At 27.5% G+C, this 54,528-nt stretch overlaps 1 protein-coding gene across 1 annotated transcript; it reads left to right on the forward strand.

Moving 5' to 3' along the window:
- Window positions 1-6,239: 6,239 nt before the first annotated feature.
- On the forward strand, window positions 6,240-31,143 carry LOC129989342 (eukaryotic translation initiation factor 4 gamma-like). The gene is made up of 2 exons (XM_056097823.1): window positions 6,240-6,485; window positions 27,591-31,143. The coding sequence occupies exons 1-2, from the start codon at window positions 6,441-6,443 to the stop codon at window positions 29,883-29,885; spliced, it is 2,340 nt and encodes a 779-aa protein (XP_055953798.1). The 5' UTR covers window positions 6,240-6,440; the 3' UTR covers window positions 29,886-31,143.
- Window positions 31,144-54,528: the final 23,385 nt, after the last annotated feature.

The raw sequence follows: 54,528 nt of genomic DNA on the forward strand, positions 1-54,528 counted from the left end.
AGGAAAGATAAAAAAAAACGGCGACATTTCATTTTTTTTATTTAAAGATAATTTAAATTACTTCAAATTGTTTAAAACAATTTAAATTATCATGAATTTATTTAATGAATTTGTAAATAATTTAAATTATCATTAATATATTTTAATGTATTTGAAAAGAATTCTAATTCCATTAATATATTTTAATGTATTTGAAAACAATTAATTTTCAACGAAATTGTTGTATTCTTATCTTTGAACTCTAATGAAAATTTAATTATCTCTTTATTTTTATATTCATTAGATGAGTTTATTAATACTGAAGCTAAAAAAAGAAAAGCAGTTCTTAATTATGGATAATAAAAGAAAAAAAATTCAGAAATTACAAAATACAGGAATCATTTTAATATAAGCTAATCATTTTTTTTAATGAAACTTAAACAATATTAAAAAGCCGCTTGAATCAAAAAAGTTGGTTCGTTAATTCTCATTTTCAAATTGAAGGGCTAGCCACTGAAACCTGGCTACAAAAATGATGATATTCTAAAAAAAAAGTCTTATTTTCTTTGATTCACTTTCCTTAACTAATTTAATTTAGACTATTAACCCTAAACACAACGAAATTTTCCAGAACTTTCTGCTCAATAGGATAAAATCTTTTATATTCTTCAACTTCAACAATAATATTACATAAAAATATTTCAATTATTATATTAATATCTTAAAATATTCTAATAAAAAAAGAAATTCTTTAGCAAATTCACTATCGATCTATTATTGATAGTGCGTGGCCTGAATGATTACCGGATTTATACCGAAGAACTTTTGATACAGAATACTGGAAATTATCTAATGTAGGGCAATTTTTTGAGAAAAAGTTGGTCACGAATCTAAGACGGAAAGTAACACGTGCTGTTAGATCCTATTACAATCCAGACAGGAAATCCTTGAGAAATGCTAATGAACACCATCACTGTTTTCATGTGCAAGTGTTGGTTTTCAAAATTACTTGAAGACGTTGAACTACACATTCAGGTCATTCAACCGCAATTATACTCCCCCTTTCAGCTGACACCTGTTTGTTACGAATATTCAACACGATAGGTGTGTTTTTGGCCTCTAACTTATTTTAAATTTTAAAGTTTGCACGCAAGACTATCAAGTTCGTGATACATTTGCCTTTATAAATATATATTTTGATGCTTAGAACAGACAGTTCTGCGAAAAAAGTAGCAGAAATCTAACATGGTGAAAAATGCTCGTTTCACTGTTTCATCAGATAGTTTTTTCGTCTATTCTTTTCAACTTTCCATTGTTTATTCTTTGCGATCTAAATTTAAATCGATCGTCTCAGAATGGTAAATAATCTAAGAATAAACTTCGATTCACTTACCCTTTCGTGCCAAATTTACTTTCAACTTTCAAACAATGACCATTGTTGTTTTTTTTAGAAATTTTGTCGACTTTCACTTGAAAGCCTTTAACTAGAAATATTTTTTCACAAAAAATTTCAACTCTTGCAATAAAATATATTAAGAATACAAGATATGGAAACATATTTAGGATTTATTGGTTACAAAAAATATATTTTTTATCATTTTTAATCCTAGACGTAAATTTTAATTCTTATTTCGATAAAATAATTGACAGTACAAAGCATGAACTTTGAATAAGGAACGAATAGTAACAATGTAAATTATGTTTATTTTATTTCAAAGCAGATGCATAATGTCAAAGGTGGCATATGCAATGGAGCATACGTGGAGCATAAATAAATTAAGAATACAAGTTATGGGAAATATTTAGGATTTATTGATTCTAAAAGTTACTTTTTATTATTTTAAACGTAAACTGGTAAATTTTCAGTCTTATTTTTAATGAAATAATTGACAATACAAAGAACGAATTTTGATTTAGGAACGAATAGTAACAATGTAAATTATGTTTATTTTATTTCAAAGCAGATGCATAATGTCAAAGGTGGCATATGCAATGGAGCATACGTGGAGCATAAATAAATTAAGAATACAAGTTATGGGAAATATTTAGGATTTATTGATTCTAAAAGTTACTTTTTATTATTTTAAACGTAAACTGGTAAATTTTCAGTCTTATTTTTAATGAAATAATTGACAATACAAAGAACGAATTTTGATTTAGGAACGAATAGTAACAATGTAAATTATGTTTATTTTATTTCAAAGCAGATGCATAATGTCAAAGGTGGCATATGCAATGGAGCATACGTGGAGCATAAATAAATTAAGAATACAAGTAATGGGAAATATTTGATTTATTGGTTCTAAATGTTTCTTTTTATTATTTTAAAAAGTAAACTCGTAAATTTTCAGTCTTATTTTTGATGAAATAATTGACAGTACAAAGTACAGACTTTGAATAAATAACAAATAGTAATGTCTTAATATAATAAATTATGCTTATCATATTTCAATGCAGATGCGTAGTGTCAAAAAAGGCATATGCAATGGAGCATAGGTCATAGTTTTAAAGATAGTTGCATAAACAAAATATAACTGTATTTCAATTTTGCAATGTTACATATTTTTAAAGACCAAACATATTACAGTAGTTTTTATTATGAAAACTGAGAATAAAACAAAATTCGTCTGAGTACTTTTGAACAGTCATAGAATATGATAATGGGAAACGGATCCTGGAATTATGAAAAATAAAATAATATGCCAAATGATCATATTACTTTAAATAAAGGTACACAGCACGGACTTCGGATAAGGATTAAGTCATGCTTATCATACTTCAATGTATATTTGTAGTGTCAGAGGAGGCATATGAAATTAAGCATGGATGATAATTTTAGAGAGGATTGCTTAGACAAAATAGAACTATATTTATTTCAATTTTGTAATGTTAAAGAATTTTAAAGACCAAACATATTACAATAGTTTTTTACAATGGAATTAGAGGACAAAAACATCTCAGTGGTTTAAAACAATCATACAAATTTATGATGGGAAACGAATTGTATAATTTTGAAAAATTCAACAATATGCCAAACGATGATATTACGTTAAATAGTTATTGATTTTGAAATATTAATTAGTATAATGAAATGAAATAAGTTACAGAAAAGAGCTTTTCAAGCCATTTTTATCGATCACAAGAGGAATGGTACAATAATTTTTTTGGGGTCAATAGTAATTCTCACAACACGCTCTCCTGTCTTATTCTTCGAAACCGTCTTGATTAAAGCTGCTGTTTAATCTGATTCAAATTGTATTAAATTTTTTCTTCATCATTAATTAATGTTTCATGTACATGCTTTATATCTTATTATAAATGCTTACTGAGGATCACAGAATCTTTCTTCAACGAAAACTGATATAATAAAAGTTTTTGAAGGGTCGTGTTTAAATCACAATTTGAAAAATCCTTTTATAAATAATTGAATGACTATACGGAAGGATTGTAAACAATAGCAAACAACTTCTATTCTCATTCTCTAGTGAGTTGTGATTAAAATTAAGAAGTCATGTCCAGCAGTTTAGCCTAACTTGAAATGTCAGGGACAGCAGACTTAGTAGCACACAAATACCGTACAATATTGTATGACGATCAATATTCGGAATATTGCATATTATTGTGGAATATTGATTAATATCATATAATATCGCAGAAAATTGAATTATATTATGCATCAGGCTGTGCTGCCTGGAAAGTTAAGGCAAAAAAAAAAAACACCTTTATCTTTATTTAACATTTATATATTCAAAGATTAAAAGAGCAAGTTACATAAAAGTGATACAAATAATTTCATTAATTTAGCAACAACGTATATTTAACTGCTATGGTATAAAAGTTTCATGAATTACATAGGTAAAAACCAGTTTTCTTTTATTTAGTTTAATATGATTCAAGCAATTATTTTTTGCAGTTTTTAATGAAATATTCAGTTTTAATTTTGTAAAAGTTAAATTTGTTCTTTCTAACGTACATTCATTGAAACATTTGTGAATTAATGAATCTGAAATCACTAATTTACAAATGTCTAAAATCTAAATTAGTGAATCTGACTTTTTTATTTGTTTATATTTTATTACAATAGAAAATCGTGCGTATAAAAGCCAGTTACATTTTCTGCTGTTTTGTTTTGTCGAGATTAATAATGTGCCTATTTTCCACTTGAATGATTACAAAATATGACAGCAATATAGCTTTTCAGGAAATTCTGTTGTATGATCATTTTGAAACCGTGTAGGTCTTGTTAAACAAAAGAACTTGAAAAGAAATGGAAATTTGAAATAGCAGTAAAAGTTTTGCAAACAGGAAAAGAAAAATAGTACTTCAATTATAAAAAGATTTTTTTTTCCTCACATTTTCCTGACTTTATTCAGACTGTTGAAGGTATGCATTACGTAAGAAAACAATTTAAGAACATTGACAACTTTATAGCTGTAGAGTACTTCGTGCCTATTATTTTTTTGTTAGATTAAATATGATTTTTTTTCACTTGAATATTTTTTTTAATTTTAAAATGAACAGTAAACTGAAAACCAATGAATCAAATACAAATCAAAACAAAAAAATAACTTTCGATGTAAAAGTTCACTACTTTTGAGATTTACAATAATATTATAAATAATTCTTTGATAAGAAGGAAAGATAAAGAACTTATTTTTATATATTTAAAGGAGCAATTCTTGAATTATAAGCACTATATATATATATATATATATATATATATATATATATATATATATATATATATATATATATATATATATAACCAATCTTAAGTAAGAAAAAGTTTGAAAACGAAACTAAAATGAAAACGAAACAAAACAGTTTCGAAATCGCAACTAAAATTTATAACCTATTTAAACTAAAACCAAAAAAGAACTTTTTGGAAAAAATCCCTTTCTTTGAATCCCTGCCTGAGGGTGACCCTTGAAAACGTCTTCAGGCCGGATTCTTTTTTTTATATTTTTTATAATTTTTTTGGTTTAATTTTTATTTGATTTTTGGTTTTTCCTATTAACTTGATTCTTTTGTATTTAGATAAGGTTTTGCTTTTTAAGTTTATCTACATAGGTGTATTCCCTGAAAAAAATGCAATTGCACACAGAAAAAGAAACTTTTTGTAACTATTAGATTAAGCTTATTCAACTTCCACTTTATAGAGCAATCAGTGCCGTATAGTAGTCCGAACAACATGAGGCATGTGTGTTTTGCGGGTCCTCGGTTCGAGTCGAACTTGTTGCTGTATTTTTTACTTGTTATTCATATTTAATATTTTTTGCTTTTTAAGTTTATATATATAGGTGTCTTTTCTCAAAAAAGGCGATTTTACACATACACACAAAATATTTTTTTATAACTAACTATTAGAGCCTTTTTCTATCTGCTCTCTTGCGACAATGCCATATAGCGCCATCTTGGACCCGATTTCATCATGGTAAAATTGAGTGTAAGTTCAACGTAAAAGTGTAAGTAATGACAGATAGACTTTAAAATGAATGCTGTAATATATCAGATTGTTTCGAATATCATGTTAAACTAAGCGTATTCATGATTTTTTTTTTATTCAAGAGATCAGCTCATATGTAGGTAAGACTGAAAAATATTTATATATAATCAGCATGTGATTCGTATCTAAATATATACTCCGAAGAAACGCAATTTTTGTACTATTAATGATTTAAATCAGAAATTACGAATCGATTTTCTTTAATATGGAATATTTCAAATTACTATTGAAAACTATTTTACACATTTACTATTATTATTCACTTCAGTTACAAGATAGTCATCAAACTAGATTTTTCAAACAAAAAAAAATTAGTCAATTTTCAAATTTTATTTCCCATTCTTTTCTTCATAATGATTAATCCAAAAAACAAAATCTAATGCGGAAACAATTTTGTTAAGTACCGAAGAAGTAAAAAAATCCGGTTATTTTCAAGAAAGACCATAATCGCTTCTCAGACTGGTCATCAACAGAAAGAAATGGAGTTCCGATTTTCGGACCAAATTACGATTCCAGAACCATTGAGGTGTGGGAAAAAAGGCAAAGAATTCAATAACTTTCTTTCTTGATCGAATTGCGGGTCATTGAGAAAGTGGAAAATCCGTAACCACCTCGCCCGCCAATCCGGACTCGCACCAAGTAATATCTCCTCACTTTCTTCCCAACGTTTCGCTTTTTTGATGGTTTATTTCATTCCTTCTTGTTGGCGTTCCTTTCTCTTTTGATTTTTCCGCCTCTAAAAGTGGGACTTCGCCTGTGAGGTCAGTGGCAGTGAAGTGATTGTGCCCATTTCGTTCGTTGAAGTTCTCGCAGAGGAAACCCCCACAAGCCATGTGGCGATGCAAGGACCTGCAGTGGCCATGCCAGTGAATCGCTGTAGCTTTGTGTGTTATCAAGTGTTTATGTTTTGTCTACTGCATGACAGTGCTTGAACTGGACAGTACCGGATTACGAGATGCGGCGGAAGAGTGACTACACGTGGTTTTGGAATACTGGACAGGTAATTGTCCTAACATATGTATCGCAGCAATTATAAATATTGTTTTGACACTTCAGTTTTTCGAAAAAATATACTTAAAAGCCAATTTTTATGTTAACTTGTTAATATTCGTGGATCGGATAGACAACAGGATAGGATATAATCTATCCCTATTTAATTACGCATATACTATGAAATTGATATCCATATTGTTCTACAAATGCGATATTAAAATTAACAATATCCCCCAAAATCGTAAAAACAGAAGTAGATTTAGTTTCAATTGTGTAACTCAGTGTTTTAAAAGCATGTATAATCGATTTTAATTTGGATACTTTTATAAAGGGTAAGCAACAAATAATATCGTTTTAAATAATAAAGTTTTTAAAAAAAAGAAAGTATGGGTAGTAATAGTATTCACTTCCATATTCAGAAAACCAGATCTGAAATTGAAATTAGTAATGCCTAGGAAATCCTTGCATTAATGTCCTTGGATCATCACATTGCTTAAAATCCCATATAGATATTTTAAAAGTATAAATCACACTATTTTGAAGTACAGTCTATATTTGATTGACTGCTGCAATACTACAATTAATAAAATTTGATTTATTATTAAATATATTGAATTTATTTAATATATTTTTATATAATTTTATAGTTAAAACTGATTATCTTCCACTTTGTTACCCCATGATAACCTTTTTATTTCCATTTACAATTTATTTGACTTTAAAAATCTCTTTTTCATTCCTAATATTTATTGCTATTATACATTTATTTTGAAGAATTAAATTAAGTATAAAAATCTTAACTGTAATTTGTAAATAAGAAATCTTTTTAACGGCATATGCTATCACTTAATCAAAAATTCTCTAAAATATAATTTTGAGTTAACAGAAAGAGGCTATCATCTTATGGAAAGATATTTTTTCAGTTTAAATTGTCGCTTCTGTTTTACGTACGTATGAATTCTTTTGATGGAAGTTTTGTCTTCATTTATTTCTTAGGAAATGAAATTAATGTTTATACATCAGACTGCATTTGATTGTGAAATTACAAAAAATATAATTCTTTTATTATTTATTTGATTCTAAATAGAAATAACCTTTCTTATCAAAGAATTTATTGTTAAATCGATTTTATTAAATATATAGACAGTTTAATGTAAAATTCTATCGAGAAAAAATAGTTTAGAAAATGTTTAAGAATGGCAGAAAATTATGTTTTAATGGAGTATTTTGAAAAATTTGTTATTCAAACAACTAGGGCATTAAACTTTTCTTAGAGAAAAGCAATAAGAAATTTTTTTTATTGTTTTTCTCAATATAGCATAATAATCAGGAAATATATGAGAATTAAATATCAGAAATTGATGTAAAGAAATTTAATTGGATTGAAAAGATTTAATTAAATATTTTCAAGTTTAAATTATTCTACTTAGAAGAATTAAGAGTTTTTTTTTTCTTAAAATCTCTTCTAATTTTTAAGTTGCTTAAGTTACGGAATAAAGTATAATTCAAATATTTTTCTACAACATTTTTTACATTATATATCAAATAATTTTTTAAGTCATGATTATTTTTCATGCAGTTGAACTTAAAGTGAGTATTTCTTCAAATATACTTCACTTAAAAGAGAAAGTTAAATAAATTTGTGAAATTGTTAGAGGACTTTAATGACAATACGACTATTTTAATCTCTTTAATTATTCATCTAATGTGAATGAAAACTAGTTTTATGCAATTCGGTTCCTTCAGTGTTTATCATATCGTTGCAGGTCGACGATACACATGAAAAAAAGTAAATGATAACAAAAAAAAAAATGTTAAGTTTTTATATTTATAGATGAAAATTTCTTATTGCTCTGAAAATTCAATTTACAATATTAAAAGTTAAACTTTAATAATTTGTTTTTGTTAATAAAATATTTATTTCAAGAAGCTTAACATAGACGTTATGATCGTGATGTGTAGACAAATAAAGTGGGAAACTAATTAATTATAAATCAGAAATCATTTATTGCTTATCTTAGTAGATAAAACGAAAAAAAATATTATATTTCGAAGTAATGCAAACAAAATATTGCTAAAATTTTAACGAAAAGGGGAAATAATTTTTTTACGAATAAGAAAAATACATGCAAAGTGTAATATTACGCGCTTCACTATTTAAAATGTTATTGAATGTTCCGGAATTTTTCTGAGCTTAAACATTATACATTTTTGTATCCGTCAGGTTTAATATAAACGAATACTACATCTTTCAAAAATCAAACTTTAATCTTTCATCAACGAGTTAATATTAATACGATTCAATAATATTAATTTACAGCTAAATAACGAAAAGGGCCTTCTGTACCAAAATCCATGTTATTAAATTATTTTAAAATATAAGAACAAAAAATATCCATTTGTCAACTTTATAATGTGATTCAGAAATAAAAAAAAAAGAATGTTGTTGCGATAGTTCTATTCATAGATGTCTTTCTTATCAATACAATCTGCAGAGAAATCGAAAGTCCTAGTTTCACTTTTGTTTCATATTTTGTATCCAATAACCTCTTCAAATCCCATAAAAAGCAGATACTTTTTTTTATATGTCCTTCACCTTGTCTTTCCATATTATGAACTCAAACAAACGTCTATTGTTTGGTGCCTGTCATTATCTTTTCGTGAAGCCTTTATCTATTCATAAAGTAGTTCAGAAGAAATTCAGGTGTAATTGAAAGGAAGCGTAGTTCCATTCATAATTCTCTTTATTCATGTGCTAATTATATCATCATGAATTATAATGAATGAAGCGAGATAACAAGTTATAAATATTAATAACTGATATTTTTCTATACTATTCTTCATTAATATGTATTTAGATTGCTTAAATATGAGTGTTAAATGAATTGAAAGGAAGAATAGCTTCGGTATTTTTACACGATTTGAATAAAATTTCATATAATTTAAGTGAAATTTCATAATATTTCCTTTTTTGTATTAGTGCGATATTCAATGAGTTTAGTTTAGATTTAGTTATATTAATGCCCCGTTTTAAAGCAACACTAGTACTATTTTGGGACGGACCTCGTAATTTTGAGCTGCGGTCAGACGACGAGGACAATACCTGTGCTGACAGCCCCATCTCCAAACATGCTCACCAGCGGGGCGATCTTCAGTGAAGATATGACCATAAAATGTAATTTTAAATCAAAGAAGCTTCTCTTTTTAAAGCTTGCAAACCCTAAATCAGCTTAATTTCTTGCCTTTGGACTAGTAATAATTGCAAAAAAAATTGATATAGAATTAAGGAACGGAGTAATTCGTATAGGATAATATATTTCAATAGAATTAATGTGAAAAAATAGAAAAAATAATAATAGTTATGAGTTCCCAAAAATATTGCAACATGTGCTCAAAGTAGCGCGTTTTTTAAATTTTATATTAGAGGCATTTTGGGATAAATGTTAATAGTTCAAATTTAAAACTGAAGATAAAATTAACGTGAAATTTCTGTTATTGATAAAGAGGTTTAATAAATATTTTTGAAATTTGAAAAACGTAAAGCTTTAAAATTAACCTCAAAATTTGTTGTTGTGACTTATGCACTTTACAAGCCCGCTGAAAGTTATTTGTCAACGACTTAAGCCGAGTGAGCGTTTCGTTTTTTCAGTAGCGCCGACTAGGGCCAAGAGTACGACTTAGCTACTTCATGCGTCACATTCGTTTGCACAACCCCCTTTTTAAAGGAGGTTACATTCACACATCTCACAGATAGAACACAGAAGAAGAAGAACAACCATGCCCGAACCGGGACGCCGGGATCATGGGGAAGACGTGCTACCCCTATGCCAGGAAGTCGGCATCTTATAGTCTACTTCTATATAAATATTACTTAAGTAACGATTTATCTCGCTTCTGTGCAAAATCCAAGATGGATTCTTAAAATATTTATTATGTTTACTTAGTTGAGATGTCTAATTACTATTAAAAAAGGAAATGCTAAATTTAAACTAATTTCTAAAAAGTCATTCTTTATCGTAAAATATATTTAACATAATTTAAACATAAGCACAAGTTTGATGACAAATGTAGTCACTAAAAATATCCATTTGGTTGAACGCGCTTCTTATCCTATTTTAATTGAATTCTGTTTTCAAAACGAAATAACTTGTTTTGAATCATTGAGTATAATTCGTAAATGTAACCTAAATTACATGATTTAAAAACTTCCACGACTTTTATGAAAAGCAATTTAAAGAAATCAAATTTCATAATTTCAGTGTATTTTTCGAAAATAATGGCCAAATTTGTTCGGAAGAATTTAATGTTTAAGCGATTTTTGTTTTCTGCGTCATTAATAGGAGGAAAAGAAGTCGTGTAATTCAGTAATTTACATTTATTTCTAGGAGATCATTACTTCCTTAAACTACGACCAATTTCATAATAATAAGACCGACATCAATTTCGATTTTAGTGCTCGAACAAATTATACATTCAACACTGTCACATAAGGAGAGCAAGAAATATTGAAAGATCTTGGATAGAAAAATTTTACTTTTGACTGTTTAAGAAAGTATCAACATTTTTTTCCTTTTAAATTATTTCAAGAAATTACATTATCATACGTTTACTCTTAAATTTATACTTCTTACTTTAATTGCGAAAACAAAAAATAGAGGTGATTAGGAAATTGCTGATATTCTACTTTCTCTCTCAATTTTCTAAATATTGAAAATTATAGATCTTCGAAACTTGTTAGTATCATATTTAAATTACTTTTATATATGTTTCAAAGATTAAATGAAAAGCGATTGGCAAAATTGTAATGTCTTGTTGATCACTTTAAAAGTTCATTTGTTAGTAAAGGAAACTAAGTTCGAAGTAATAACATAAGCCTAAATGAATCATTTTTTAAAAAAAATCGAGATACCAACAAAGTAAAAAACTTTTGAAATTATATAGTGAAGCATAAATTTTATTGGCAAAATTAAAATGTCTTGTTGATCATGCTAAAAGTTCATTTGTTAGCAAAGGAAACTTATCCTGCAATAATGCCCCCTTACCCTCTAGTTATAACGCAAATATAAATTTATCATTTTTTTTAAAATTCGAGGTACTAAAAAAGTAAGTAATTTTGTGAAATTATATAGTGAAACATAAATTTAAAAAAAAGGCGCATTTTTCATTTTTTAAATAAAATTTCTTAAAATAATGTAATTATACATGCTAAATCATAAAATATTTGAGACTAGTTGATAGGGTTGGAAACAACTTTGATGTGTTTTTCTGTTGAAGTTTCAACTGTACAATTAACTGTCAGGAAAACTTTCATTAAAATCCAGCATATAATTCAGTATTTTTTAGGAAATTTTAAATATTCGTCATATGCAAAACTGTAAAAATCTAGTTAGAACTCGAAGAAATCCAAATGCGAATGCAAACAAAACCTTTTTATTAACTTATTTCTAGTGTAAAAGATTATTTTATGTACACTATTATAAATAAAATATTTCTATCGTCCTCAAAGTTATTTTTAATTAAAATTCGGAAGTCTTACACTAAAGATATTTCAAATCTCATAATTTCTCAAAATATTATGAGAATTTTTTGACAAATTATGAAACAAAATATTTTTAGGAAATTAAAAAATAATTGGAAAATGGCAGAAATGTTACTTTTTTCAATAAATTATTTTTGAAGAACAGCTCAAAATTTTGCTTATATTAGTTTAATTATGGCAACTTATATTTGTTTTCTAGATATGAAATATGAGTGCAAACATGAAATAAAATTTTGCATTTATTTTATTATAGAGAGAAATGTTTGTCCAGGTATTATTTCGGAGTTTTAATAATTTGGCAACATTTATAAAAACAGCAGCTAAAATTTAAATATACGATTTTTTTTTTTCTTGTATGCTCTCTAGATTGAGATAGGTCTCGGCTTATCCTTGTGAACATATTTCTTTTCTGCCTGCTTTTTTTAATACAGAAAATGTTGAAGATGATTTAAGCAACTAGTTCTAAATATTGTATATGATAATACTTAAGATTTAATTTGTTTGTTTTAAACCATTTTAAGAAATTTTTTCTGAATTAGATAACTTCAACCAAAAATTCACTCGTGAAAATGGATTTGATACTGTCACAATGTGTATGAATATGAATATATTCAATAACTAAAACGTAAAAAAAAATTCTTGTCAAATATACTTTAAAATGTTTCGAAATCTATTAAAATTAGAAAATGTGTACAAAAATAGAATAAATATCACTGGAAAACTTATTTTTTTTTCTATGAAGGATTGTCTGGTCTTATATGTAGTAGTAGTAGTAGAAGAATATACTGCAAAATTATTTAGGAAAAACTTTAATTAAAAATTTTTTTCTTTTAGTAAGCTCCTAAACCCAAGATATAACTGTCAAATTTGATAACTCTGGGTTTAACATTCTACCTATAGAATGTTTTGAAAGATTTTTTTTCTTTTCATAATGCATGTACTTCCCGGATTTCGCATTTTACAATTTACGAATAATATGCTAGACTATAAACACTATGAAGTAAAAAAAAATGGTTAATAGGGATTGAATTATCTTATTATAATTTTTATTTGTCCCTTTATTTATTTTATTAAATTAGCAACAATTTTTTAAAAATATAAAAGGCTTGCTATTAGCATCTTCCCTAATTTTAGTCGAAGGAATATGACGGCTACATTTTCGGCGTCACATAAATGTGAATATCTTTCCTTTATGAAGATATATATCTAGAGTATTCCAAATCTATTTAAAAAGGGGAATTTCCGTGGTATCTGATTCCGTATCATAATTCAAACATCAGTCCTAAATTTATCAAGTCCCTTTCTTCTAGTAATCATTAAAATAATTTTCTCAATTAAATCAAAAATCGTAAACGAGACAATTTAAATATATATAGAAAAACTAGGCAGTTTTTCAGCCTCCAGAGACCGCTTCGACAGTTAAACCCTCCAACTGCATTTCAAAAATTTTAGTATCAGGCATATCAGAAATTTTAACCTAATTACCGTTATGCTGACATACTTTCTGTAAATTTTGTAATACAAACAGCAATCAAAATGGCCTACAAAGCAATTGCTAAAACATTTGGCACGTAATTGCTTTTTTGGTAATAGTTTTTCTTTAAAAAATATTTTAAAAACTTTAAATGACCTTTTTGTTAATTAACAAGCAATCAATATTTTATCGTTTCTTCTCAATAGCTTTAAATATTATTAATGAATTAAAATCATTTTTAAATTACTGTAAATTTTAAAAAATAGTTGTTATTGATACCAATTTAATTTTTATTTAATTTTCTGATTTTTTTTAAAATTTTACTAAAAAGTCCTACTTAAAACAATACTTTTTAATGTGGGTAGTGTAAAACAAATTCTTTATGTTTCATTAAATCTTTCAATCTCATGTGTTTTTCAATGTTAATATAGTGATTCGAATTTTTTTTCTTTGGGCTTTAATTGCAAAATAGAATTTTCAGTTTTTTCTTCTTTAATTAGCTGAGTTTTTAGACGAACATCCTTTCTGTTAATTCTGTGATGTAAAAAATCCATTCGAATAGAATACAACAGTTGACGCAATCAAATAAGTCAATATAAACCTTAAACTTTACCATACTACTAAGTTTCGGTCTAGAGATAGGAATTTTAATTTTTTATGACTCTTAAATAAAAAAAGTTAATGTTCGTTTCCTTTACTTTGAATAAAAAAGAAAGTATAAACAATTTCCAGATTGGGAAAATGTAGGTTATTTATGAAGATAATAACAGAGTATCATTGGTGTATTTTTAAAAGAACATTTCACTTCTGATCTAATTACCTGCTATTTATAAGAAAAATTATCTTCTTTAATATTATCACAATCCTAACAACTCCTGAGTAAAATGGAAATTGAAAAAGAGAACGATTCGTCAGAGCGCAATGGGATATTTGAAGGCCTGTGAACATATTTATACAATAGTTTTTCTCAGCTTCGTGTATATTTACTGGGTTGATTTACTTTTCTAGTCAAGCCTACATTAGAGTAATTCCCAAATTCATTTATTTGCTTAACACATTTGCCTACCCTCCTCACATACATTCAACGGATGTTCTAAGAGGTAATCATATTTTGTGGATAAGTCAATGGAAATTTCTACGTATATTTCAAACTTTAATAAGTAAGCATAACTATGACTGAAGATAATGTTAAAGTCATTAAGTAAAAAATTTAAAATTTGAAAATATTAAAAAAATATTTTTACAAAAGGAGTTTTTCCTTTTCGGAAATAATTTATAGATTCTCAAATTTTATTGTAATTAAATCGCCAGCGAATTAACATAAGCACCACGTTTAAGTTGCATTTTGTTATATTAAAATCTTTGAATCGGGATCTACCGCTTGCATATCGCCACGTCTTACCTACGATGTCCGATTTAGCGCCCACCAAGTCTATATATGCGACGAATCTTTGAAGGAATTGTATTTCGAACTTGAAACCCTCCAGTCCTGTAGCTCACACTTTACAATCAAATGATCATGATTTCCATAATTATGAGGATGATGTTGACTAACAATATGTGAGATTTTAAATGTCTTTTATTTGTCTTATAAATCACTTCACACTATTAGCCTTTAAATATATTTGTGACTCAATAATTCAGCCGTTATCATCGAAAAAAATAACTTCTTTAATAATCGTTAAAAATCAATAATCTGAAATTAGGCCTGAAATTACTAAAATTTTGAAATTAAATGCTTATTGTAGATTTATTTACAATCCATCTATATTTGCCTAAAGCTTATAAAATGAAGTCAGAATTTTTGAATCTCTGATCCACCAACTCTTAACGTTGTTTAGTAGAATTATTATGGATCCATGTCATCCCTATCAAATGTATGAGCAGTGTAGGAGGGGATTGGAGAACAGGTGGGTTAAATTCCCTGGGGCCCGGGATAAGGGATTATAGATTAAGTGTTAGATGTACGTAGAGGGTAGGATGGTATTTTGCCCTTGAGCATGACTTGGTTGTTGGTGCCCCCAAGCACGCATGAGTTAGATTTTGATAAGTATTATCAGCATGTTACAAGAATTTATTTAAAGGAGAAAAAAATCGAGTCTTATAGTAAAGTTAGATTTGAACAGTTCAATATAAAAAGGTCATTTATTATAACTCTTGAAGAAATTACTACTATTTTTAAAACTTTTTTTATTTATTGAAAATGGTATTTCCAGTTAAAACCCTCGGAACATTTCGAGGTTTTAAATTTGCTTGCACTATTTGCATTAATTATTTGTTTGAAAGTACCTGAATGGCTTTTTACAAATCACCTTTTTCATTATTACGATTTTTTTTATTCTTTAGATTCCATAAAATCACCATTATTTGGAAGAATAAAAAATAACCGATTTACTGAAAACTTTCTCTTCGATTTGTAATTCCAAATGTTCTTTCAAATCAAAACTTTTGACTCGTTTTTCCGCTTTAGTTGTGGACCATTGAGCAATTGGTTCAAAACGACAACTTTTACTCTCTGTTTGCTTTCGAATTCTCTTTAAATGTGCAATCAGCAAACATTTGACGACATATCTTTGCTCTAACAACTACTTTTTATGAATAATTCTTAATGCGAAACAAATGATTGAATAAATTTCCGTCGCGTATGTTTCAATAGTATAAACATCCGCAACTGCGATATTGATAGAATAAATTTCCGTCGAGTATATTTCAATAATATAAATATTCACAACTGTAATATTGATAGGATAAAATTCTGTCGAGTATATTTCAATAATATAAATACTCACAACTGTAATATTGATAGAATAAAATTCTGTCAAGTATATTTCAATAATATCAACATCTGCAACTGTGATATTTATAGAATAAATTACCGTCGAATATATTTAAATAATATCAAAATCCACAATTATAATATTGATAGAATAAAATTCTGTCAAATATATTTCAATTATATTAACATCCACAACTGTGGTATTTATAGAATAAATTTCCGTAGAATATATTTCAATAATATAAACATCCGCAAATGTGACATCAGCGACTATTTTTAAAAAACAATAGTCAGAAAAAAAATCTTAAATTTCCACAAATCATATATTTAGAATCAACAAAATTATAAAAATCTAGTTTACAAAAAATATCAAAGCTCTGATGTCGTTTCAAGAAAAAATCTTGAAATTTGCTAAATCTTTTCCTTTATACTGAGAAGATATAAATAAATTTTTCTGAACATTATGTGAAAAAATTGTTGTTTGCAATATGATCATATTATCCAGAAGAAAACAACCGAATGTTTAAAATTAAATATGTTATCTTAAATTCTATTTGTGTCCAATCTTTCTCGTTAAAGTCAGTGAATGTTGAACGAAAAATGATCCAAACTAATTCAGATTTGAAATCTATTGCGCGCTGTGATATTCCAAACAATAATTCTTATTGCTTTCTTGAAGAATAATTCTTTTGATGCTTTTAATTAATGATTTTTTTAAAATTTATATAATATTTGAAAATTCAGTTCTTGATTTTAATGATTAATATGTTAAATATTGTGATTGCTCAATATTTTTTAAACACTATCAGATTTATTAAACCTCCTTTTCCGTTTATATAGCTTTATTTAAGTTCTTGGACATTATTATAGTAAGTTTAATCAAAATTCTATAGAGTTTTTTGAGAAAATTTATATTTGAATATTATTTTAGAAAAAATATTAACTAATTTTTTTCATATTGTAACTAAAAACTTCTCAGAGTTTTTTGCCTCAACCTTTTAAAAATACTATTTTTTATGCTTTTAAAAAGCAAACATTTAATCAAAACTTTTCTGATTTTCTCGTGTACTAAATATTTAAAAAAAAAAAAAATTTCATCTCCAAAAAATTCGGTTTTGTGATTTTGATGAATCTTTTTATAAAATCATCCTAAATGAGAAGGAAAACCATTCTTTTAATAGTATTGTGTCAATTTGTTTGTGAATGCAAGAATTTAAAAACTCAACGAATTAGATTGAAAATGTTTCTCATGTGATTTTTTTATAACAAAATTATGGATTTCTAAAATGTATTCATTTCTAATATTCAGCAAAATTATGGTAATTTTTAACTCGATCCATTCAAAATGTGTCTATCTGACTATGCATTTACATTGTATACAAGAAGCAAGATAGACAAAATTTTGCTTATGATTTTATTCCTAGAATTGTAGACCTATATCAGATTTTGGACCAAAATGTTATCCAAATGGATCAAAATCTATCTGTTGGTCCATTAATTCGTGCGTATATAAATATGATAACTCAAAAATCCAATAAACCAGTTGAATGAAACTCGATATAACATTTTACTACTAGAATCACACATACCTATTAGATTTTGAATTCAGACGTTTGGATATTGGCTGTCTCTTGGTCTGTCTGTCTATTTAAATGAGAGCACGATAGTTCAAAAAACTAAAAAGATAGCGATCAATTTAAATATGGGAACTTCACAACAGCATGCCTTTTGTAGTGCCTCCTTTGGCTGCATTCTAAAATGGATAATTTTTAAAATATAACCATTTAATTACAAGATTAAGGGATTTTATCATTAAAAATATAAAAACGTAATTTTTGTTTTTAAATTTTTGTAGAAAGAAAGCAAAAAAAAAAAAAAAAATCATGAGTCATTAAGCAATTATTTCTCTGAAATCAACAGGTAGAGAGAGCGCATTTGCTATTGCCACTTCTGCTTTAGCGAAAGTATGATATTTATTGATATTTTTCTGTTCGCTTTAACTGTCAATTATGTGTGTCAGCTCTTTCTGCGAGCCTTTCTTTCGTGATGCTCTGCTGAGCAACGTGTTTTTTAACTTCCGTGATGGAGGATGTCCTAAATACACTTGCTTATTTCACTTTCTCTAAACCTGTAAAACACACCTCTTCAAGAACTTCTCGCTAATTGTTCCACTTATAAGAATTTGTTTATATCCTAGCTAAAATAGGTTCATCCAGTTTATTCCTGCAATCTTCGTTAGCAATCATGTATTTCTCTACAAAATTTGGTGAATAAAATTAGTTCAGAAGAACTTCAATAAATCGTTTTATTTTGAAAATAATAAGCTACAAGAATATTTTATTCTTAAAATTTTATAAAAACATTCATTATGATCACTGAGTAGCTTATTATTTTTTTAATTCCATAAATGTTTTTTAAACCAGCAGAAATGGTCTTCCCGAAATTTTCTAGAGCATTCTCTTACAAAAGTGTTATTCCTCTCTCATTACATAAAATTGTGGACCTTATGCAATCTATGATGACTAACTGTGCTTAGATTTTTATTTTTAGAATCTCGCAAGTGAGAGTTTTGAGCTTCATAGTATAGTGAAATAAGCCGGTGCATTTCGGACATTATCTTTTTACAAATTGAAACCAATACTTCACCAGAATTACGATTTAGTCGCATATCATTTATTTAAGTTATTGAGTTTTTAAATATCACGTGCACATACGTGTGAAAGTACAGACCGACAAATAGTCAATTTTTTTATAGGAATTTTATAAAAATTATACTTTAGACACTAAATTTTTACACCAAATTTCTTTTATCTAAGTTTTTGCATTGATAAGTTATTGCACTTTTAAGTATGTGACAGTACAAATAGATGGTCAGTTCCTTATAGATGTGATTAAAAATTTGGTATAGATTTGTGTTTATGATGTTTAACCTGCGTACTGAATATCATCCATCAAGCTTTTTGCGTTTTGTAATTAGTATCTTCAATTGTCTGTAGACAGACTTAGTATGAAGGGTTTTCGTTTACAGTTTAACAGAAATCAGCAAATTTTGGGTTAAGCTTCATGGCAATTTTCATCCTCTAGCTCAAAGTATTTTGAAATACTGTATTAAGAGATAAGTATAATTTAAAAAAAAAGTGGTTTTTGGATTTGCGGGGGGGGGGGGTCTGAAACGTAGATATTCGCTAAAAGTTGTCCGAATTTCTCCACATTCAGAATGTTTTCTCTTTACGTATACGGAATATTTATATTTGCATATATACGTTTATACGTTGTATGCAAAATAATAATTTTAAAAAATCTGCAGTTTTCAGAACTTATTTGGGGCAATCTGTAATTTTTCGAGAAACTATGAGACTTTAAGTAGTTTTGCTGTAACAGACTTTCGAATTCTATTTAAATATTAAGTTTTAGACGATAGAAAGATTTTATGTATTATCTTATTTTAGAACGATAGGAAGATTTTATGTATTATATTGTTTTAGACGATAGAAAAATTTTATGTATTATATTATTGTATAAAAATAATATTTTCCCATTGATAATAAGTTACTTTTTAGTTACCTTAAAAAGCGTATATTTATGAAAGCATTAGAATTCCCTCGAATAGATTTTTTACTTTTTCTTATATGACGCATATTTAAAAATTTTCTCAAAAATATTGAAGTTTAGCAAGGTTTTAATGAAGGTTTTCTATTACTTTTTGAAGGTTTAATGGTTTTTTTGACAATTAATAAAAGAAATGAAATTTTTTTAGTAAAGAACATCAAGATGGATTCAAATCTAGCAATGTAATTACATCAGCTAGTGTCAAATACTTTATGATTTAACATACATGCATATATATTTTTGAGAAATTTTAAAAGCGAAATAAAAAAACATGCAAATTTCTTTATATTTATAACATTATAAATTAGAAAATAAAAATATATATGAAAAGTGGAAATGATTTACTCTCGGTTCCCTCATATATATTTGTATGTATGTGTTTAATTTCGTAGTATAGTTAAAAGAATAATCTATGTATTTTAATACTCTTTTTGCTTGATCAGTTGGATCCCAAATATCATTCATGTCTGTTGCTTTTGTATCAACACACTCAATAAATTTCATCCATCTAGCTTGCTGTAATGCTGAGTTGACGTGTTCAAACATATCGACTCTTTTAGGCATATATCTACAATTTTGATCTGAAGATTATATAATGAAATTCATGCATCTACTAGTTGCGTTTTAAGTTATCGTGTTATTACGCACAATTCAGGCAAAAAGGCGACATAAAATAAACGAATAACGAATATAATATAAAAGAATAACATAAACCAAGAACATAATATAAACGAATTTTGCCCGAAATGTAATCACACAGGAATAATTTTAGAGTAGACACATACAAAATTTCATTCGTTTAGGTAGATTCCTTTTTAGTAAAAATGATCGTTGAAAGACGTGTATAAATTCCAAAATATTTTTTGGAGAGTTGGTGGGATTTAATTTAGTTTAGTTATATTTTTGCTTCGTTTCGAAATAACACAAAGGCTACTTTGGGACGGAGCTCGTGATTTTGAATCATGGTCAGATGTCGACGACTACACTTGAACTTGTACTTCCCACACCAAATTTCTATTTCTTACTGATTGGAGGTAGCGCCAGATACATTTTCACAACATTTCATCGATTCATTTCGCCTCCCTATTTAGGAGTAAAGAATTATTCTAAAAAGTAGAGATTCCTCACTATTTCGATGCCAGTATTTAAAAAAGAAAATAATTTCTTAATCTATGTTTCATATAATAGAAGATTAATTACTAATATAACAAGTTCTATTTATAATTTTTTAAGTGACCCCCATGGCAAAAATCTAATATTCAACTTACCTGGACTGTATTATGTTTCCATATAATTTTCTGTATTCTGAAATGGAGAAATGTTTCGAAAATCCTATTCGAGCTATTATTTTGACATATACCATGTGAAAATAAATTGACGACGTTGCGTTTTTTCTCAAAATTCTTAGAAAATTTAAAACATTTAGACATAAGCATTTATTGAATACTATCAATTAATTTGAAATCATTAAATTTTACAAAAGCATGCTGAAATATGTGACTTAAAAATTCGGTTGTAAAATATCTCATTATAAAGATTTATTATCTAATTTTAACATTTGAAATTCGAAAACAATATTTTTTGAGTTTAATTTCCTATTCAGAAGCGAATGTGGTATTTCACCAAGATGCTTTTTTGTAGATTAGAATTAGCTAATTTACGAAAATTTGATTTCGATATTAAGATGGCTACGTGTAATTTTTAATAATTATCAAAAACTTCTGTTTTCTTTTATTAATTTAGAAATACTGGATTTAATTTGCTCAAAAGCGCACTTTTTTTCCCCTCTTTAATAAAAATTTCTTGGATCACTTATTTCCAGCTTGAAGCAAAAATGACTAGGAAAAAAATATATAAAATTAAAACCTTAACTTTTAGTGTTTGAAACGTATAAATATCATAAAATTACTGATCATTCTAAATTAAACAAAGTTTTTAAATCAAAAAGAGTCTTTAATTAAAAAAAATATTAGGGAAAATTTAAACGGAAAAATTAATATTGTTTGAAGACAAATTCTTTTTCTTTATTCAAGAAATAAGTAGAATCTATATTCATACGCTCCAGTACTAAGAACAAGTGCAAAATACGTAGAATGCAATTTCACTTTCTTTTATTATTTTTTTCAATAAATCTTTGAATGACTCAAATTTCAAATAGGCAAATGCAAAAGAATTTCGCATTAAAACCTTTTATTTTCCTTTTTATGAAATATTATATTTATTATTTAATTAATAAAAATATATTTATCAATTAATAAAGAATTTATAGTAAAGCAGGGAATCATATTGCGACGTAAAATTGTTAAGTATAGTTTTGATTTATTTTTAAAACTATTGTACAATTATTCTTATAAAAAGAAGATAATATAAAAGAAATATAATCGCATAATTGAAAAACTAAGCAAATCTTAAATCTTTTGTAATATTTATAAAAGAATTTTTCTTTTCAATTTACAAATAGCTAGTTTAAAACTTCAAAAAAGTTTATTACTCACCTTAACTGATGTTTAAAACTCTTAAAAATATGGATAAAAAAAATTCAGACCTAGATTCAGGTAATTATACTTCTCATTATTTTACTACAGATTGAAGAATTAAAATCAAAAGAAAATTCTTGAAGTCGAATGCTTGCTGATTGGAAATTATTTGCTTTTTTTATTGTTATGAATTCGTTTGCAATATTAGCGATTTAAGAACTGTTTTAATTTTCTTGTTGCCAAACGGATGGAAGAAAAAACAAAATAAAAATCTATACATAGAAATAATTAAAACTAGAAATAAATTACTTATAGTTATGAATCTATAGTGAGAAAGTATTTATTCGTTCATTAAATCGTTGTTCCAATAATTCTTTCACTTGGGATGTCAAACACTTCAATAATTTTCGATAATAAGATTTCCGTTTGCGGAAATAATTTAATCGTCTGCTGAAATAATTTAGACCGTTGTTTGCTGAAGTAATTTAGAATACACATTTAACTGCAATGAAAAAAAAAAAGATTTAAAAATGGAATGAATAATGGTTGTGTTTCTGTTTAAAATAGTTTTCATCAATGTTTAAATGCGAATAAATTTGTATTTAGTTCTACAGAGTAATAGATATTAACTTACAATTTTTAAAACTTCTATTTCAGAAAAAGTTATAATAATCATCTGAAATTCATCTTTTAAAATTGAGAATAAAATAATTGAGAAATAATTCTTTTCATTCATAATTGCATAAACACATAGATTTCGTACTTATTGAAAATTATTATTTATGTTGTTATTATCGGCTTATAATTGCAGTTCATATTGCTGTCACTAGATGGCATTAAGAAAATTAAAATTTTTCGCGTTGTAGCACATACAAGATGAGGCAAATATTCAAGTCTGGAAAAAATGAACAAAAATTGTTTTTTTTTTTTTCGTTATAAATAAATAAATAAAATACTTCCTTGTTCTTTCACAACACGTCAAAAAAAAGTAACAAAAAATTAACGAATTTCGTTTGATAGAACTTTATTTTATCTAATGTTTTAAGGAATAATTCTTCAAAGAGTAAGATATTTGATTGCAATTTCTCAAAATTCTTTTAGAAAGATACCTCCGCTCTAATCTCATTAAAAATTTTAATAACAACCTCCACAGACAACAACAAATAATAACAAACATCAAAGCAAAATTAAATAAATAAATAATCCAAAATTTGCTAATCGCTTTAAATACGAATTAATGCCCCCATTTAACTGAGTGATATCTGATTCAAATTTAGATAAATCTGTAATGGAATGTTCTCACACAAATCCATTATACTTTGAAATCAAGAATTCATAAAATGAAATATGAATGAAGAAATATTTGCTTTACTCAAGTGAGTAAATGTTATGTTTATAAATTGCTGCAAAAGTGGTCCATAATCTATCGGCAACAAAAGGTTATTCGAAACGGTTGATTTTTGGGACATACCATCCTGTTAAAAGACAAGAACGCCATGGTACTCAATATCACGAATGAAATCGAAACTACGAATTACAAACAGATATGCATCAGTTCACTTGAGTAATCACGCTTTTGTTTTCCCATGTAGAGGACTATAATTAATTTGCATTGCTTTTGAAAGCCACAAAAGTGTCAAATAGAAAGTTTTTCTGTTATCAAATCTCTGAGTGTGATAAATTTAGTTTAAAGCAATATTTTTGTTTTCAATTTATTTCTTTTCCTGATTGTTTTTTTAGTGCCCATGATGGATTAAAAAAATGAAATGATTCCAGAAAAGTAATTCAAATTTTGAAAAAAGACTCAGTACTAAAAAACTATTTAACTTAAAAAATTTATTTCTTGTGATGATATGAGTGATGATAGCAGTGATGATATATGCCTGAAATTAAATCTAAAATTTTAGAAATAAACATAAAAAAAAAGAATAAAATGTCTCACAATCCAGAAAAAAAAATGTACTCTAAAAATGCATTTTATTTATGACAATGTAAAACACAACCAAAAAAAACCTCATCTCGAATTTGAATTTATTTGCAGACGATTTATTTGGAATCTTTAAAATTCAATTAATGAAGCTGCAGTTAATTTAAAAGATATAATAGAATTCCGATTTCCGTCAGTAAATAACAGCTCATATTGGTTTGCTAGTAATAAATAATGTAAAGCTTTGCAATTGAATTAAACATGAATGAAGAATAAAAATAAATGGGAGAATCAGTTTAAATAATAGTTAATAAAAAATGTATGAAAAGCTGTTACATCATTTTTAATAAATGACGTCATACAGACTGAGCAGTTTGTGTGTTTCCATTTTCAATGAAAGAAATTCATGCAGTTGCATATGATTTAAATTAATATCATAATTTCATTGCGATTGATTTTTAAAGATAAAAACTGAGCAGAAACAATTACAAACCAATGATCAAGAATTAGTACAATAAAATGAAAAAAATCCGATTTCAGTAGAATCTGTGAGGGTATAAAGGTTCTCTATCATAAAATGATTATGTTACAAATAAAACATCAAACAATAAATAATAAAAGTAACTAAAAATATTGTAATTGAATTAAAAATTTAAATGAAACGTTTTTGTTCGTAAACGAACGATTCAGAATTCTTGAAAACAATAACTTGAATTTATCACGATAATGTATGTTAAAATATCTAATTCCTAAAAATTAAATTTAACTAAAAATTCCTAAGTTAAGTTTCTTTTTTTAAAAAAAAAAAAATAATTTATTTTTAAACTTGATTTTCGAATTTACTTTGAATACTTCTTTTATTTTCGAAATTGAAAACAGTTTTTGTAATCTTGAGTCTAATATTCTTATCAGTGTTTAACCTTGTTCTGTCTTAGCAAATGATAAGAGTTTTTCTTTTAGATTATTTTCTGTTGAGAGATTGAATACTTTACTTTGAATAAATCTGCTAAGTAGTTATAAAACAAGGTCTTTGCATCTTTTAAGAACTTTAGAATTTATTGTTTAATTTTATGAATCAATTTAATTATAAAAAAAACATGTTTGGAGATCATAATATATTTATTTTAAAAGAACATTGTAATATTCTGTTTACATGCTGGAAAAAAATATGTTACGAATAAAAGTTATTTGATTTTTATTCTAATATATGTAATATTCTGAAAGATTAAAAATTTTTTATAGGATTAAAACTCAATAATAAAATTTAACATGTTATACGGTTTTTGATATCTCGAAAAAGTTGATATCACAATGATATAAGATGGTATAATTAAAAGTCTTTTATACATGATGTAGTCACTACTATTTATAAAAAAATTGCGTTTATATAATATTAAAATTTTACATCATTAACAAAATAAATGGTTTAAAAAATCATTTTTATAACATTCATATTCAGAACTGTTTTTTGTGACAATTCATAACAAGTAATCATCTAAAAAAATTATTTTTATTCCACTCTTAAGAAGAAATGATTTTTTAAGCATTTTAGTATAAAATATTTAAAATACCATAAAATTAAAAAATTAATAAATCGTCCGTTTTTTTAAAAAATGTTTTTACCTATTTCATTACTTGTTTCTAGTAAATTACTTTATAAGGTTGGCAATAACTTTATTTATTTAAATCCTTTTTTTTTTTCATTATTTTAAGTGGTTAATTTAATTACTATTATTTTAATTATTATAAACACCACCATTTTAATTATTTGATTATATTGAATATTTCTTTGCTGTCAATTATATCAATATATGGCTATTATATTTACATTTAAAAAATATTTCAAATGACTGATTTCTTGTGGCTAAAGCATTATTTCTCTTATAGTTAAAACTCTCTTTTGTATTGAACCTTTTTAAAACTATAATTTACGAATTTATCTATTTTTGAAAAATATTTTTGTGGGTTTTTTTTTTATCCATGTCCTTTTCAATCAGCACAATTTGAATTTTTAAAGGAAAGTTATTATCAAAACTTCCGGTAAGTTGACGTGTATTATTTTTTACGTGGAAAGACATAAAGATATAAATAGCAGCATTATCGGAGAAAAATAACTGATGGAAAAACAGTTCATTCATATCCAGTAAGTTTCGAATATTGACTAGAAGAAATGTAAAAGCGATTTTGCATATCGTCCATCAGATTCTTTATAAGAGTATTATTGGCGACAAAAATGCTTTTTGAAACTGTTGAAAACGGTTTTTGAAAAACACCATTAAAGAAAATATGCGATATATTTGCGCAGACGATTTTTGAGAAATTTTGTGATATAAAATTACTATGTAGGACAAACGATTTTGAAGAGATTAGATTGTTATCATATCAAATTTTAATTCTCGACAAGATTTTTTTTGAGAAATAAAAAACTTTTTTACATTATAAAGGCAATTAAAATGTTGTTTATGTAATGGAATTAGATGCTTGTTTGATCATAATATAATTAAAATTATATAAAATTTAAAAGATATAAGTTAATAACGATTTTATTAATAAATAATAGTTATTCTATTTTTCTATTAATTAGTAATAGTTATTATTAGCTTGTGAGATTAACAATTAATATATGACCGAATCAAAAGAGAAATGAAGAACAAAAATAAAGGAAAATTTAAGATGAATAAATAAATAAGAAATTATATGAATAAATGCTGTAATATTTTTAAAAGCATTTCTCGCTTGGAATTTTTTTAAGAGGACTTGAATTTTTGGTCTAAAACATCTAAGAATTATAATGTTCTAAATCCGTCAATAATTATTTTGTCTTTAAATTTTACACTTTTTTAAAAAGGAGCTGTGGTATACACACAACTTGTATGTATTATAGAAAATTATAAAATTTACTATATAATGTTATTAAAAAATTACCAAACCTGGGGGGGGGGGGGAATTGTACGGAAACAAAACTGGCATTAGTGAAGAACTCGTGAAAATATTTAGAATTTTAAAGCGGGGAGAAATTAATTTTTTGAGAAGTTATTGAGAAAAAAATTAAAAACTCGATTAATTATTAATTAAAAATTTAATAAGATTATTTAAATTCCTTAATTTAATGTAGGTTCATGCGTAACAGCATGCGAAAAATTCCTTACATGTAAGATGAAGACATTGAATCTTATAACATATAAAATATCGACAATTTATTGTTTTTATTTTTCTGCAATCCTATTGGATTGCTTCTCATAAATCATACAACTTTATAAAATATATAATATAAATTTTATAAAATAAAATACATATTTTTATGTTTCAGGATTTTACAAGATGCATAGTTTTTGTATGCTTCCTGCTAGTCTGCATAAGGAACTCTACAGCATATCCAGATTTTATAGATTCTATGAGTAGACAGTTCTTTGGACTTCCGGATGATAGAAATGATCAACAAAATCAACAACAGTATCAACAGAATCCTGACCCTTTCTCTCAAATGTTTGGAGCTCATAGTCAACCTGTTCCATCCAGACCTCCTCCACGTCCACAGAATCATTTTCAGCGCCGTCCGGAACATCCTCCTCAAAGACAAGGTTATTATCCTCCTCATCCAGGTGCATATAATCAGCATTACCAACTTCAACCAGCTAATCCTCATCATCCTTCTCAACCTCATCCGTCTTATAACGGTCCTCCACCAGTCTATGGACAGCAGCATGGTTTTGGTCAAGTAAAAACAGAAGGAAATGAAACAAAAACAGAAGGTTTTCCTGGTGATGGAAAGAATAGTCAGCATCCAACCGCTTCTTATCCTCCTCCTGTACACAGGAAGCAACATGTAGTTACAGAATACCATGTCCAAGATCCTCATCAAACAGCAATAGAATACCATCATCCGCCTGCAACTGCTGTAGAATACCAACAACCTCCAGTGGAGTATCATCATGTGCCAGAACATGCAATTGAATATCACCCCACTCCACAACATCCACCAGTAGAAGAACACCATGGACCAGCAATTGAAATCTTATCAAATCCTCACCATCATGAGCCTCCAGTGGAATATCACCATGTGCCTGAGCATCATCATTACCCAGAAAAGAAGCCGAAAAGATTCCATATCAGTTTTAATCAAAGCCCCGACTATAAAATTGTTGATAAGCATTTAAAGCTACCACCTGTAAAATTTCGCTTCCACATTAACCCCAAAATTATTATAACTAGCAACACCAAGGATCCCCTTGATAAGAAGCATCACCATGATGAAGAACATGATTTAGAACCTTATCCTCCTCCTGACGCCTTTTCCGATCATAATGCACCTCCTTCTTACAGTGAACATACTGTGGAGCATTATCCTTCTGAACACCATCATCCTGTTCATCATTATTCTCCAGCTGAGCATCATTATCCTCCTGCACAGCACCATTATCCAGTAGAGCATCAACATCATGATGTTTCTGGTTATTCTGGAGGTAAATTCCATCCACTTGAGCAGCATCCACCAGCATACCCTCGCCCCCAGCATCTTTATGACCTTAGTGCTGGTCACAGCCATGTAAATCCTCATCGAAGTGGTGGTCACTATGAACCAACTTTCAAAATAAAAACAAGGCCCTTAATCTTCACAGAACCTCCTCCAACGAAGCCAACAACAACTAGAAGACCAACTACAACAACAGCCAGGACCACGACTACCACTACCACTACTACTACAGCCAGGCCTCGGAGCAGAACTAGGGCAAGACTAAATGCTAGGAATCCTGGTTTCTCAGTAGCTTTCACACAGAGTGCAACAACAGCAACTACTTCTATTGAAAGGCAAGGAGATGTGAGTGAATCTACAACGCCCACTTCAACTACAAGAAGATCCATATTTGGAAGCAATTCTGAACGTGAAAGAGAAAATGGTGTGATCACAGCACGAAGAGATGAATCATCGTCAACTACAACTGCATCTACAACACCTTCTACAACGACGACTACAACTACAACAACTACAATGAAGCCCACAACTACTACAACCACTACAACGACTCCTAAACCTACAACGACTTCAACAACCACTACCACAACGACAACACCTGCGCCAACAACTGAGAAATCCACGACAACGACAACTACGACAACGCAAATGCCAACAACAACTACGACAACGCAAATGCCAACCACAACTACAACAACGCAGAGACCAACAACTACCACTACAGAAGCACCTTCCTCAAGTCGTGTAACCCCTGCGGAGGAGACCACACCAAGGACAGCTCCCACTTTGAGCGTCGACGCAAATGAAATCGATATGAGAAAAGATACAGATTCCGGCAGAAGACGTCCAGAACCGTTGAAAGAGGAATCCTTGACTACAATTGAGAGAACCGAAACATTCAATTTCGAAAATTCAGAATCTGTAAAGGTTATTGAAACCACCATGCTTATAGATGGCAAAAATCAAACTGTGAAATTTTACTATATAACCCAACCAGTCAAACTTCCTTTGGATGTATTTCAAAGAATGACTGGCCAGAAGAAAAACGGGGCTTCAGGCATAAATGTTATTAAAATCCGAGATAAAAGGTTTGTTATGGACTTGAATGATGAATCTGTTCTTGAAGTGTGAAAAAATTACTCCTGCCGGCATCAGGAGAAATTATATATTCATCCCACAATGTGATACATTTAAATTCTATTATAAAGAATGGGCCAAAAATGATTGACTCTTTTGAATAATTTCTGAGTGTTAGTGAAGAGAATATGAGCTTCTTTGTGTCATAAAGTGAAAATACTATTTGTAGATATAGTGTTTCATGCTTATCACAAATGAGACGATTCCTTTAATTTACGTACTCTTTTGAAGACTGAATTATGTTATAATTAATATGCAAACATGATATGTGTTATGTTATCAAGGTTATTTTAATAGAATGTCTGTTTATGTAATAATAACTCATGATATCAAGTAACGTAGAGGATAGAAAGCGAGTACTTACAGTACTACATACTTTTCATATCAAAAAGAATTGTGATCTGTATTTTTTGTGTAAAGTTTGATACTTACGGAATTTTACATCTTTTATATCAAGATAATGATACGTTCAATACTCTTCATATCAAAGGAGATCCATCATTGAAATCAAAATCATTGATAAACTTAGAGTGATTCAAGCATAACAAAATAGTCGAATTGATGAATCGAATCTGATGAAAATCTTATCAATATACAAAATTTGATGAAAATCAAGAAGCTACATTTTCATATGGTAATTACAAGATTAATATACAAAAAATTCATAGAAACATCTCATTACATCTGAATTTCAATTGCTCTTAAAAGTGATTTGAGTTTGTTGAACAGTTTTCACTTATCCAATCATTCGTGCGAGTCCAATCTAGTTGATTATATAATGCTCTGTTTTGAGTTCTTATCCCAACAGAGTAATACTTTTTGAAGATCTAAATCCAGAAGCATTGTAACAAACCAATCAAAGATCCTAGCACTGGTGCGTCAAACCTTTTGATTGGTTGGCATTGCCTAACTCGTCATGTCAAGACCTAAAAATGCACGTGAAATACAATAGATGTAATATTTTAATTTAATGCAATATCTAAATTATCTAATCTACAGTGACTATTCAGTGTGATTCTGTCTTTTTTTGGAATAAATACAAGCTTTATTTTGTATTTGTTTACAAGAAAATCCAACGGATATTCATTGACTACTAAAGGATGAGTAACGCCAGCCACAGAAGTGGTTTTGTTACTTTCTTTCTGCTATTAATGTTGTGTACCAAATGAGAATATAATGATGTCTATGATTACTCTTAATATATTTAATATTTTACATTTTTAAAGCCATCGAATAAAATCTGTCGCCATTTTGTGTGTGTGAAAATTCTGAAAAGAACTCCAAAACTGTTTCGTAACATTGTAAACACATTCTCCAACCCATTCATTATTTATTCATGCTACTAATAGTTATAATTTGATCCATGAATAAAATTTTTCTTAGGTCGTTGTTCAAGAATGAATATGTGATCTGTTCTATAATAAAATATAATTAAATTAAAGAAATTTTAAGGAATTTCTAATTTTTTAACCCTTTAATACCATAATTATTTTATCATTAATTTTTCAATTTTAGTTTTGAGTAATTAATTGAGTTTGATGCAGACTAAGCCTAGAAAAGTAGAAAAATGAATTAATTAAAATTAGTTAATAATGAATTGAACTAATATAGGTAACTAGTTAAATGAACTAATTAAACTTAATTAATTTAATTAATAATTAAAATTTTTTATTTCAGCCTTTAGCTGATATTTACTACTTGTTATTGGAGCTACGTTCTTTAGAATATCATCAAATAAAATAGTCATATTTCAAAGATATTAGCATGCTATAAATGATTCTTTTATGCACTGTTGGCAAATAAAGGGTTAAGGTACCTCCAGAATGTTATTCACTTTTTTCATGCGGAATGATGAAAATAATGTATGAATTGGAATAATGCTATTTGTTAGCGGGATATAGGCAAAAGGTTCATTATGAAGAGAAAACATTTTACTAAAATTAAAAGAAATTCTTAAAACTAATAAAAATATTAATGTAATCTTTACAATCTTACGTGTATGAACATTTAAGTATAGTTGATGTTACTTAATAGTTTTAATTAAGTAACATTATTTTATGTTTGTAATTTATTGTTATATACATTATTTTATGAACATATAATGTATGTAACAATACATTATATGCTCATGTAGCCGTAAAATCGTAATCAAGAATAAACCACATAAAAGTTGTTTCATTATCAAATACACTTTCGCCACAAAACGTGAATAATTGAAGTCTATTATATGATAAATTTAATAAATAAAACTCTGTCAATCAATAATGTATGCAACTACAAAATGAATGTATAAGTTAACATAATCTTGATTATTCAAGCTATTTCGTTTAGTGCTAATCAATCAGTACTAATGTGGAAAAACATTAAATATAAAACACAAACATAGATTAGATGTATCCAAAGACGGGAAAATGAATGAATATTAACAATTTTTTTTTGGAATGTTTATTAGCATTCAAATAAAATACATATTTTGCAGATACAAAGAAATATTGATTTGTCAAATAAATGATACAATACTTTACAATATATATACAAAATCATCACATTGAAAAAAAAGTCTTAACAGTTTATTGTTCGATAGCAAAATATATATTATATACTCACTTCGCTTCAATCACGTTTTTCTATCAATTGAAATAGAGAAAGACTTTCTAATTCATAGTAAATTGATATTTTCCCGAACTTCAGCAAATGGCTGGTTGCCATTGGAGAAATTCAAATTTCAGACATTTTTTTTAGAAAATTATTCTTTTTATTTATTTTTAAAACATTCATTTTCTTTTAAATTTTTTGTCGACCTATTCAATCTCATTCCTTACATTTTTGCTTAATGAAAAAGGAAAATTAATTTAAATGAAGTATAGTTTGGATAATACAGGGTCTATAAAATGCATAGTTAGGATAATGATTTTAAGGTAAATGTTCTACGTCTTTTTTTTAAACTGTCACATAAAGACAGTTCAGCATACAAATATACAATTTGTCTGCAAACATTTGTTTTTTATGTATATATTTATGAATTATATATGCAATGTGAAGATGTTTTTATTTTATGTAAAAAAAGCTTACATTCAGTTGCAAATAATAAAGCTAAATTATTTTATACTTTTATTTGAAAATTTATCATGTGTCAATATTTTTATATTTGTTGTCTATTCAATGTAAAGTGAAATTTCACTTTAATTTTCAGTTAATTTTATGGATTTTAGAAATGAGTATTATAAATATAAAATCAATTGATTGTTTAAAAGAGGAATATATATATATGTATATATGTAATGATATTTTAAACTCTTAATTTAATACAAATTAAGTTCCAAAACTTTATCTTAATTTATAGCCCATCGTAACTTCATTCTAAAATATTTTCTTATTTCTTGATCTAATTCCACTTTCGGTTTAATTAATCCCTTTGTAAAAATAATGCGCCATCAGTACTACGTATTAAATGAAAGTGATACTTTTACCCTTCAAAAGGTGTCAAAGGTCACACGTGTATTGAATTGGCGCCTGGCCAGAAATCCAATGTTATATAAGGCTAGTGAAAACGCAATATAAATATACTGTTTAGATCAGAACAGAAAACTTGAAGCTCAAACCAAGGACAAAAACAAAGTAAATTTTAAAATCTCAATCAATTGCTTCATAATTCGAAAAATTTATGATTTTATTAGCTTACCGAAACTCATCAAAGATTTGTATAAAAAGTAAGTTTAGAAAACTCAAAAATTAAGCCTCAGACTTGTTCTCTTTCTTTAATTTTATTCTTCCTCCTGTTTAATTTTGTTTTTCAAAAAAGCATTGAAGTACATTCGAATAAACTTTTAAAAGAGTTAAGGTATTTGAGCGTTGTGAATAACCCAACCCCCCGAACAGACTTTTTTTATTAGTAGGAATTCTGAATAAATTTACAGAATTCTAGCTCATCAAGTAGTGAGAGAAAAATCGATTGCAAAATGTCAGCTTTCCAAATATGATCAGCGGGCTTGTAAAGTGGTATAAGTCACAACACAACAACAAATATGAATGTATCTAAATAAACTAGCTGAAAACATTGGAATGTACTCTAAAAAATGTATTACTTGCATAACAGACGTAATAATGAATGAAAGATATTTCAGTTAAAAATTAAATATAAGTAGCAGATATGCAGTTACCTCTCACCATTTCTTTTTCGTTTTCAATAGCAAGAATATTTTCTTTGCTCGTAAAAAGCACATAGAAGAAATTTTGATATCGCCGAAATTTCAGAGCTGAACAGATGTTAAGTATTGTTAGTTAAATTACTCATTCTTAAACTAAATTCCTCCCTACTCAAAATTTTCAATCACAATATTATTTATTTATTACTTTGAAAAAGACAAAAATGACAGGAGAATTTAACTGCAGTATTTATTTAATATACTTAAATATTATTTAATATAATTAAATAAACTTTCTTTTAAAATAAATAAAAAAACAACTCCAAAAATGTTTTTAATAAAACAGGAACAAAGATAAACTAACTTGCTGTTGCCTAGTAACGGAATGATTTCGTTTTTTTCAAAATTGTCTGTCTCTTTCTCATTAAAGTATTAAAAATTGAAGGAAAACTTACGCAAAAATAAAAAGAGTATCATTAAAAAAAGTAAAATTTTGAATCTAAAGAAGGTATGAAAATATTTCTTGTCGTATAATTTATTCCAGAGCTATTAAGGAAAAACAGCAAATTTTTTTGTAATTTCCGGTTGATTAAATATTTAATTAGCTTTGAAGCTTGAAAAAATAACACTATTCTTTTTATTGTCTTAAATAATAAGTGTGCAGAAATTGTAAAATTCAGTTCAATTATCTAGGAAGAGATGTGAAATATACATACCTACAATGCTTTTTATTTATACTAAGATAGTGTAACAGTACTCATCAGTTAGTGTTTAAGAAAGGTTGATGGACCAGATAAAAGAGATATTTTCTAGAAAAACACGTTAAACGTGCTCTAAGATTTTTCTTTCCTTCGTAAATTTTTAATAGCATCCTAGAACTTCTTTCTTCTGTCGTTCAACTTTTTGAATGGTTCGATATTTTGATCCCTATTCTATTAAGGTCACGTTTATCTTCGGAAGCACACACGTGCTAATCCTAGTAGAGTTAATTTATTTTCTATTTTTTCCGCTTCTTTACTTTCCTTGCTATCTATCGAATGATGCTACATTTTCAAATCTATGAAATCTTCATTCAATAATTCTTCTTAATATTATTTCACTAAAGTATGACTCTAATTAATTGCGGTAAAAGTTGTTCGCTTTTTTCACGATAATATTTGAATGCAATTATTTGTGTAAGCTTAATTAAAAAAATACAAATAGGCTTGCTATAGAGATTATTATGTATATATATATAATCTTTTCTGTTTATTGAAAATTTCATGCACTTCTAAAGTCATTGTATTTATATTGCAATATTATTCATCTATTTATTTTATTGTACTTTTGAGCTATTTTGCTCGTATGTACATGGCAGATAGACAGACAAGTCTCTTGTTGATGTATTTCGTCGAAAATTTTAAAAAGGGTCAACAATTTTGGTGTAAAGGCAAAATGCTAAATTTCATGTTTCATTTAGTCATGGTCTTCACCATCAGAAAGACATAATAATGTTTATTTTAAACTATTTTTAGGTCTAAAAAAAGGAGATTTATCATAATCGGGTTGTAGGAGTAGTTGCTAATTACAGTTCTTTCTTTCTGTATACTTCAAAAACGATCAAGTAAAAGTGGATAATGCGATTATTGAGATTTTAGAAAAGGGAAGTTGAAATTAGAATAATAAAAGCAATGCAAGAATGTAGAAATGACTCAATTTACTGTCGCAAATAACTTTATACAATGAAACTATTTAGACATCTATGTAAAAATTAAATTGATTAACAGGTTATAATTTTTCTGAGCAGAAACTGAAAGCTAAGTAATCTTTTGCAATGTTAAAGGAACATTCTAAATTAACGAAAAAATACGAATTTCATCTAGTCAAATGAATTAATGGCTTTAAATTAAAAGTAGCTTTATTCTTAAATTAAGTTTTTAAATTTTTAAATATTCAGTGACAAAGTAATTAAGGGAAAATCATTCATAAAAAAATCTTTCAAAGTTTGGAATTATTTTGTTCGTATTCGTTCGGTCCAATTTTAATTAAAATTTATTTTTATTAAGAATTTAGTGTAGTTAAAAGAAAGAGAAATAAAAACTATCAACATATATCCTAATTTTATAGCCTCTTCTAAGCACAAATAAGAAAAACAACAAAACGTTTTTACTGCCCACTGATATCTCCAGAAAAGTTGTGGACTTCCTTTGATCGAATATCGTACCGGAAATAGAGAGCAAGAAGTTTTCCGATTTGGATACTCTGGATTCCAAGAATTCTAAACAAAAGAAAAAAATCGGCCGTAAAAGCTTTACAGAATGGGAGAACAGTATCACCACTCATTGTGCAAAGTGTCGGTTGCCAAAATCAGAAAACGAAATGTTATTAAAGTTTGACGATATGGAAGAGTACCAACCCGTATATTTCAAGCAAATTGAATTCTAACATACGAATTTTTACAATACTAAGGATGCTATATTTTTTACATTGAAATTACTGTATATTTTATTATACTATTCACGTATAAAATGCGTTTTGTAGCATATATTAATAAATTTTTCAAAAGTGTGCGAAATTTTGCTAACTGTCTTTTGATGCTGCTTTGAAAAATATTTATATCAATTCGTTGATTACTGATCAAATTTAGAAAAAAGTAGATAAATAATTTATAAATTTATTCTTTGCTTTCAAAATCTTTTGACTTTTTATCATATGTTTCATTATTCCCTAATTGGTATTTTAGCATACAATTTTCAATATATTTATTTTTTTTTGAAGAATATTCATCTCGTACACGAAACTTAGTTTTATCAACTTTAACAACATTTTAGATTAGCATTTTAGTTCGCAAATTTTATTCAACGAGTTTTTTTGCACAATATCGTCTTAATACCCTAAAACCAGACTAACTATTTAACTATTCCTATGAATAACGTATAAAGTAAGACCTTTCTTACTTTATACATTATTAAAAAGGAACGATATGATCTAGAATGTAATATTACTATAGAAAATATACAAAAAAACACCCTTTTGTTTAAATTATAGATTTGCCAGTAGTTAAATTTTTCCATTATTTAATCCATTTTACTTCATAAGATATACGAATGTTAGCCGAAGTGTATTAAATTGAAACTTTCAATCTTATTCCTAAGCGAAGTAGGAAGATTCTAACTTATTTTGATATTCCGTGCTTTCCCTAGATATTCTGTTGATTTTAATTCACTGCTCTATAAGAGCATCTGCTTTTCCTTTGTTCTTTTATATACGAAATATTATAATCTTCAAAACATACGAATTCGAGTTTTTGACGAATCTCCACGTTTCAGACTTCTTTGTGTCCCCCAAACACATTTTTGGGATTATATCTGTTTACTCCAAAAATGCTTTAAGCCAGACGGAAGAAATTTGTTGTTTTTTTATACCTAATTACACCATATTTTCCATCAGGTGGTTATAGAAATGGTCTAAATTAGCGATACTCAACGCTTCATCACTATATCAGTTTTGTCGCAATTGTTTTTATTTGATGACTGATCAAATCAATGGGACATTTAAAAATTCAAATTTCCTAATTTATTCAGCAATAAAAATTAATGACTCAAAAGTTATAAGATGCAATTCTTCATGTCAACTGAAGTATTTGGGAATATCAACTCATCTCTAACAGCCGAGTAATTAGTTATGAGGTCTTGATTAAAGTGATCACACGACACGATTATACATTTTCTAATATTATGTTGTAATTTAATACTTTTTCCTCTTGCAGGATGAGCAATGCATTACACTTTCTGTTAATTTATCTTTACGTGATACCTTTCAAATGCTTCTCGCCATTTTAATTTGCATTTATTGCATATCTGTAAAAAGGGGAAAAAACAGAGAAAAATAGCCACATCTCAGCATATAATAACGTCCTATTTGATACAAATAATTTACACAATTGCATTTCCTATGTAACAATATAAGTACTTGAATCGACTCCCTTTTAATTGGTGTTTTGTAATTGATTTGTATCACGAATGAGAATGGAATTATTCAATTCTCGTTCCAATTGTATTAAAATGGTATTACTTTCTTCTGAAGATACGTATACCTAACGTAGTTTAAGAATTACTTCTCTATGTAATGTAAATAAACTTGTACGTAATGCAGTTAAAGAATTATTGTTTATAAATGAATAAATAAACTGCTCTAAAAACACATGCTTTCTGGCTACCAAGAAATGATGATGATGACGATGAAGAATTTGACGATGAAAGAATTTGTAGATGAAAGTATTGGTGATGATAAAGAAAAATTGCTCAAACTGTTTACAAAGTAGATTACTGGTCCTAGAATTTCAGAATTTGTCATATTATTATTCCTTAAATCGTAGGTTTCATAAAGGTTTTTTAATGATTAATTAAAAAATAGATCGAAATTCGAATTTTCTTTCTTCAGAAACTTCAATGAATATTATTTCACAAAATCATACCTTATTCCAGTTTAAAATTCAAAGACGTAACGCCACTTTATTTCCAAACATTCTCCCTTCTGATTTTAATACATATATTAAATCTAAGTATATTTTTACAGAATTATTTTTTTTAGTTACTCCGTGCAAACAAGCATGTTATGGAGAAATTAAATTCATTTTTTGTGTACATAATATAGCCACTTCATAATTAAAAGCAAATTTTAAAAAAATAAAATAACAATAGACAAACTAAATTTAAAACATTAGCATGCTTTTTTGTTTCGGACTGGAAGTTCGAATCTCCTTCAGATTTTTTAAAGATCTCTAGCATTATATAGGGTTTAAAAACAATCAGCCTTGGACGACTGAGACATCTACAAATATTCAAGATAATGACGTTATAAATGTATTATTTTAAAAGTATTAACTACCTTTACTTTTATCATTTCCTTTGATCAAAACTACTTTTATTGTTATCTGCGAGAAGACTTATTACCAAGAAACTTTTCTGTAGCTGCCTTTTTACTTTTCCTTGTCAGTTTACGTCAGAGTTTCGGTAAGTACAAAGACGCTCATTCATTCATTTCAATATTTTCTCACTCTCAATTACAAAACGGTTTAGATAAGAGTCAAGTGACCTCCACGATGAAAACTATCTGACTTTGTTTGTAATTCCCGTTAATGCAGCGTTTATTTCTCAAAAATAAATAATTTTTAATGCCAATATTATGATAAAATAGTCTAGAATAATTTATCGTCTGGCCTTTCATAATGATTGGAAATATTGTTAATATCGTTTGATAATTATTTAAACATAATTTTGCGAAATATTATTTAAATCTTCTGTTAGTGATATTTAAATTTCTAGATATTTTGTAATAATATGTTATTCGATAATTGATATGTTGAAATATGAATCAAATCTTCTCCATCATACCATGCTAAAATAAACTGTTGATTAGAAGGTAGATATAGTTGATAATTTATGAATCATTTGTCAATGTGGCGTTGTTTGCAGCCCGTTAATACAGGGTTTATTCCTAAAAAATAATTTTTAATGCCAAGATTATAATAAAATAATATAGAATAATTTACCGTCTGGACTTTCATAATGATTGGAAATATTATCAATATCGTTTGACAATTATTTAAACATAATATTTCAAAATATTATTTAAATTATTTGTTAATGATATTTAAATTTCTTGTTATTTCTTAACAATAGTTGATATGTTGAAATATAAATAAAATTTTCCCCATCTTAGTACAGCAGAATAAACTACTGAAATTGAAAAGAACTAAATCACATAGTCTATTTTTTTATTTGGCACACTGAAGCTCTGCGATATGAAAATGTAATTTTTTTTATAAATTAAAAGATTTTTCGCAGTTTGTATTTGGTGATGCCATCGTCATAGTATCAGCAGACCTGAGTTACATAATTTAAACGTAAAGAAATTAAATTTATGAATGTGAATGTATGATAAAAATGTTTGATTGATGTTTGGTTATTATATCTACACAAACTTAAATCATAGTATAGATTTACTGCTTATAACTTTCATAGTAGGTCCTTTTATTTTTAATGAAAATTATTTCTGGCTTTTCGCACTCAAAAGCATTAGTCAAAATTCCAAAAAATGAGTAATTCAGAAAGCTAACGATTTTTTTTCTTTTGATTATTAGAAGTTTCAATGATTGAAAATAAATAATGCAATCTTTAAGGATTATTTACATCTAGTTTGACGTCACTGTTTTCGGTGCCTTCTATTAATACTTCAAATAAAGAAACTGGAACAGTTAGTTATATCGTGAATACTTCCCATTCATCATTTTATGTAGAGATATATGTATATCTAGGTTATATCACTCATAAATATATTTTCTAATATACATGATTTGATTTTGAGAAACGTTGTTTCCTATCATACATTTTCCCAGATATTCGAAAAATGACTCTTTCCAGAACACGTATGATACTCTTATTGAAAGATAGGGAAAATTATACAATCTCTAGTTCTGCTGTTGTCGAGTGTTTTGTTCCTTCGCAAAAATCAAACAAAGCTATTTCTTTTCTTTCAAAGCTATTTCAGAAAGGTTTATAATCTCTTCACTTTGCTTTTCATATATAAACAATTCAAAAAGTTATCTAAAATGAATTTTGTGATAATTTATTATAACACATAAAATAATCATCATCTCTAAGCCGTAAGCTAATAACCACAAATTTCTAATAAACCCTGATTCAAAATTAGAGAAGCCTATTGCCTTTGAGAGCCTTTAATTTTCTCTCTCTTTGATGAAATCGTTTTAATTTTTCAAATTCTTGGGAATAAAACTTTTAGAAACTTAATTTTTATTTAAATACGACGAATTTCTTTTAAATACAAAGAATTCTTTAATTTTGCGCCTACTAACAATTGCGCTGGGGCATACCCTGGGCTTAGCGCCAGGCTCTGCCTACCCTAGTTATGACATTGAATAGTATTCATGTTTGTTTTGATACGTTATTGTGCACTGAAGTATTAAAAAAACAATGAGATTCAGAATCTCTACTAATAATAAAGGAGAACACGTGTATGTTGCAATTTGTCCAGACCGTTAGAGCTAACAAATATGGCTTATATTAAATTTTGGAAGTAAAAATGAGTCCCCAAGGACAATTTTTTTTGAAATTTTAATTAAAATTAATGTAAAAATTAAGCCAGTTATTAGCGTTCTCCCGAAAGAATTCTCAAAAATATTATTGCAAAAAGCTGATTTTTACAGCAATTTAAAATAAAAATTGTCTTTTTAACGATACCAATTCATTTTCTGTACAAAATTTTTTTTGGGAAATATCAAACACTTTTTTTTTGTATAATTTTCAATAATAGATTTCATTTTGAAATGTAAATTAAATCATTTTAATCGATTGAACAAATATCGACTCTCAAAATTTCCTTCCATTGCTGAAAGATTCTGCTTATTTTCTGCACAGATTACATGAGGAACCACAAAATAAAATAACATTACGACAAAAGGCAATGAGCAATTTGAGATAAAATGCCCAGAGACTTAAGTTTCTAATGGTTCTATGATAAGTGCAAGATTTCTGACTAGGCAGGCGAGGCAGCTGTCTAGCGAATCATGACTAACAGTAAGAGGGAGTAGAAAACAATTCGATTCAAAGATTTTATTTTCCTGGTTTCCAAATTAATTCGACGAATTTTAAATTATTAGATATCAAAATTTTATTAAATGTAATTGGTCGAATTCTTAAATGTTTCATTACATTTAGTCTGTTTTTAGAATATTTATAAAACCGAAAACCTGTTTCAATAATATTGGATATAAACATGGACGTTGAGCTATCTGGAGTCATAACAGCGAAATAAAAGCAAATGTCTGTTCCCAAATTTAATAAAATAAAAGAGTATTAATCGAAAATAAATTATTAACGTGTTGAAAATGTGTTGAACAGTTGAACTAAATTCATCAGTTTATTAAAAAAAAAGAGGTATCGTAGTGTTCTTTCTCCAGAACAGAAAAGTAATTAAATCAACCATTGTCTGTGATATTGGATTTGACCTAATGACACAATTAGGAAGTTTCATAAGTACCGTAAGCGGCGAAATACAAGACAATTAAAATAACAAGGCTTACGTCTATCACAATTTTCCTTAATCGCTGTGCATCATTATATGGTTATCGAATTGTTGTTCTGAAATATATAAGTCCAAAATTATACATAGTCTATAAATATCTCAAGTTTTCTATGAATTGAAATAATATTTTGTTAAAGCATATGATGTCATTTAATTAGATAATAAAAAAGGGGTTTAAAATAGTTGAGGAAACCATGTGCAAATTTTGCATAAGAATTTTATTATTAACAATATACCTGCGAAACAAGTTGGTCGCCAAAGGTGACTAATCTAACAATAACCGAAGAACAAAGTATAAAGAATATTTTAAGTTTAAAAACGAATTAAATGATTTAATCTAAATTTATAGATGCCTATTTGTATTGTAAAAGTATGCAAATTGATACACATACTTTCAAATCTAAATGTGTAGACTTATTTTATAAATCAAAATAAATTTGCAATGACTTCGATATTCTTAAGCATCCGATTACACATACAATGTATAACAAAAATAAATCTACTTTGAATAATTTTAAATAAGAAATAAAAGAATCAAAGTTTCATAATTATGCTTAATCTGCATGGAAACACAAGAGGTTGAACTTTTCGCACTTCCGATTTAAATACAAAATGTAGTTAATAATGTATCTGATTTCAATAACTGTTAAATAAACGATTGAAAAAAAATCAAAATTTCATTACTCAAATTAAGTAATATAAGTTGCTGCTTCTTCTGTTTGGAGATATTTGAAATTAAGACAAATTAATATAATGAAACCAAATTTCATATATATTCTGTGGAAGACAAGGGATGATATATGCACTCCCTCCGCAAAAAATATCAATTGTTGTATATATTGTACACAAATGAGTTCAGTACACTAAAAATGTTTCATGTGAGATAGGAGAGTCTAATGCTGATTAATATAAGATTATTAGAATTTCTTAAGCTGTATTAATTATTTCTATAAATGCCTTTTTAACACAAGAACATCAAAGAAATTTGGTATAATACGTTTTCTGTATATTTTTTGTAATTTACTGACCTATTCTACATCCAACAATGACAAAATTTCAGCTATCACGATTTTTGTTACTAAATTCTCTTTTACTAATTTCGCTTCCCCATGTATTCCACAATCTGTTTATGAAATTTGGTTTCATTAGTTTAACTACAAATGCTTCCAAACAAAGAAACTTGTTTTATGGCCAATCAGTGTGATAAAATTTACACAAGAATTTTGCTTACTTTTCGGAAGATTCGTTATTTTAATTAATTCGTAAAATAATTTTGACATTTTTCTACAATTTAACTTTTTATTGCTTTTTCATTAATTTCTGCTGCCAATCATCATGGTTTTTAGACATATGATAACTAATAATCGTAGCTTGGTAAGTGAAAATCATATGAACTTATCAGGTATTAACTGAATACGATAGTTTGTCAGCATGTCAATTCATTTCATTTTCATCTATATGAATACCATATATGTGATGTTTGTCTGAACATAAACCGTAGTATAAAGCATGCCTATTTTAGTTAGTCGATGTTATGGGCCTACTTTGGTGAAATTGTAAGAAACAAATAGTTACAGCGAGGATATCACATTGAATTCCCAAATATTTTACGAATCTTACCATGATATAATTAATTTTGTGAAGAGTATATGAAAAATAATGTTACAACTCAAGACCAACTACAATCAACGAATTGAAAACAACTACAACCAACGAATAGAAAACAACTTCAACCAACGAATAGAAAACAAATATAACCAATGAATTGAACAAACCCACCGGAAGTTATTTAATAAGAAGCGCCTTGACAACAGCAGTCAACAAACCGATCATTTAAGGTAACTGAGAAAAATCTAAATTTACAAAAATTAGTTTGATTTACGAAATTGTGTTGCATGTTATAATTGCTTATAAAACAGCGATTAAAAGTGCATATATATTACAGACTATGTATAAAATGCTAACATTCTGCAAGATGCCAAGGTATTTTTAACCATAGACTGAAATATGAGAATTATTTAAATATATTATATTACTTTTCTTAGGCATCGTATGCAAACACATTCTATAGAATGACGAATGAGATTTAAGCAAAGTATGAAAGCTTATGACTTAGACATTCTATGGATAAATCGGGCATTTTGACACTCCCGAATAAAGTGTACATGCTGACATGGGGGAAAGGATTCCAAAAATAAAATCTGAGCTCAAGGCGAACTTAGTCAAATAGCGCATTTTGAGCCTCAGATATTAAAAATCACGTTCTTGCAACGTAGTATTTGAAACAATTCAGCTATATATTTCATTCTTTGCCTATTAATCAATTAGTATTATGTGAATTATTAGAAGTGTATGCAGTGTGTATTATGTATATGTGTATTATGTGGTATTATTAGAAGTATGTGAAATATTATTTGTTTCCTATTTTTCCCAAAAATGTCTAGGCATTTTATAGAATGCTGTACTTCAAACTTTATCAGTGATATTATTTTTTTCTGAGTTTCTCTATAGATATCATACAGGTTTTTTTTTTTTTTACTTAAATAGAAGAATAAAGATCTCAAAATTAAATAAGAATATACTGCAAGAGATCCAAAACTTTTCAAGCTCCCATGAGGTTAAGTTAGCAAATTAAACATGGCGGGCTTGGATTCGCAATTATGTCCGAAATTCTTTGTTCAAATGTTTGAAACCGTACTTAATATGAATCAAATTCATATCTGTGTGTAGAATTCAAAACTCATCAGCTGACAATTGAACAAAAAATATATTTTTTATTGGAGCAGAGGCTAAAGGAAAATGGAGTGGTGATAGACATAGAGTTGATATATAAATCTCAGCTCTATGCTGATAGATAATTTTGAGACATTCTAAGCTAAAGCACAATAAGTTAGTATAAAAATTTGGTTGATTTGTAATGCAAAGAAATATATACAAATGTTTATTGTTGTGCATATGTTTCATTCATTTGCAATATTTTTTTTTTATTATTCTTACAAAACATTTATTTTCTCACGAAAATTCTTCCATCAACAGATGGAATATCTTTAACATACAGTATTCATTACATGTCTATAGTTTGTTAAGTACACAAACGTTTTAAAAATATTTTTCAGCAATTTATTTGTTTATTAATTAATGATTTTTTTAAAAGATTGTGTTATTTGAGATTTTTTTCAGAATTTATTTGTTTATTAACTTACTATTTTATTTTTTAACAGATTGTTTTACTTGAGATATTTTTTTTCTGAATTTATTAGTTTATTAACTTACGATTTTTTTTTTTAATAAACTGACTTGAGATTTCTTTTTTTGGAATTTATTTGTTTATTTACTTACGATTTTTTAAATAGATTGCCCTACTTGAGATTTTTTTCAGAATTTATTTCCGAATTTTCTCTTCTTTCACATAAACCAACTGTGAAAATATTTATTAGTAAGCGAATGCTGTTAAAATATCTATTGCATAGTCTCACTTCAAACAGCATTTTCTTCTTTTTACCCTCTCCCCTCTTTCGTCTAAATTTTAACCTCGAAAAAGTTCATTGAGTTAACAAGCAACAAACAATTTCGAAACTAATATTTATTAACAGATGTGCATCGCTAAGCTAAACTGGTTTTATTTCTTGCCCAAAACACTAGTTGATCTTCTTTAACCGTAGGCTCTTACAGTAGCTTCTTGATTTCAGAGCATTGCAGGATTTTTTTATCGTTCTTCAAGGCAAGACAAAATGGTTCTTCACTCACATCCTTGAGGTTTCGAGAAAACATCCCAGGTGAGGATATTTCATCAGTTTGCTGAGACAGATGATAAGATAAATGCTGTGTTTTCAAAATTATTTCTTGTAACTCTAACAATGTTCAGAATTGTATCTTTATTTTTAACCGGTTTCATTGTTTTTTTTAAACATTGAACTACGAAATGTTTTAGAAAATGGAACGTTTTAAAATGCTTCTGTCTGTAGTACAACTTAATTTCTCCTGGTTCTCAAAGCATTAAATTTCCAATATGTGATGTTTCATTTCTTTTTTTTTTGGGGGGGGGAGGGATATTATCTGATAAAGTTGATTTGATTCGATTTTGGAGAAATGCGATTTTTGAATCATATCAAAGAATTAATTAAGAATAATAAATAGTATTTCTATTCTCGCTTTTAAGGCAGTATGTTACATTATAGCAATTTATAATATCTTTTTCTTTTAGATTTTTATTTTTTATTTTATAAATTTAATTTCCGACACATCATAAAATAATTAAATGGCATTTCGAATCTTTGTTGAATATATTAATAAATAAAATTAATTAATGCCTACCATTAAATTAGACGCAATATCTACCATTTTGAAATGAAAAAAATTTGATAAATAAAAATAATAAAATAAATAAAATAGTAATAAAATAATTTAATAATAAGTAATTTTGAATGTCACAAATGCATTTGATTAGGTCCCTTAAAAATACACAACACAGAATCGCATCAGTAAAAATAATAATTACTGTGTTTTTTTCAATTTTGAATAAAAAAATATGTATTAAGCGATACATATATCTACATATACATATATCTATAAGCGATACATACATCTATTGAGCATCTTCTTATCAAATAGAATAAATTATTAATACACTGATCACCAAAAATTTTGTAAAAATTGACTATTGGTTTTCAGGTTTATTTTGTGACGATAATTGTATATAAATAGTATTTTGTTATTTTACTGCATTTTTAACGAAGTTTAAAAGGATTTTTTTATATGGAGTCATCAGTAACCGTCATAGCACTAATGAAATAATCTTTAATATAAATCCGTATACGAAGGGTGTCTCAAAAACCTTGACTGCGACTTTTATTCCTGAAATATTGATCGTAGACATATACTGTAAATTACAAAGTTCCTTAAAAAAAAAAGGTGCAAAATGCGATGAAATCAATTAAAATTTTCAGGGGATAAAACTTTAAAAAATACAAAATTTAAATTTTTTTACGGACCCCTTACAAAAAAATTCCCTGTCAGTAAAATGTGCCACATCCTTTAATAAGGTCATGTACGAAATTTCTGCCCTTTATCATAAAATGTCTCAAAGTTATGAAACTACACAAATGCTGACTTAAACCACTTTTCGATGCCTGGATATGAGTTCGCAAAGAGAAAAAATCATGTCGGATGTTCTTGATTTAGGTGTACGCAAATTAACAAAGAAAGTAATGACTGAATAAATAAATAATAATTTTTTATGACCTTATTAGAGAATGGGGCATATTTTATTTCCTGAGAATTTTTTTGTACGGGGTCCGTATAAAAATTTGAATTTTATATTTTTTTCATGTTTTATCCCCTGAAAATTGAAATCGATTTCATAACATTTTGCACCTTTTTTTTGCGCAACTTTGTAATTTACAGTATATGCCTACGATCAATATTTCAGGAATAAAAGCCACGGTCAAGGTTTTTGAGACACCCTGTAATATATATAACATATTAATTATAAATAATATTCTTAGCCAAATCACAGCAATATGCAGAAGAACCACTTCGATCACTTTATGTAGAGAAATGCTCGGAGAATGCGATCGGCAATTCTGAATGATAGCCATAAGAGATACCACAAAACAAAACTTTAACAAAATCTCCAGTTTTACCAATTAGATCGATTTATTCAACTTTATTCTCCAACTAATTTCGCTATTTTGAATCTATAGTTAACTAAACAGAATACGCTATATTAATTATAGATTGAAACAGTTTCTTTTATTTTGTGTAATAAGATGTATTTGATTAAAATTGGTCAATGTTATTAAATAAATGGTATTATAATATGGTAAGCGAATAATTTGGTCCCGAAATCTAGTAATATTTTCTTTTATTTTTTAATCCTGAAGTAATCAAATATTATTAACAATAACAAAGAAAAAAAAACTTTTTCAAACATTAAAGTAATCTTTTCATTATTTCTAAATGGTAGGTATGTAGGATTTTAAAATGTTAGGGGGAGGGGCCATTTTTTCTGAAGAGATAAGACATTAAATATTTATAATTAGTGCTCGTTACATTAAGCAGAATGTAATGAACTATGGATTTGATGTTCAATGCTCTAGAAGTAGATTTATGATGGGTTTAATGTAAATATTGTTGAAAGAAATTCCAATATTTCATAGGTATTTTTCTATATAAAGCATAAAAATTTTATTTTCGAATATAATTCTTAGATAATTGTTAGTTACACTCTAATATACAAAGAAAAATGAAAGACTGTAACAATTTTTTTCTCTAGAACAATCGTAGTTTTTGTAAATAAATGTATAAATTTACATCAAAATACCTTTTTTCTTCAAAAGTTACATATATATTTAAATAATTTCATTTTTATTAATCACTTTATGCTTATATTAATAAAAAAAGACTGCATGAATATTAATTTTTTTTTTTTGAAAAATACTATCCGAACCTAGTCGGATACCATAATTCGGCAGTCTAAACTTGTTTATAATTTATTCCTATCTGTTTCATCTGTTTCCTATCTGTTTCATCTGTTTCCTATCTGTTACATCTGTTTCCTATCTGTTGCTTTCACATATTGTAGAATTAATTAACACCGAGCATTTTCTGAAATAATATTACTTATACAAATTTGAGTCTGCGCGATCATAATAAATAAAATAAGAGTATTTTGACAAAATTCCTAATTTTTTTTTATATCAATCTAAAATAAATCACTCATGTGGAAATGTGGAACTACACTGGTACAAAATAAAGCGATATTTTACTCGAAAGTCAATTGCGAATGAGTAAATTGAGCTGACTTAATTGTTAGGTGCAGGGAATAGATTTTGCTAATTGATTGAGGAAAATGTAATCATTTTAAATCTCGTGATAGGCAAATCACACAAGAGGATAAAAAGTGAAGTGAAAAATGTATTAAAAAGTTATTTCTCATAGATTATGCATATGGTTTATATTTTTTTTTCTCTTGATACAGCAAATGATATGAAATGAATTAATGAAACGCATTTAGACTATTTTATCCTTGAAAATATTGCGAAAAAGACTGCTGAGTCAGAAAGATTGCATATGAATTTCCGTTCAGTTGTAGAAAGGATTTTATAATATTTTAATTATTATTAAATATTGTAGTTTTGATCAAGCGGCCCAAAACTTATCCTGATGAGGGCCATTATACAAGGATTACAGGCAAAAGAAATCATCGGACAATTGCTGTCAAATTGGCACAAGGGATATAGAAGAATACGAGCACGAGAATATCTTGTCAAATGATAACCAGAAAATTAAATCGAGTTGGCTTGTTTCTTCGTAAATTAGATGTAGTCCATTTAAATCTCCAACAAAAAGAAGCTATTGAAATGGTGTGAACACTCACATCTTGAATGTACATCTGCAATGCGGAAATATACTATTATTGTCTCTAATATTAGACGAAAGGATTTTTTTTTTCTGATATAAGGCATCAGTATATTTGGCATTATTTTGGAACTGCTTATTGTTCCGGCAATAAGTTTCGAAATCGATCATTACAGAAATGGCGATGTTATAGCGTTGGCAGATTTAGTGTTGAATGGGTTAGAAAATGTACAGATACGCCTCGGAAAATGTACTGTTATGACGGCGGTATTCCTAATTCTCGCGGTATGCCAAGAAGTAATAAATTCGTCGAATGAGCAATTCAAGAATAATGGACTGAATCCATATTAAATATAAAAATAAATTTATTAACGATTAAAACACATAATAAAGGATCAACAATTAAAGAATAGTTAAAAATTAAAGATTTAAGATATAAGGAAAGTAAATGAATGCCTACTCTGTATGAATAGGATTTGTAAAGTGAAGTATTTTTTAACAAAGTAGGAAGCGACACCATACATTGAAATAGGAAGTGGCAAATGGTACAAACATCCGGCCTCCGTTAAAATACTAATTTCAATAGATAAATGAATACAACTTTGAGAAAAAAATATACATATAATACATGTTAAATCAAATGAAATAGAAGTAAAATAAATAAATAAATAAATAATAATAATAACAAGTAAATGCAAATACTCTAATATATATGTAATACAAGAATGATAATTAATAATTAGCACATTTTTTATTCAGTAGGTAAAATACAAATATCTCTGATATTTCTTTTGATTATTTTTCTGTCAAGAAGTTTAATATTCAAAACTAATTTTATTTTCTTTCCCAGAAAAAATATCTATAATTTTGCCTTGATCAATTTGTTACCTGAAAGGAATTCATTTTTAACTAAAACAAGAGTGGCTATTTCAAAATTATTTTTGTTAAATTTCCATTTGCTCCTTTCTTGCAAATTATTTAGTTAATCTCTCTTTTAATTTTTCCAAATCTGTTGAGATAATTAAGTGACTCTTTGCCATTTTGATAGTATTCTGCTTAAAATCAATAAATTGTGGTTCTACTGTAATTGGTAACCGGTACGCCAATTAGAAAGTGGCCAGGAGGAAGAGTTTCAAAATTCTCAAATTCAGAAGAAAGTGGAGTTAGAGGGCGTGAATTTAACACAGCTTCTATTTCAGCAACTAAAGTGATGGATTCTTCAAGGATTAAATTTGAATTTCCAGCAACTCGTTTTAGATAGAATTTTAAAAATTTCACTCCCGATTCCCACGATTCACCAAAATTAGGAGATCTAGGAGGAATGAAATCCCAATTAATATGTCCATCATTAAAATAAGTACTTAATGCTTCAGCAGGAGATTTAACTAATTCACGTGATTTTTTTTAACTCTACATTTGCACCTACAAATGTTTTACCGTTATCCGAGAAGATTTTAGAACTCTTAGCCCTTCGCTTAAAGAACCCTTTTAAGCAAATAATGAATGCTTGGGAACTGAGATCAGACACAAATTTTAAATGGATTGATTTCATAGCCATGCATACAAATATGCAGACATAAATTTTATTCTGTACTCCTTTAGGCTTGTTTTTGTATTTTAACAAAAATGGACCACAGAAATCTACTACACAGTTGTTAAAAGAAAAAATGGGAGTTACCCTTTCTTTGGAAAAATTACCCATTAATTGATTTGACATCACAGCTTTATTTTTAAAACAAATAATATAATTGTGAACAATTTGTCGTGTTAGATTTCTACCATTAAATAGCCAATATTTACGACGAACATGGTATAGCAAATTGTTAGAACCAACATGAAGATATGTAGATATTACATGATGTAGATACAACATGTAGATATTATTATGATAATATCTTATAATCATAAAGTTATAGCATTCTTACTCGGTAATACTATAGGACATTTTTCATTGAAAGATAAAGAGGAGTTTTGCAATCTACCTCCAACACAAATAATATTATTTTCTTCACTAAAACAATTTAAAGAAGCAAGTTTACTATTACAAGCTACAGATTCACCTTTGAATAAATTTTTAAATTCACTAGGAAATTCTATATTTTGAGCAGTATTTAATAACCATATATCTGCTCCAATAAGCTCCTTGTGAATTAAAGGCCCAGTGACTCGTTTGTCACTTGGTGATTGATGAATCTGAAAATATAACAAAGAATTCGAATTAATTTACAAAAGTTATTAGTTACAGAAATAATCTTATGAAACAAATCAATTTCAGCTGAGAGAAGCAAAGTTTTAGTTACAGAAGCTTTAAATTTTTTTTTAATGTCATCAGTACAGTTCTGAGAATGTTCAGCATGCACAAGCTTTGAAAAATCGGAGTTCTTCCACCACAGTTCATTCTTGACCAAGTCTGGGGCATTCGAACTTCTGGAAAGTAAGTCAGCTGGATTATTTTCAGATTATATATATTTCCAAAAAATTTTTTTTTTGTTAATTATTATATTTCTGCCACTCTATTAGCGACAAATGACTTGAGAAGGTGAGTTGAAGATCTTTTTCAGTTTAAGGCGGAATCAGAATACAAGGTTATTTCCGGAAGACCAGTCTTAAGTGCAGTCACAATTTTGCTTACTACCTTGGACAGCAGGTGGCAGGCCGAAAGCTCCAACCGGGGAATGGACAGAGTCTTGAGCTGTGCTACCCTTGATTTACTGCAAAGACAGTGACAATTTTTGTTATCATTCTTTGCTTGAACAGAAACATATACTACATCTGAAAATCCCTTTTCCGAGGCATCGCCCAATCCATGAAGCGCGATTCTTACAGGATGCTCTAATAGGACAAATCTTGGGATTTTAGGTTTTTCTAAATCAGTAAAGGATGAGACAGATGAAGTCCATTTGTTGGAAACTGCTATAGGTAGTTTCTCATTGGTAGGAAGAGAAACTTGGAAACAAAAGGTGCCTGAGGAACTATTCCACAAAACACCCAAAGTTTTTACAGTTTCTTCAGATAACTGATCGAAATTTAAGTCAGAAAACTCACGATTTGCAAGTAAAAAACACCATTTGTGCAAGCGCATTCCTGCATTTTTAAAGAAGAGAACAAGTTCAGTTTTTAACAGTTCAAGTTCATGGAGACTGGATCATCCAGTTAAGATATCATTCAAGTAAACTTCTTGCAGGGCAATATTAGTTGCAATGGGAAAGTTGTCTTTCTCATACGTTTCAAGTTGCTTTCGAACTCGTGTAGACAGGTAACAAACTGTTGTTATTCCATAAGTGACCGTTTTCAATTTATAAGTTTGAATTGGTTCAGAGGGTAAATACCTCTGGTTCTCAGGGATATTTACCCTCAGAAGCTACTACAGCTCCTTTCCGTTGTAAAGCGGACACGACATTATCAGTTGCTTTTATTTTATAGTTTTACTATTTTTTTTCATTTTGTATCAAATGCAGATGAATTTTTGCTTCAAAAGTAAGAAATGATTGAGATTTTTACAGTGTGTATATTTTTGAACACAGCAACTCATTTTTTATTGTAAGCGCAAAAATATGTTATTGAATCAGTAATTAAATTTATCGTTATAAATTATGAGGCACATTATGCATTTTACACAAAACCTTCGATACTGAATGGTTTTACTTATTATCCTAAAATATTTTATAGCCATTTTTCGATTCAGCAAACGAGTTCATGAATTAGTTGAATTCTTCATTTTCCGTTTCATATTACAGCCGAAATTTAGGTAAAATGATATTTAGAAAGAATTGAGCAGCAGGATAATAAAGAAAACAGATGTATTGCTTCTAGAAATGACATACCTGTCAAAATTTGAAATATAAAAATATTTTGCTGGAGAAAAATTAAGACCAAATACGCATAAAATATTTTACTGAAATTTTAAGTATGGAATAATTCTGACGTAGTAGTTGGTAGTCCAAAGGCAAGTAGTATTTCATAAGAACAAGGCAATTTTATTTATTTTAAGAATGAAAATATTTGTAGCTATTAAATTTTGTTATTCATATAGCTATTATAATTAACTTAAATTTATAATTTATAATCCTTTGTTAAATAAAATTATTAATATAACCATTAGCTGAAAAATTATAAATTTCAGACGTCTTTTCCCCCCTTTAAAACATTTTTATTAAAACATTTTCAATTTATAGAAGTTTCAGTTTTTTTTAGATGTGCATATTTATGTGCATTTAATTATTTATATTTCAGAATTCTACTTATTATATAATTTAGTCTTATTAATGGAAATTGAGAGGGTTTCCGTGTTATCTTTATTTTTATATGGTCATTATTTTTTCTTATCAGATGCATATGATTATGCATTTCATAAGATAGCTGTTTGATCTAATTTTAAAGTGAAAATAGCTTTAGTTATTAATATATGTTTTACAATTTCCTTGAATGCGTACTTTGCAATTAGCTAAATAGTGTATAATTATTATCTCTATTAGCTGCAAATGTACTGAGTATATTTCATTCTATTAATGCATTGAATTTAGTTCAAATGCAGATAAATCTTCTGGCAAATGTTTTTGTCATTTTTAAATTTTTTAAAATTCAATTCTTATTATGACTCGGAATTCTACTTTCGTATTGGAATAAGTTTACTTTTGCACAACACAAGATAGAGAATTTCATGAAGCTATTTGCATAATGATGATAGGAACTGATCAGAGTATTTACAGATGAAGTAGATTGAAATCGATCAAATGATCCATACATCAAAGAGATGAATAATGCAATTCAAAACTTCTTTTCTTAAAGCAAACACAACATATTCTACTTAAATCATAATCTGGGTGGTCTGATTCCAAGTTGGAATTAGAATTAGCACAAACTGTAAAATGAAAATAAAAGGGAAATATAAAACTTATTAGGAATAGTAACAATTCTTGTTATTTTGCGACAATCAATGCTTTTATTTTACACAAAATTAAACAAGTCGAATAAAAAAATTCAAGATGATTAAAATTACAAAATTAATACTATTAATAAGATAGACGAACTAGTTAATCAATGAAACT

Source organism: Argiope bruennichi, chromosome 10 (genome assembly GCF_947563725.1).
Source record: "Argiope bruennichi chromosome 10, qqArgBrue1.1, whole genome shotgun sequence".
NCBI classification, from domain to species: Eukaryota; Metazoa; Arthropoda; class Arachnida; order Araneae; family Araneidae; genus Argiope; species Argiope bruennichi.

Bases quoted from the DNA above. Each gene is read 5' to 3' on its own strand.
- LOC129989342 (XM_056097823.1), top strand. From the start codon at position 6,441: ATGCGGCGGAAGAGTGACTACACGTGGTTTTGGAATACTGGACAG. The intron at 6,486-27,590 runs GTAATTGTCCTA...TTTATGTTTCAG, and splicing joins GGTTTTGGAATACTGGACAG to GATTTTACAAGATGCATAGT.